Source organism: Panthera tigris, chromosome B1 (assembly GCF_018350195.1).
Source record: "Panthera tigris isolate Pti1 chromosome B1, P.tigris_Pti1_mat1.1, whole genome shotgun sequence".
Lineage (NCBI taxonomy): Eukaryota > Metazoa > Chordata > Mammalia > Carnivora > Felidae > Panthera > Panthera tigris.
Genome location: NC_056663.1, coordinates 6986465 through 7057080, shown reverse-complemented (window position 1 = coordinate 7057080; position 70616 = coordinate 6986465). Strand labels below are relative to the sequence as shown.

Sequence of the window (70616 nt, the reverse complement as noted above, 5' to 3'; positions counted from 1 at the left end):
AATTTAACCACTAGATTTAACATTGTCCTACACTTTCGCTCCCCTCCCTCAGAACAGCAAAGGAATGACTTTTAATCTCAGGTAATTTATTCCTGCACTTGTGTTTGGTACCTATTCTTTCCGGCTGTGTCATGAATTTTGTGCTATAATTTAAAGCGTATACACTTTATTTGAAAGTACTCCTTCTCAATTCCATCCATTCTCTGAGCAATTCAACAAGTTGTGGCATCATTCAGCCTGAAATTTCAATTGGAAAAAAAAAAAAAAAGAACAAGAACAACAAGGGCTCCTGGGTGGCTCAGTCAGTTAACTGTCCAACTTCGGCTCAGGTCATGATCTCGCAGTTTGTGGGTTCAAGCCCTGCATCAGGCTCTGTGCTAACAGCTCAGAGCCTGGAGCCTGCTTCAGATCCTGTCTCCCTCTCTCTCTGCCCTTCCCTGCTTGCATGCTCTCTCTCTCTTTCTCCCTCTCTCTCTCTCTCAAAAAATAAATAAACATTAAAAAAATTTAAAGAAGAAAACAAACAACAACAAAAATAAACTTCCGATTCCATTTACTTCCAACTGCTTCTCTCTCTCATCTTGTAATCCAAGGTGAGGAAGCATCCACTGACTTTTCTCCTTATCCCACATGAATCTGATTTTCTGTCCCCATCAATTTATGGACATCTTTCTTGCTGACAATTCAAACGTTCTAATCAACAAAAAGGATGTCAAGGCATATCATCAGTCTTTATGTTATTTTCCTTTCTTTTTTTTAATTTTTAATTTTATTTAAATCCACGTTAGTTAACATATAGTGTAATAATGATTTCAGGAGTAGAATTTAGTGCTTCATCACTTACATACAACATCCAGTGCTCATCCCAACAAGTGCACTCCTTACGGCCCATCACCCATTTAGCCCAACCCCCACCCACCTCCACAACAGCAACTCTCAGTTCTCTGTATTTGAAAGCCTCTTAGGGTTTCCCTCCCTCTGTTTTTATTTTTCCTTCCCTTCCTCTATGTTCATCTGTTGTGTTTCTTAAATTCCACATATAAGTGAAATAATAGGATACTTATCTTTCTCTAAATGACTTATTTCACTTAGCATAATGCACTCTGGTTCCATCCGCATTGTTGCAAATGGCAAGATTCCATTCTTTTTCATCACCGAGTAGTATTCCATTGTATATATACACGTCTTCTTTATCCATTTGTCAGTTGATGGACATTTGGGCTCTTTCCATAATTTGGCTATTGTTCATATTTATGTTATTTCCAACTTCAGCACACTTGGATCCCTTCTGTGTGTAAGCCGTATCTTCCCTGGAATCGTTTTACTGTTGCTACAGGTTAGGTTCTCAGAGAACAGACAGGACAGAGTTCAATGTGCTGGGTGTTTACTAGGGAGTGATCTCGAGAGGAACATCTCTGGAAAGGCTGAGGAGAGAGAAGTCTAGCCTTACAGCATCAGCCCGACCGCACAGGTTGCTGTAGAACTAGCAGGGCCCTCATACTTGGCCTCAACTAAAACAAAGTGGCCAGACCTAGGTGTTCCCCACCTCCATCATTCACTGCTGGTCAGTCACTCTGGGGGCTGGGGGACTTGAGGCAGGTGGCTCTTGGCAGCTGAGTCAACCCCCGCACCTGCTGACAGCTCAAGTCCTCCAGGATGCCTGCTCATGGCTCCTACCATCCCGTGTCACCCCTGCAGATCACAGAGTAATAAGAATGATGCCCTACAATAACTGGTCCAGACAGGAAAATCTAGATGTCTGAGATCTATGGGTCTGGCAAGGACAGATATCAGGGATAGCAGCTAGAATACAAGGGTTGACAGAACCCTGGGAGATAAATCTCTGTCCTGGTGGTACTTCCGCCAGCCGGGTGTGGACTAAGCCCCTGCGTTCCTGGCATGGAGGCACACCCTATCATCCAGCTGTCCTCGCTCCTGAAAGGTGGTTTTTCAGGGTGCTGTACCAAGGCCCCTCGACATTTGCCCATAAGACTGTTCTTCCATGGTTGACACAGGATGACTCAAGTGCTCCCCCGGCTTGGCTCTCTATCATGGCACATATTTCATTGTTAAATCTAGAGCGCTGACTCCAACTACCCCATGAGAACTGCTATCATTACCATGCCACTCAGGGAAAGCTGCCTTCTGATCTCCCCTCTCCTTAGGCTCATGATTATCATTAACATAATAATATAATCCCCTGATTATGATCATTATCATGATTGTTATTGTCATTCATCATTACTTTCATTATTACTTTTCTTCCTGCGAATTATTTTTGTAGTTGTTAATATACAAGCTTCAACAGAGTTTCTCCACAGGAAAGCGATTCCTGCTATACCACATAGGATTTATTTTTCTGAGGAGCATCCTGAAATATTCCAAGTCAGCCTCCAGAAGCGGGATCAACCCTTGATACTATGGAAGCCTCTGGAAGGGCATCCTTGGCACACTTTGTAAAGGTTAAATTGTACTGTAGGGCTAACGCTTAGCTTGAAAGATAACAACTTTGTTCTGACACTGAAGGTCAAAAGATAACAACCTTGCTTTTACTCTTGTAAATCATACTTCATACTCTTATGAATCAGGCTTTACCAATGAAGGAAACAAAACCTCAAAAAAGAGCATCAGAGACAAGGTCAAAGAGATCCACTGGTTGCAACTTAGCAGCAGAAAGTCTAAAATAATCACCTCATTCGATAACTGTTTCTGACTCATCTGGCAACTGTTTCTAACTCATCTGGGAACTTTTTATCTGTTCTGTTCCCAGATAATGATAAAACGATGTGATTGGCTTTAAAAACTCTGTGCCCAGCTGTTCGAAGCCCCACTCTTATCAAGAGTGTTGGTCCCGATCGGTCGGCCTTGCCTCTCATTGTAATAAACTTTGTTGCAACTGTCACTGTTGCCTGTAGCATTCTGTTTCAGGAGTCGAGTGGATGCAACAACTTCTTCTGATAAAATTTAATATCCCCTCTACAGCCCACCGGCTGCTTGTGCCAGCCTAGAAGCCCTAGAAAGTTGTCCTTGGACCAACAGAACTGCCACAAAATTCTTTTAGTCAAATCGGGGCCCCACAACCACTCTCACCTTCTTGGAAAGAAGGGAGATGGTGTCTCCGCCCATGGGAACATCCACAAAAGCTCCTATATCTTATCTGGAGCCCTGGAACCACCATAGGTAAACATGGAGGTGCAAGAATGGCTTCCTAGGCCAGCCTGAGGCTCTGGATACCTTCTAAGTCCAGGATAGGCTGGTGCAGTACTGGAAGACACTTTGGAGACTGGGAGCTTCCATTCTGCACAACCCACAAGTTTTCTAAGTCTTCATGGACAGTAATCTATCCAAAAAAAAAAAAAAAACATTTGGTGGACCCACATAGATTCTGGCTGGTGACAAGAAAGGTCTTCCAACATGATACCTGAGCTCCCTTTGGAAAATGATCCTTCACATTCCAGAAAACTAAATGTCCCACATTCCTTGACTCACTTGATGTTACTCTGGAAGCAAAGTGGATACTCGAAAAGAATTTCATCTGAAGTTGGAAACTGTCAAGTCAATCTGTCCAGAAATGTAACAATGATAATGAGAGAGGAGGAGAAAGTGCTGAAATGTGTGTCTATCCAATAAGGAAGGGAGGGGGAGGAGAAAGGCTGCGCTGAGTGGTCTCTCTGAAGAAGAGTGACCACACCCTAAGACCTTTAAATGAATCTCAAGTTTGTAGCTAATTGGATGACCTGTTCCTAGTCGGCTGGGTGGGGCAGGCTGTAAAGGGCTGAAAAGAGAGCCACAGCTATCATTCAGAGACTGGCCTCTTTTTTAAAAAAAATTTTTAATGTTTATTTTTGAGACAGAGAGACACAGAGCATGAACAGGGGAGGGTCAAAGAAAGAGAGAGGGAGACACAGAATCCAAAGCAGGCTCCAAGCTCCAAGCTGTCAGCACAGAGCTTGACGAGGGGCTCGAACTCACAGACGGTGAGATCATGACCTGAGATGGAGCCAGAAGCTCAACTGACTGAGCCACCCAGGCGCCCCTGAGACTGGCCTCTTGATAGAACCATCACTGTGCAACGTGAGGCTCCACATGGGAGATCTTGTAAAAGCTGTTTCTGGAGACATGGAGACTACCTCTTCCATGGAAACCCCATGGAAATGCTCAAGTCAGTCTTTCCAGAAAGGGAGCAATGGAAATGAGGGAGGTGGAGAAAGTGGTGAAATGTGCGTGTGCCTCTTGAGGAGGGAGGGGCAGGAGGAAGGCTGGGCTAACTCGTCTGTCTGCAGAAGAGTGACCACACCCTAAGACCCTTCATCCAACTCCAGCTGGTAGCTGATTAGATGACGTGGTCCTAGTCAGGTGGGGGGGGCGAGCTTTACGAGGGCTGAGGAGAGGGCCACAGCCATCATTCTGAGACTGGCCTCCTGAGAGAAGCATCGCTCTGCAACGTGAGGCTCCACATTTCAGGAGACATGGAGACACCCTCTCCCCACTGCCCAGAGGAGTCTCAGTTCCATGTCTTTCCAAACCTCAACTCTTGCGGGTCAAATACGGGTGGTGCTGAAGGCCACAGAGGACCCACTCTGCCTGAGAAGCCGGCACCGTCATCGCACACACCCTGCGACCTGCCGAACGGTTGGGCTCCCGCGTCAATAGGTCTGCCCCCCGCAAAGAAACCCGTGAGGTGGAGGAGACCTTCTGTGGTTGGGGCCGGCCTGCAGAACCTGGGGAACACGTGCTATGCGAATGCGGCGCTGCAGTGTCTGACGTACACACCACCCCTCGCCAGCTACATGCTGTCCCAGGAGCACTCCCGAAGCTGTGGGAGGCAGCCATTCTGCGTGCTGTGTGCTCTGCAGGCTCACGTGACCCGGGCCCTCTGCCGTCCGGGAGATGTGATCCGGCCTCCGCCAAAACTGCTCGCTGCCTTCCACACACACAGGCAGGAGGATGCCCATGAGTTTCTGATGTTCACTCTGGATGCTATGCAGCAAGCGTGTTTGCGTGAGGACAAGCCTTCAGAGCCTCAGGCTCAGGACGCCACCCTCATCCGGCAAATCTTTGGCGGGTACTGGAGGTCTCAAATCCAGTGTCTCCACTGCCAGGGTGTCTCCAGCACTTTGGACCCTTACCTGGACATTAGCCTGGATATCAGGGCGGCTCAGAGTGTGAGCCAAGCTTTGCAACACTTGGTGAAGCCCGAACAGTTGGATGGTGAAAATGCCTATCGTTGTAGTACTTGTCTCGACAAGGTACCTGCTTCCAAGACGTTGACTTTGCACACTTGCTCCAAGGTCCTGATGCTGGTATTGAAACGATTCTGCCATTTCACGGGCAGCAAACTGGCTAAGGAAGTGCAATATCCTGAGCGCCTTGACATGCGACGATACGTGTCTGGGCAGAACGGGGGGTCGCTGACTTATGTGCTCTATGCCGTGCTGGTGCACGCGGGCTGGAATGGTCACAGCGGACATTACTTCTGTTACGTCAAAGCTGGGAACGGCCAGTGGTACAAAATGGATGATGCGAAGGTGACCGCCAGTGATGCGACGTCTGCCCTGAGCCAACAGGCCTATGTCCTCTTTTACATCCAGAAGAGTGAATTGGAAAGAGACCGTGGGAGTGAGCCAGGTGCTGGGGAATCCACATCCCTCCAGGCTGGCCACGCAGGCACGGCTGCGGCCCAAGGGGGGCCCGAAACCGACCCCGACATCGAGGTGCCTCAATTGGAGGATCACGTGGAAGAGACGCCACCGCCAGCAATCACGTTAGACCAGTGGAGATTCCTCCAAGAAAGCCACCGTCCCAAGTCTGAATTCAACCTCAGGAGATTAGAATTTGCCCTTCCCCCCGACGCAGTCCTAATTCACCAGTCCAAATACAGAGATGAGATGGGGAAGGATCACCGTGAACCAAACATCTACCGGTTCAACAGTTCAGCCAGGGACATCCCACCTCAGAGCGCAACGGCCAGTAACCAAGTCCCTTGTCTCCCAGGCAGAGCCAGAGCTACCAAGAGGAAGAACAAGAAGGGACAGAGGTCTCAGGAAGCAGTGCAGGGATCCCACTACAGGCTTTGAGATACATCCCTGCCCACGTGCACACTCGCCCGCCCTCACTCACTACTCACTCACTCACAGTCCCTTGTGGGCCATATTTTGTGTGTTGTAGGTGGGTGTGATCTGGACATGTGGAGGGACCATTCATCTGGCTGTATTCACAGGATATGGCGTTCAGCTTGGCCTGGAGATTCTTGAGCTTTAAGGCGGGCTTTCTATAATGATATTGGAGAGATTTGGAGGATTATGCTGGGTATTTGGAGGATTTCTCCCCTCCATGACACAGAGGAGAATTGGGGGCCAATCAGAGCTGAAAGGGATGTAGGGAGTGGCCAGCCAGGCCTGAAGAGTAGAAAAAAGGCTAAGCACCTGAAGTTCGTGAGAAAATGCCTGACATTCAAGTTCCCATCAATGAATTCCTTACTCACTGTTTATTTTTAAAGCACATTTGTTCCTATGAATTCCTATTAGTTCCTAGTGTGTAATATCTAGTATCTAGTACCTAGTGTCTAATACCTAGTGATGACTTCCTAGGGTCTAGAATTGAGGAGCAACAAGGTGATAGGATAGATGGGATTAAAGTGCCTAAGAGGTCACATGACCTTGGCCAAGTATAACAGTCTGGGAAGGAAGGAAGTGTCCCTCACTGACCGGCCCTCGGGCACACCGGATGCTGAGTCTCCTCCACTGGAGCCCGCCTGCCACACGCCATTCTGGGTGTCTCCTGACACACAGGAGGAGCATATTTGCATTTCAGGTGGGTTGGGACGATTTGGGCCTCACACAAGCTGGCAGAGAAATAGGACAGGGAGGAAATGGAGGTTGTGATGTGCCTCTACTCACCAAGTGAAGGACTCTTTACTGTTGAAGAGTATTCTGAGGGCAGAGACTGAGGAAAGGGATGGCTCTCAATGTTCCTGAGGACATGAGGTTCAGATTCCAAAGGAACTGAACCTCAGAGTCTGATTGCTGTGGGGGCATGCGGGAGCAGTGACAGCATCCTGCTCCATTTGGCCATGGGGTCTGAAAGCCTAAAAAATTCACTCCGAGTTCACCGGAGTTTTGATATTCATTTCCCATGGTTTACAAGGAAATTCAGAGTGGGGATCTGGAAAGAAACCATAAATAAAAGAGTTCAGATATTCACTTTGAAAGATTCCAATCTAGCAGAAGGGATACTAGGTTTTTGGAATTGATTTTGTATTTGAAAATGGCTTCCTTTTATGTCAAATGGGCAGTTCCGTTTTTTGAGAGTCAAGCATACTTGTGTATGTTGGGGCAGTATTTCTCGTGTAAGTCAGGGCAGTATTTCCTGTGGTTTTCATACCAGAGTACAGCTGAGAGACTTCACGAAAGTCTCTCCAATGAGTCATTCAAGACCACCTCCCCTGCCTTTCCTAAGGCTTTCCTGCTGGGGATGGGTCCTCAGGAGACTGTGTAGAACATGCAGGAAGGAGAGGTCATGCAGGGTGAAGACTGTATTTGACCTGGAGGTCATGACGCCCCCTCATGCCTGTTGGGAGAAGGGGTACATGAAAGAGTCAAATATCTATGTGAATATGACTCTCCTTTCTCTTTTGACTCAGGAAATCCAAAAATCCCTATCCACGGAGGGCTGACCTGACCCTCCAAGGAGTGGGGCAGATGGCAGGAGGTCATACCAAGCAGGAATTTTACAGACCCTTGAATGCCCCAAAATGAAGAGGCAACACAGGGTCCCCATGGTGTGCAGGAATCCCAGGCCAGTGGAGGAAGATCCTAGGGTAAGTGGATCCTTGGAGGTGTGGTGAAGCAGTGGGGGGGGGGGGAGAGTCACTATTCTGGAGATGGGGATTGCACATGACAAGCTCTGTGTCCTTCTGTCAGTTGTCCTTTCCTAGCCAAGGATGGTCTGCCTTGGAATCTCCCCAGCAGGCTCATTAGGACCTTCAGATCTGCGGATCAAACTTACTTGTACATAGGTCAGGTCTAGGCTGGTGTTTGTCCAAATCTTTCCATGTGGCTCATTTCTATTCCATCTGAAATCTCCAATCCCTGCTGTGGTCCCTCCCCCCACAGAGGTTCAGACATATTAAATATCCTGGAACTCACAAGTCGTATATGATGTACCCTGTCCAGAACCCATCTCCCACTCCCAGAATATGTCCTTCTCTGTCATAGAGTGTAAGTCTAAAGTTCTCTTTTGTCCAGGAAAAAGGGGACACAGGATTAAAGAAAGAGACGGCTAATCTCCGGGCAAAGATAAGAGCCCCAAATCAGGGTTCTTGCCCCTCATTTATTAAGATCAGAAGGCTTACAAACGTGATGGGCATGCACAAAGAGACCAAGAAACTGTGAACATTAACTTGGGGATGTGAGGGAAAATGGGGGTTTTGAAGCTATACAGTGTTTGGGGTTTGGGTCAGTATTAAACAAAATCCTGGTCCCGGGCAGATAGGCAGACAATTGTTAAGGGCAGACAGGAGGCACTGTGCCTGTTATCTTTTCCAGCTTAGGGGAATGAGACAGACAGGGAGAATAGCCTCAGGGTTAACAAGGCACCTTTTTTTTTTTTTTCTTAACCATCTCCTCTCCAGGCTGCTTGGCCTACAGTGCAGCATCCATAGTCCAATTCACTAGTTTACCTAAATTTGCTCTTTCCTCCTGTGAAAGCAGCTTTTCTGCTATAGAACTAATTGGGGGGCATTTTTGCCCTGCATGCCTGATCTTGCTTACCTCATATAATTTTGTATTGGGAGCCTTTGCACCTGTTCCTAATTTGGGCCTTTTTCCCTCCCTCTCAATTCTGGGGACTCTGCACCCACTTTCTATTTTGGGTGCCTTTGCACCTCCCTATTCTTGGGGTGCCAATCTGGTTTACCCAAACTCGGGTGTTTGGGGGAGCATTCTATGGCTTTGAATTTCTTTATGCATTGTTAACCCCTTGGTGTAAGCCCAGGGGATTCCTAAGCTTATCCCCCACACTTCTCATGTTCTTTACACTTGGATTTTGGTTCCTGCTCATTCACTGAGTCTCCCCACCTTCCCTCACATAGGTAAAGTGTAAGAACTGCAGAGCCTTTGGGTACAAAGCATCAAGCAGCTGGTGCACCATGAGACACTGGGATGGGCCCCGGGCCCCCCAGGCCAGGGACTCCAGGAAGCTGAGGGAGAATCTGGAACCAAGGAGAATGTGGAAGACAGGCAATGCAGCTCCTTCTACTTCCCAAGTTTTGTCATGCAGGCGAGAAGCTCAGCAGAGGAAGGCGCTGCTCCAGAGATTCCCCAGGAGACACCCAAGAAGGCAGCAGCGAACCTGGAGGGAATCCACAGAACCCTGTGACTATGAGAGGGTGAGTGTCCCCTGTTCCTGCTCTTCTTCTTTCCCCAGGACAGGGGTGGGCTTCATTGCCCTCCTGGGAGCAGAGGGGTTTCAACTTCGACCAAGGTGATTTCTCTGGGAGTCCTTTTCACCCAATTCCCCTGGGTGTCCATGCTTTTGCAGGATCCCTTATATGTGTGATAACAGTGTGGCTGGTGGGGGAGGGGGGTGAGAATACTATATCAGGAAACTCTTGCAACACCTAGATGCCTCTCTGGAAGACCACGCATCTTTCTTTGTGACACATACTCCCAAGTTGGCCATGGAACTCAGTAGCCCCCACCGCAAACCTCCACCTGCAGGACGCCTGTACTTTCCCTAGAAGCCTGAATGGACGTGCTTGTCCACTTCAGGAGGCAGGCAGGATGCATAACCTTTCTGGTCTGTTGCTCCGGTGGAATCAAAGCATCAAGAGGCTACTGCCCAGTGTTTCTTCCTGATTGGCACTGAGCTTGAGGCCTTCATCCTCTGTCAGTAGAATCCTTTCCTGTCTCTCCCAGTTGTTTGCAATGGACTGAGGTCTTGGCATTTCTGTCTGTTTCTTTGCTGTGCTTGTCTTGCATGTGTCCTTGGTGGGGAGGAAAGACTAATGGCCAGTTGTCTGTGTGTTGTGTGTTCCCACAGCATCCGCACAGGCCGATGCCCGTGTACAGCACCAAGAGGGTGTCCGTGCTGGAGCCGCACGTCCCGGCTGAGCCTCCTAGCGGGACGCCTGACACGACACAGCTGTCCCCGTCGGCTGCTCCTCTCGGGAGACTTGTGGCGAGCACCTTCCCACCTGCTGGCCGACAGGAAGGAAGTGGGGACCCCTTGCCGAAGCAAGTGGGGACACCTGCCCCACCTGCCCTGCCTGCCCTGGCACACCAACGCTCTGCCCGGAATCCTGGCCTCGGTGTCCAGCTGAGACAACACCGGCCCCGATGTGCCTCCCTTGAAGGTCTCCAGACTGTTTCCAGGGCACAGGGCACTGGCCATGCCCAGGCACCAGCCAAGCATCCTGAGGTGAGCTCTGATCCTCCTCCAACCCGTTTGGCTCCGAGTCCCCAGCCCCACATCCAGACACCAGGCAAGAGATGGGCCCTGCTCCCCAAAGACACGTGCCAGAACCCTCGAAAGAAACCACGATGGACCCCCTTTCATCAACCCCACAAGACCACAGGACGCCCCTGTGTGGGGTTTCACCAGAGTCTGTGTCATCCTGAAAGGAGAAGTGCATGTGGTCTCAAGGGGGCAGCCCACGTGCTCAGGAAGACACCTGCCTTGGTGCAAAGCATGAGCCTCCAGCCTCCCCGCCCCCAACATCACTTGGACACTCTCCAGGTGTGCACCGTGGCCCCGTGTCCACCCTGTCCACAGACACCCAGCCAGCCCATGGGAATGGTCTTCAGCCGCCTGGATGAAGGCAGCTGGAGCTCCAGGTTCATAGCAGCTCCCTGTCTGGCACCTCCCGAGACGCCAGCCCCCACTGGTCAGGTCCCTCCCGTCACACACAGTCTGAAGGAGGCTGTGTGTGCATCCCATTGAGTGTCCTCTTTGATCACATGCAGCTTTCATCATCCTCAGATGAGTGCGATTGGCAGTGAGACACCTCATGGCCTTGGAATCTTGACCTCCAACTCAGTGACCCTGCGGAGATGACTGTTTAATTGAAAATAGGTTTCACGTATGGCATATGGTGCATCAGCAATTCCCCTGTTGGGCTCGATGTACAAAATTGGAGCCCTGGTCATACTTGGATGTCATGCTTGTGTCGTGTGTATACATGCACCCCTTGCCCCAACACAGAACACACTTTTTCTTTAGGTAATATATGTTATTTTTCACATGATACTTATCAACGTGGATGTAAAGTTTATTTTATGTAAATACATATTTAAGAAATTTAGTGAAATTATAATAATAAGTTGTAAGCCTCTATGTAAATATAACCTATGAAATTAAATGCGTTTGGTTTGCAAATGTGCAATTTGGGGATTCTGAATAAAGGATCCAACTGTTTCCTTTGCAAATTCGAAGAAGAGATTAATTCGGTAGACTCTGTGATGGTAGTTTTGTGCCAATTGTACTGGGGAATATATTACCCGCTTTCTTCATTTTCGTTATGAAATGTTATCATGAAGCTATGTTTCCTTTTTTTCATATTTAATAAACATTTTCCAAATAGGACATAAGGTGCATTAGTTTCTTTCTCAGCTTTGAAGATTACTTTTAATTATTTACTTTGTCAAAGCTTAATTGTCAGGAAAGAGGAGCTTGATAGGACCTAGGTCTGCTTCGACTTTCAGAACCTCAGGCAAACCCAGCTGTAGTGTGTAAATACATGCTTATTAGAATCATTTTTGTGTGATTGGGCACCTGGGTAGCTCAGTCGGTTAAGCATCCGACTCCTGATTTCAGGTCATGATCTCAGAGCTCATGAATTCAAGCCGGGTGTCTGGCTCTGCACTGTCAGGGCAGAGCCTGCTTGGGATTCTCTCTCTCTCCTTCCCGCTCTGCCCCTCCCCCACCCTTCCCCCCCTAACCCGGTCTCCTTGAAGATAAAATAAATAAACTATAAAAATATTTCCATGTGATCCTGTGTACCTCCAATATGCACTGGGCAGGCTCAGTCTGTCTTTGGCCCATAATGGGATCCGTTGGTGAGGCTTCATGTATGCATATGCTGGAACCCTATGACAAGAGATGCACATATTGGCTGCCTTTTGGAGGCCTGGCTTGTGATTTACTGCCCTCCTTAGGATTTTGTGACACAGCAATATTTGACAGGCTGGGCAGGTGCTGGTCAAAATATCACCTTAGGAACAGGCTATCTTTCTTCTCTCCCTCAGGGCAAACTCTGAGGAGGACGGAGGGAAATCCCATAGGTCTGCAGAGAGGAATCCTCCCTTAGGAAGAGCACACACCTGCTCCTTCGCCCTAAAGAGCATTCTTTGGGGAATGCTCCCCTCTCTCTCTCTGCAGATCTGTGCAGCCAGAAGGCAGAGCAACTAGCTGTTGGCCATCCAATGTCACTTAAACCAGGAGGGAAGTACAGGAGTCACAGGGTGAGCCCCACCCAAAACTCCATCCATGCAGACTCTGTGTGACTTGAGTCAGAGGCTGTTCCCTTTCCCCGGCCGCTGACTCAGGCCCTGCCCACTGCCCCATTACTGTCTCATTCCTTCTGACAAAACCATAAAAATCGGGCTCTTTTTCTAATATTCATTTTATTCAGGTCATGCGGTTGCTGTTTTACATTGTTAACCTCACTTCCCTTTTGCAACGCATTTAACTGTGGATAATATTATCAGTGTTGTAAGTCTTCTCTGGGGGTTCTATGTATGAAATGCCTAATATCTTCGGTAATACATCATGGAGGTTCAACTACTATGCCAAAGATTTTTTGACTTTATGACGTGCACGGAAACTGTGTTAGATGATATTAATAGGTTATCTGATATCATCCATCACAAACAGATGCATTGAGAGGCATCAAGAATTCTCACTGGACTAGGGGGAGGGCCTCCAAGTGCAATGCCGTCGGCAGTCTGGATGGTTTCCCTCCTTGAAGATTGGCGTGTATTGGACGTCGTGTGCACTTTTCATTTGGCCTTTCCTATCTTCTCCAGGAGGCTGCTCCTGTGGCCTCTGTCCATTGCCCTCAAGGCATGGCCCTCTCCCAGCCTGGTGCCATCCAGCCCTGCCCACAGCTTCCCCCGGCCTCAGCCTGGCCTCACTCAATGGCATGGGACCACTGCCCCACCCTTACTGGCAGCATTCTTACCCCTGCCCCACCCATCACCACACCCTTCCCAATCCTCATCCTCTCAACTCCCAGTTGGTCTCACCTCACAAACAGCCCATCCCTTCATCGTACCAGCCTGGCACCAGTCACTCTCAGGACCACTCCCCAAGTAGAATAGACCAGATTCTTGACGGGGGGGTGGGTGGTTAGTGGGGGCCAGAAGAGAAGCACACCTTTCACTTTTCTTAAAATATCCATTGGCATGCACCAAGCTTGGACCTGTTTTTTCAATGATTATATATTCCATTGGGTTTTCACCTTTTCCTATAAAATTGTTGGGTTTTCAATGGAGTTTTAGACAGTATTATCTCTGGCATTATTAGAATGAGGTCACAGATTGCTCTCCTCCATGTAGTGACCTCAGCCAGTCCATTCCAGGCCTTCCTGGAGCACGAAGCTGACCCATCTCTGAGGACTAGACTTTTGCTCCTGTCTGAATGCTTTGGTACTGATATGTGGGTTCTTCCCGGGGCTTGAGTGAGCCGGCCTTCATACTTGAATGAAACCCCAGCTTCTCTTGGTTTCCAAATCTCAGAATGGCCCAGAATCTTCCAAGTGGGTAGTCAGGATGGAGAGTTGTCTCAAAAGAACCATTCTACCACCTGTTTCCCTGTCATGTCTATGTGTCATCTATCTGTGTTTCTATCATGTATCTCTACTGTCTTCATCGGGTCTTTATTATCTATCTATGGAGTGTATTTCTGTTATTGAAATTGTATCTGTTATTTGCCATACTTTGTGCGTGATGTATACATTCAAATGCCTTTGAGGTGCAGGTGGGTGACATCCATAAATGTTTAGTTTTCTAAGTATATTCTACATATATTTTAAGTTCATGTTTCTCATCATCTTTGTAGCCTGGACTCTTTGACAGATTATCTTCATTGTGAACATAGAATATACCTTATTCTTTTACCCATTTTTGGTTTCTCCTTCAGAATATTTTGCTTCACCTATGGATTGGAGCCATGTCCAGGATCTACTGTGTAGGAAATACATGATTTCAATTTAAACTAATGAAAGATGAAGTGTTTGCCATTTTCAGGTGTACTTTTAAGGATGCCTGTGCTCTCACATGAACAGGTGAAAACACAGTCATACTGCCTTCTTTGGAGCCTCATTAATACCCTTATGAATTGCAGGGTGAAATCTGTGAATTAAGATTTCCTTGAGAAATCCAGTTTAAGTGGCAGGATTTGTCAAGACCAAATAACACTGTTCCTATTGCCAGAATTGCTCCAACATCACCCCATGTGAGGCCACCTACTGGTTTTCCCATATGCAATCTCATTTGCTAATTGTCAACATTTAAAAAAATTTAACATCTTGACTTAACTGGATTTACATTTTGAAATAAAAGTTCCTGGAATGTCTGGAAAACATATAATCACCAGTGGCCTGAGCAGCGCAAGGTTGTCTATTTTAGCTCAGAGTCCAGGGTCCAGCATGGCCAAAATTAAGAGTCACAATGAGGGAATCCTAGACCCACCAAAACTTCTGTAAATGTTCATGGTCGCCTTTATGCCCCCACGAAATGCTCAGGCTGCCGTGCAAGGCATGGAGACTCAGACCTGCCACCCTGAGCAAGTGCCCAATGCCAGGTCCTCCTGGAAGTCTAGGCAATGCCTGTACTGGCCATTGGCGCCCCCTGCTGGTCATAAAGCAGCATGCAAGACTCCCTCTTATGACCTCCCCCATGGATTACAAAGCCAGGGGTGTGGACTTCCTCAGGTGTGGGTGGAACACGTGACACAAGGCCACCCAGGAAGAGCTGGTCATAGTCATCTGGGGAGCTGAATGTATGCTTATGGAGGCCATCATGAGATCCAGATCAAATATTGTGTGTGTGTGTGTGTGTGTGTGTGTGTGTGGTTGCGTGTGTGATATACAGATTTTAATCCAGGAAGAGAAAGTTGGATCCCAAAATTTCTACAGGATGACCTAGCATGGTTATTTTCTGTGGCTTCCCTTCATGGCTCAGATGCACATACACTGTTTGCATTCTACCCATGATTCTGCCCAATTTAGAATCAAATCCACAGGAAAAATAGATTTCACGTGTTAATGTCTTTTGAGATCTAACATCCAGTTAGCCCTGTTGAGCTCTTTCAGTGAGAAAGTGCCATGTAATCACTTGTATGTGGAATAAAAAACAAAACAGAAGAACATAGGACAAGGGAAGAATAAATAAAATAAGATAAAATCACAGAGGGAGACAAGCCATAGGAGACTCTTCAAAAAAATTTGTTTTCTGTGTATTTGAAAGAGGGGGGGGGGGAGAGAGAGAGAGAGAGATACAGAGCATGACCAGGGGAGTGGCAGAGAAAGGGGTAGACACAGAATCCAGAGCAGGCTCCAGGCTCTGAGCTGTCATCACAGCACCGGACACGGGGCTTGAACTCTCAAACCCTGAGATCATGAGCTGACTGACATCAGAGTCCTAACTGGCTGAGACACCTACGTGCCCCAGGAGAACCCTTAAGTGTAGAGAAGAAAGTGAGGGTTGCTAGAGGGGAGGAGTGGGTGGGGTCCATTTGCAACAGGCGTTATGGAGGGCCCCTGTGGGGGTTGGCAGTGGGTGTTACATGTAAGGGACGAAGCCCTAAATTCCACCCCTGAAACCAAGACTACACTCAATGTTAACTAAATTTGATTTAAATTTGGAAAATGGAGGGGGGACTGGGTGCCTCAGTCTGTCGAATGTCCAACCTCAGCTCAGGTCAGGATCTCATGGTTCGTGGGGTTGAGCTCCACGTTGGGCTCTGTGCTGACAGCTCAGAGCCTGGAGCCTGCTTCAGATTTTGTGTCTCCCTCTCTCTCTGCCCCTCCCCCACTCATGCTCCATCTCTTGAAAGGGTGGGCCTACGCCAGCAGACTCCATCTTCTTCTGTGTCCTTCAACTTGACCACACCTCCTCCCCTTGAGTACCCCCCCCTCACCTGCCTAACAGGACTCGGACCCTTCCCCAGCCAATCGGCTGAGGCCATAGCCATTACCTCACCAACTGCCCCTAGGCCCCAATAAAACCTTTGTCCTTTTGAAACTCGCTCTCTCTTCCCGGTATCTCACTGCTGCGTCAGTCAGTGCAGGTAGGGGATTGAGCTCGAGCTAGCTGGAATAAAGGCTCTTTTGCTTTTGCATCAGACTCGGCTCCCTGGTGGTCTTTGGGGATCACGAATTCTGGGCATAACATCTCTCTCTGTCTCAAAAATAAATAAATAAACATTAAAATAATGGTTAATTTTGTCTGTCTCAAACTTTTCATGGGTAATTGTTAAGATAGCTTTCAAAGTCTTTGGTAACCTGAAACTTTAAAGTTTTGTTTGGTTGATAAATTAGGATTAAATTCATTGGACATGTGGGTCTTTTCCAAACAGAATGGAATGCTAAAACATTAATTACTGAACGTAGGTTTGTGCTTTTGACTTACTGACGAGAAACTAGGACTATTTGGGTCTGTTAATAAACATGCTGTGTGCTTAAATGATTCATAAGTTTGCCATCTAAAGAATTCTAGTAACAGTTCACAATTGGTTACTACTATGCTTTCACTGGAGACTCAGGTGTCTAAGAGTCAAAATTCTGCTAAATGTAGCTAAGACTGATGGAAATAAGGGAAACAGCTCTGTATGTAAAAAAGTAGGAGATGTGTAAGAAAGATATAAGGAATGGAAGTACATTTTTGTTGAAGGTAAAAGAAAGTAATTTTGTCCTAAATCAGACTGGTTGTTTGAAGAAAAATAGCTTGGGACAAAATCTGAAGGCAAAAGAAAGTTGTAGAAGGTTCATGACTGAAAATCTTTGGAAAGGAGTTTTATGTGTGGTCAGGATGGACGAAGGTTGCAATGAATGGGTTTTAAAAGTACACTGGTATAAGATCTGCTTTTCTCTCTGTTCAAAATACAAAGTTTTCTTGGACTGTTGATCTGCTCTTGATACAAATAATTGAAACAAAGTTTTTTTTTTCTTTTTTGTCTGCCAGGAACACCAAAGCTTTATGTTTCCTTTTTATCAGGTCTTTTATTGCTTAGTTAAAATTCCTCAATGGTAAAGGAACTAAGTTTTGCTAACAACTGTATAACCCTACATATTTGCTTTTGAGATTTTTTTTCCATCTTGGTTAAATAAATAATTTAAAGTTTTAAGATGTATAATGATCTATGATCCTTTTTAGGATGTGTTTTATAACTTTCTAAGGTTTAACAAATTTCCCAGGATTCACAATGTAAATGAAGTCTTTGACCAATTAGGCCTTTTTTGGTATGCTAAGTTACTCTGGAAACACTGTCAAACACATACTGGTATTGCTTGGGCAAATGCTGTAACTGCTCAGATTTAAATGCAATTCCTAAAGTTTTAATATGCTTTGGTAATAAGGTCTTCACTTGATATTCTGATTATTGAAGTGTTATGTGTCACAGAAATAACCGAACTTCCTTATCGATTGCAACATAATGAACTCTCATCAGATTGTTAACCATCTCCATTTCTGAGATTTTGTCATTTATAATTATTCTGATGCTCTTACAAAATCACCTTCAAGATTTATAAAAAGGCCTTTTAGGACAAAGACAGGTATTTAACATCTTTAAAATACTAAAACTAAAATGGGTGAGAATTTCCAGAAGTAAACAGTTGCGTTGAAACTGAAGAAGAATTAGTAACATGGGACTAAACGAACTGAAGAAGATGGTCTTAGTTTTGCAGCTCTTGTTTTGAAGTATTGCTAGTTCTCTAATGTTTGCTCTTCTGGATTAAGGAAACTTTCTCTTAAGGTACCCATGGTATACAAAAATAGGATAAAGTATTCATTTGTCAACAAACTAAAGCATCTAACTTTTCTCTCTACCTGAACCCTCTGAAATCCACAAACTCAATGAGTGTTCTTTCTTCCATGACAATCATACTTATTTGCCTAAGTTCAATAAGAATCTGTTCCTCTTGTAACAGGACACCATTAGAAATACTAGTTATTTTACCAAGGCTTTGACTGGAATGCCATGTTTGAAAGCTACATGCATAGACTCAGATATGACTATACAGCTCTAAAGAACTGATACTGACCTTATGAAACATGGAGCCATATAGCCCCTCAGAAATGTTGGCCTGATAGCTTGCTTACAGAGTTCCCAGCAGCCTTACCGGCTGAGTAAAGAATGTCAATTCCTGGCAAGTGCAGGAACCTCAGCATATCTTGGGGACCTTGAAAAGAGGAATTCGCCCAAATCAAGAGGCATTGTGGGCATGTCTTATGGCAACTACTTGGCTTGGCTTCTGTCCTGGAGAACTTCTAATAGTTCAGTCTAGAGATTCCTTATAAAAAGTTCCAACAAAGCAAATTTTAAAATATCTATATGACCAATCGCTGTTCTTGCTGAACTTATGTAAATAATTAGGCCAAATTTATTAAACTGAACTTGTTTAACAAGCGAATTAGCCTTAATTTGGTTATCTCTGGAGATGAGGGTTCTTAGGTAGAAAAAGACTGCCTCAATAATTGCATCTTTATGGATGTTAAATTCTAGTTCCGATTGTCTTTAAATGTTGTTTGCCTAAACTAGACAACTTGAGGTAAACTTCAGAAAAATTGTCACAAATAGCATAGGTATAGACAATCTTCTTGCTGGTTATTCTGTGGGGATAGTAACAGGACTCCATGGGTATATTAAACAACTGGAAAGGGGATGGATTCCCCCAACAATTGTATATAAAAAAACTTTTCTCACTGTAGACCTATCAATAGATAAAGACTATAGTGCTTTATTAAATCATTCACTTGAGGCTAGGTTAATTCATAAATCTCTAAATATGCAAACCATATCCTCCCTAAACCTGAACTGACAGTTCCTAGAAACCCACTCCATAAAAACCCAAAGACTTCGTTTATTTAAAAGAATGACATTCTAATACAGAATGGAACTAACTCCAAAATGGAAGGGTCCCTACCAGGTCGTATTAAATACTCCCATTGCGGTAAAGATAGAGAGGTGCTCTTCATGGGTTCCTATATCTAAAATAAAACCTGTACCCTCTTCACAAAAAATCAACTAGCAGACAAATGTGCCTTCTCATTCTTGTGAGTGTCATACTTCTCTTATGATGGTGGTATCTTTCTTTTTCATTCTCCTTCCTCCAATTTATACTAACAATTCCTTTCTATAATGGACACAGCATTATGCCAAACTATAAAATCAGACAGCTTGCTGGAGATGTGCAGTTTCACCCATGTCAAGCACATCTGAATTATCCTGGTGCGTTTCCCCTTTACAAGGTACTGATTGGCAACCTCTAGGTACTTATATGTCAAAAATAATATAAAGATAACATGTTTGGGGATAAGTCTATCACTCATCAAAATGTTTCTTCTTGGCCCATGATCAATAAGACTTGGCATTTACCAGGACATAACTGGACTCAAACTGTTAAGAACTGATTTTACAAATCCACAAGTTAATACCTGCCAATGAGTGCCTAAGTTACAAAACCCTACTTATCACTGTACTGAGGATGGGATGTATCAAATTGGGGATGCATATTTATGGTTCACACCCACCATTGGTCGGCTCAGTCAAAAAGGCAATTTTATGCTGGAAACAAAGAAATCATACATATGATACCCGGATATACATATGATACAATATCCAGGGTAGCTATAGAAATGTGCTCCCAAACAGGCGTACTTCAGGCTACCGACTGGCTTGCTACTGATTGAATAAAGCAACCTGGAATCAGATGGCTAGCCCCAAACGGAACCCACTGGATATGTGAAACTAACCTATGGCCCTGGCTTTCTCCGGGATAGGTAGGTCACTGCCCCTTAGGATTTGCCTGGATTCATGGATGCATTATTAAAACAATCACTGCCCCAGCTAACTTCCCAACTGTAAAACAAACATAGACACGATATGATCGTTTGGCATCCATTTTTGCTCCATCCATGGGGTTAAAAAGTGTAATTTGGCATGTGAAAGCCCTTAACAAATACATCATAAGGGCACTCAGTGACTCACAAAATAGCATCTCCTTACTCAACACTGAAGTCGCACAGATGCACAAAACAGTTCTACAAAATAGAATGGCATTAGATGTTTTGGCTGCTGCACAAGGTGGCATTTGTGCTCTCATAAAAACAATGCTGTGCATACATTCCAGATTACTGTGAAAGTATTTCTGGATTTCTAACCGACATGAATACTCAAATTGGTGCTTTAAACAATCCCTCTCTTTCTTTTAGCGATTGGTTAAACTCTTGAGTGGAGGCTTTTGTCAACTACCAAAGACTTTTATTAGGGCTTCTTTCTAGTTATGCTAATTATGCTTTGCTGTTTTCTCCCATGTCTCTCTACCTGGTGCAAAACTATATCACTACTATAACTTCAAGCCAACGGATGATCCTTTGTATTCAAGGAGGATCATGTATGTTGTCCACGTTGGATTCAGCTGCCTCCACTTTTTGTAATGCCCCTATATGTTCCCCAGCTGATCAGTATTGACCCGTAGGTAAGGACAACTCTACAGCCCTAGTCAGCAAGAAGAAGCTACAGAAGATGAGACCTTCCACCTTCAGCAACCTTAAAGATTTAAGGGTCAAAATTGTTCAGGGCGGAAATGATGACGGACCATCAGGCAAGCTGAGGGGGGGAGCAAAAGTTAGCAACCCCCCCTACCCTAGGTGGGATGTGTGTGACATTCCTCAGGCACTCCTGGCTGCCCAAGGACAAAGGGAAGGAAAGAAAACAAGTGGCTGAGAGAGATCACAGTCATACACGACCTGAGTGTCTACCAGTTTACAAATGTCTTGGTTAATTACAACATCACCCCTCCATAGCGATATGGGGAACAAAGGCAAGAAGGAAATGGCAGGTAAAGTTAAATGTCCTCATAACCTGCAGCCCACTGACAAATACTTGAGACAAATAAAGAGTAGAACATTTCTCCAGGAACACCCTACTGGCCTGATGTTAATGCCTTACTAGAGAGAAGACAACCTTAGCTGGATACTAGCAAGGCCTCTGTTATCCTAGGAGTTCTTGTCCATCATAGTCTCACTGAAGGCCTCCTTTTGACTTTACCTTCCCAACTTCATAGTACCTAAGGAGCCACTCTTCATGACCCCAGGGCGGCTCTTTCTGCCCATGGGGCCTGTCTCTGTGCTTTAATAAAATCACATTTTGCACCAAAGGTTTCTTCATGAATTCTTTAATTGCCATCAGCTCTGAACCCCACAAACACCCTCCCATCACCCCCAAAACCTCATCACTATCACCTCTTCCATCAGACCCCTGGAGGTCCAGGTAACTTTATTTGCATATCAAGGCTCTGGGCTGTTGGAATGCGAGCCTCTGTCAACCAACCAGCAGAGGGTGACAAAGGCCAGCATGGGAGCCTTACACTGCTTTTGGGAGGACCTAGAAAATGCTGAAGTTTCTGGAGTAGGGGGGGCAGTCACCAGCCTGTGCCTTCCAGTGCTGCACCAGCCTTTTTCTGGAGCAAATAATGAGGGAGCATGAGGCAGGCTGAGGGGCAAAGCACAAGCTAGCACCCCCCACCCCCACCCCAGGCAGGATCTGTGTAATATTCCTGGGACATTCCCAGCTACCCAAGAACAAAAGGAAAGGGTTTGAGTGTTTGCAATGGTAATGTGGGAAACTAAGGCAAATGAAAAATTAAATTTCCTTACTGCCTACAGCCCATTGACAAGTCCTTGAAACTGGCAGAGTTACCTCCCTCTAGGAGCTCAGCTGCCTTGATGATGGCACTTTGCTGGGGCAAAAGAGAAGCTTAGCTTAACATTATCCCAATCTCAAAGATCCTGTAAGTCTACTTCCTTTATCTCAACTGCTCCAAGATATATGCTGGCAATCAGACTCCAAGCTTATTGCCCCCCCCCCCCAGACATCTGGAGGGTCTCATGAGTGAGGTTTTAATAAATGGTAGTAAGTGACATTTCCCTAGAACCAGCTAACACCTCAAGGCCCTGGAAACTTTGCTTCCAAAATACCTTACAGACTTACTCTATCCCTGACCCCCTCCCAACCTGAGGATGTATAATGGGTTACCCATCACGACCCCATGCGGCTCTTCCTGCTCGTGAGTCTTGTCCCCATGTTTAATAAAATCACCTTTTTGCACCAAAGATGTCTTCAAGAGTTCTTTTTTGGCTGTCAGCTCCAGACCCCATGAACCCCCCATCACTCAAAAACTTAAATCAATGAGGGGGCTTCAAACATTTTCAGGGGCTCAGGTTGGCTGAGATTGCCCAGTGGTGGTTCCCTGACTCTGAGTTGAGGTAGAAAATTCTAAGGATACTCAGGCAAGCATCAACTCTTTCTCCAACCTCCCCAGGAAGGCAAAAGCTGTTCCTTGGCCCCCAAGTAGACTTAGAAAACATTTTGATGACTCTGGCCATCCAAGAACAAAATCCCTATGTCTTCCAGCTCATCACAAGACTTATCTGGGGCTTTGGGAAATTGGTGGGGGGAGGGGGGGCTCGTAAATTTTATTAGAGCCTCCGCCAGGTCATGGGAACCCTGGTTGCATCTCAAGTTTTAGCACTGTCATTTCGCAGGGTCTGAACTGAAGTAGACAATTCTGAGAATACTTCAGCAGTGGGAAACTCTTAATCGTTTTCAGGAAGACAAGAGTGATCCCTGGGCTCCCAAATATTCTTAGAAAACTTTGTGGTGGTTCTAGTGGACCAAAGATGCCTGGAAATTGCCCCAGCTTGCTATGTGGAGAGGGTTTCCAGGAAAAGGTTCAGAGGGAACACCAGACCCAGTCCAATGTGAGAATATGGAGCAGGAGCCTGGAGTAGATGAAAAGAGAAGATAGAGGTAGGTGGGGAGGAAACCTGAGATCCATGCACAGGGCCAGTCAGTCCTGACTCTCAGGGTACACAAGGACAGCCCTGCCCCTGTCCTTACACCTCAGAGTTCTGGCACATCAGTAGTCAGTGCTTACTTTATGATGATCGTCACACTGTTCAGAAAGTGCTACGGAATTCCTTTCCTGCCCAACTTTATATTCTTCCCAGGGCTCATTATCTTTTTGTTTTTCATGTATCTGATTTTAGATGTACTCCTTTCTAATTCAATCCTAAACTTTCTGCCCATTGCCTGAACCTCGTCTTTAAAAGTTTATTCTGATCAGGTATGTCTATCAATCTCATCATCTTGTATAACTGTCTCCTAGAGATGTCTAAGGTGTCCCAATCAACGTTGTTGCCAGCTGTGCGTGTTGCTCACTGCCATGTTGAGGGGGCCCTTCATTCTCTTCCTGGGATTCCCACAGGAGTGCTCTCCTGAGTCTCCTGTTCCCACGTTGTGTTGGTTCCCTATTGTCGCTGTCACGAATTACCATCAACTTAATGTCTGAAAACAACAGAAATGTATTTCTTTTTTTACAGGTTTGGAGGCCTAAAGTCCAAAATGAGCCATTTTGATGGTTTCAGAGTGGCATCTCACTGGGGACACCCCTGTCTATTAAGGGATCTGTTTCTTACACACTCCTTTGTCTCATCTGATGAAAACACTTCCCTGCAGTGTTCACAGTTGGCCTTAGCCCTTTATAAGTCCAATGACTTTGCTGAGTGAAATGATAAATGGAGAAAATAGAGAAGTGATTTGTCAGAGTTGTGTCATTGAAGATCTGGTAGGATCCTTGAGAACAGAGACTGTACCTCATTTGTCCATATGTTCTCAATGCCCGGTACATAATAAACATCACCAGCACCAGCCCCCTCTTCATCCTTATCCTCCCCTCCCCCCACCCCCATTTGGATTTACTGCCCTTAGTAATTAGGCACTATTGTTACCTCTGTGTCCACTCCCTACCCTTCAGCAAATCCTAAGGTTCCTGTTCTTCAAAACAAACAAATAAATATCCTACTTCAAGTGTAGTAATATTGCTTATTTCTCTTTGAATATACTTGGCCAGGAGTTTTAGGTACTGGCTCTTCTCTTTTATGCTTTTGGTCATTTCCTTGGCCAAAAGCTGGCGCAGGCTGCAGTAAGGCATGTCTGGGCAGGATGGTTAAGATCTCTAGTCCCTGTTTCTACCCTGAATGTAGAAGGGTACACTCTGTTTGGAGTCAGCTGGAATCTCCGTGTGCAGGTTCTGTTCAAAGAGACCAGGGCTGAAAGGGAACAAGGAGAGCCAAGGGTGGAATAAAGCTCTAGGGACAGAGTGGAGCCCAAACGATCAGCAGTATGGAGCTAGTTTTCTTAGACTCAGTTATCCTTACAAGCAGGTCCCTATCACTCCCCTTTGCCTGCATCCAAGAGCTTTATCATGGCTCTGTCATGCCACTATCTTAGAATCCCTAACTCTTGGAGAACACAAGCAGAGGAGGCTTGGAGACAAAAAATGATTAGGAAAATGCCCCATTTTCTGTTACTCAGACCCTGTTCAGTTTCAGTGATGAGGCACAGATGGTTCTAGACACCGGGAAAGCCTTTGACCACTCTTCATTTCTAAGTCGGTCTTTACACAACCTAGGATGTGGTGCACACAATCAGAAGAGGTTATTCAGAGGTGAGACGACCACGGTTCTCTCAGATATCCACTTTCTCACGGGGCCCCTTCTCGGTGTGCTCTGTGTGTAGGTAGTGGGGCTTTTGTCCTGTGTGCAGGATTCTCTCAAGCACTCAGATTCTCAAACTTATCAGGTCTTACATAAGTTGTTTGATCCGTGGGGAGACTTGGTTGGAAAAAGAAGAGAATGGCATAAGAAAATGACAGTAGTCCTCATGGGTGAAGGTGTCCATACAGTGGAAAATGGCTTCATTTCAGTCAGCAGCTCACTAGGACCAGTAGGACAGATCAGTTTGGATAATGAGGACATTTCAATACTTCCATGAGGATACCTAGGGACATAGGTGTCCCTTGAGAGCAGAATGGCCTTCAGAGGAGGACAGAGGGTCCTTGTTATTTTGGATGCTCAGTTACCCAGAATGATGAAAATGGGAATTATTGAATGGGGAAAAAAAAAATGCCAAATGGGAACATAAGCTACCAATACATTGGCAATAGAATGGAACAAAAGTCCTTCAGTTCAGTCATAGTGATTTAGGCTAGATTGACGAAGCAATTGGTCTGAATAGTGACGACAGGGTATTTTGCCTGTGAACTTGTTCCAGACTCCACTAACTCAGGTCATACTCAATCATCCTACCCTGAGCTCCCCTCAGGCCTCCCATGAGGCACGGAAACTGCCATGTTGTATGTTACTTTGCTGGACATATATTCATCTTCCCATTAAAGTCTGACCATCTATTCCCCTAGTTGAGCAAGGAGGTGAAGATTTTGTTTAGTTCCTCTCAATATCTCCTTTTCAAAAAGTGCATCACAGTGAAATACCACTGGACCTGAAGGCAAGGCTTCTGGATTTGAGTTTTGAAACTCCATCTTGGTTTCTAACTAGAGGTGTGGGACACAGAACAAGGGTCATCTTTGAATCTTGGATGCTCCTCTGGTCAATGATGTGTAGTTGCCAAACTTCACTACATAGCAGACTTGATTGGAAAAATGATTTTAAAAATTCAAATTCTTAGCTTAAGGGTTCCCAATATGGGGGCACCTGGGTGGCTCAGTCAGTTAAGCGTCCGACTTCAGCTCAGGTCATGATGTCACAGTTTGTGAGTTCGAGCCCTGCTTTGGGCTCTGTGCTGACAGCTCAGAGCCTAGAGCCTGCTTTGGATTCTGTGTCTCCCTCTCTGTCCCTCACCCTCTCTCTCTCTCTCTCTCTCAAAAGTAAGTAAACATTAAAGAAAAAATTAAGAGTTCCCAATATGAAAGCATTAAAGTGAGGACAGACCTCTGAATATTCAAAAATATTCTAGGTAACTAGAATCAGTGTGGTTCTGGAAACATCGACTTATATTATCTCCAAGGGCACTTCTAGCTGTAATATTTTCATGCTCTCACAATTCGAGTGTGACACTTACACTTAGTTTTATGGTTGAATGACACAGCTGGGGTATGCGTGTGCACATGTCTGCATGCATGCACACATATGCAGCAGGAAACATGGAACTACTCCTCATCCCGTGCAAAACCCAATCCCCAAATTCTAGGTAACTGAGAACAATGCCAGTGAAAAGACGGGGTGAAGAAGTGTCACAACACGTTTGCACATATTAGTGAGTAATCTATGTAGATTTATGTAATGAGTAAATTGGGTGATTTGTGAGGGAACCTAAGTGCTCCTGAGGAAGCTGTTTTTAGCCCGAGTGTCTGGGTAGATGGTAACAATATTTACCAAGATCTAGAATAGTGAATGAAGATCAGTTTTGGAAAGAAAGTGATAAATTGCAACGAAAACAAGTTCCTTTGGGGTGCCTACCAGAAATCCAGTTGGGGAAGACCAATCCCTTAAAAAACTTCAGCAAGATGTTAGAGTTTGAAATATAGTGTAGGATTTTTGTCAGACAAGGCCCATTCGGGACAACAGAAATCATACTGGATATTTAAAACAGGAAATTTAATGTAGGAAATTGGTTACACAGGTGGTGGGTGGCTGAAAAGGCACGGAGATTAACAACTACAGGCCCAGAAGAGCAGAAGGGAAAGGGGTTATAAGGGGCAGGAGCTGGAAACCTGCGGTAAGCAGCCTACAGCTGGAGACCGGATGTGTGAGTACGGGACACCTACATCTGAGCTGGTGCTCAGACCTCTTAAGTGGGGAGCAGCACGTGGGTGTGGCTTAAGACTTGAGGAAGGAGGGCTCCGTGATTGGGGCTCAGACAAACAGGGTGGAGGCAACCTGCAGCCAGTGTTCACACTTCTGGGAAGGAGACGTAGCCAAACAGGGGCGTGGAGAGCCAGGGTACACGGCAAAGCCAGTCGTGGCTCAACTGGTCCTCTTAACTACCAAGGGGACAGACGCTGGGTGCTGCTGGTCCTTTCGAGAGATCTTGTCGGGCTGCTGAGAAAGCCAAAAGAAGCGGGCACCTGGAGCCAACCATCTGCTGCTGTTGGGGTGCCGGTGGCTGAAGCAGGAAATGGGAGCAGGTGTCTTCACCTTTCGCCTTCATTTCCCGTCTACTGCCAATGCACTGACAGGAAGCCAGCTGGCCACAGGGTCTGGCAGATGCAGCGTGCAGGGTGTCCACACACTGCCCTAGAGTGCAACACAGAAGAGGGGCTTGGAGCCCGGAAATGCTGGTAAGCAGACGGTGCCGTGGCAGTAGGTGAGACCTTGAACCACGGGAGCATGTGGGGTTATTTAGAGAGAACGTATAACAAGGTGGATGAAACCAGGGGTGCGTGCAAGCCCAGCAAAGAGGGAACAAAGGAGAGCCAGGGAGGAAGAGAAAGAAAATAGCCGAACGCTTAGGTCCTCATGGGCAGAGGAGACAGAAATGAAGGAGACAGACCTCATTGTGAAATGTTTGTGAAAGAACCCAGATTGAATAAATACTGGCCGTGGGTCACTGGGGTTGGCCCTGGAATCTTTACTAAGAGGACAGTGGTCAGGACGTGTCTGAGAGGTCACTGGCTCCTTATTATGAGAAATCCCAGCGGCATGAGGATGGCAGAGGACATTTCTGTAAGTTGAGAAGCAAAGAGGGAGACCATATACACACTACGGTTCATTTTGCAAGGAAAGGGAGAAAAAAGGAAGGAAAGGGGGAAGAGATCTAAGTACATTTAGGTTCTGAAAGGCAGTTAGTTTTATCTGAGACCGTGGGAAAGAATTTTGGGGAAAAGCCCAGGACCTGAGCAAGTTCCTCTGATTACAACAGACAGCTTTATCTGCCCGCTCGTCTCTTACGTAGCTTTCAGATCAAAAAATTCAGCCGATTAACCATAAAGGTATGTAGCAGCACCAGAACACTTTTTTAAAAACACATTTTTATTTCTTATTTTACAGCTTTTTACAAATTGTCTTGTCCCAGGACATCGTGTTTTATTTTGCTCTCTTATTTGCATCTCTGCAGGAAGCAGGCCTTCATCGAATAGGTAAGAAAACTCTCCAGAGCAGAGCTGAGGGGATTTGTTTCTTCTGTTCTGGAAGGGTGTGCTGTAAATCTGTGATGAAAACAGCCTGTGAACTGTATCTTTCTCTGCCCGAAAGCGGGGACTCCAAATTTTGGCAAATCAGGGCAGAAGCAAACCTCAGTTTACCATTACCATCAGCCCCAAAAGCAAAGATCTCAGGGTCACAGAAGGAATTTTGCAAAGTGTCTAATTTTTCTGCAGCTGATTTCAGCTGCTTCCTCCATCAGCTGCTCACTGAGCTGCTAAAAGGTGTTCCAGCCGGGGCGCCTGGGTAGCTCAGTGGGTTGAGCGTCCAACTTCAGCTCAGGTCATGATCTCACAGTTGGTGGGTTCGAGCCCCGTGTCAGGCTCTGTGCTGACAGCTCAGAGCCTAGAACCTGCTTCAGATTCTGTCTCCCTCTCTCTCTGACCCTCCTCTGTTCATGCATGCACATGTGCTCTCTCTCTCTCTCTCTCTCAAGAATAAACATTTTAAAAAAGTTAAAAAAAAAAAGATTTAAAAGCTGTTTCAGCCATAGGCTTCTGTCCTCATCTGGCACACCATTTTGTACACATGCTAAGAACACAGGACCAAAAAGCCAAAGTCTAGATATGGCTATAACTAAGCTAGTACCTGTGGGATCTTCCTGGGCCTTTACCTCCTCATCTGTAATAAGAGCATTGAATTAGATTATCTCTAGGCACCTGGGACTTGAATAGGCCACGACGGGATCAATTCTCGCGGCAAGTGGCCAGAAGGAAGATGCTACCCAACTTTGGCCAACCTGAACTTTGACACGGGCCAGTTTCTTTGGGTCACTTCATGTCCCAGATTGGACAGAGTGTGGAGGACATTCTAGCAACTCTTACCTGTGAAGGAGATGGAGGGGTACTTGTCAGCAGTGCCGCGAAGGCAGCCATAATTGGTGTCCAGCAGGTGGTCTATTTACTAGGTGGTTGACTCTTCTTATAGCACGGATCCCAGAGTCTGAACAGCAAAAACCAGGGTCACACATGTGTCTGAAGCCAGGACTGTCACTTCAGAACCCATCTGAACCATGGTCCCACCTTTCCATTCTGTTTTACCTGTTCATTCACTCCCTCACTGACTTCATCAGTCAATAAAATAGTGAATGGGCCCTATGCCAGCAAGTGGGGGTGCAAAGGTGAACAAGACTCAGTGCCTTCCCTCAGGAAGCTCAGGGCCTAGGGCAGGCATTTCCCTGCAGTGTCAGAAGCTGGACTGATGGCTTCATCCAAAGAATGCAAACTTTAGAGGGCAGGAGAGAAAACCCAGAGCTTTGCCACACGGAGCTCACAGCCAGAGTATCTTCGCCTCTCTTTTTTTGCAGCTGCGGCTTGGCTTGTACTTGTTCTTCCTTTTTCTTCAACAGAGTGGTGTCAGTTCAGTTCTACAGCCCCCAATCTTAACCTCAAAGGAAAGGCACTCGGCTTCATGGTGACCGTCCGGTTTCAGACAACGTGGCTCTCTGTGCACCCCTCCGCTAGCTAAGTGAAGAAAGCAAGACTTCAGTTATCCAGGAATCCGTGACCAGAAAGCAACATGACATCACCTGGGCCTCACCCACAATTCCCCATTAGCGAATCTCCTGCAGACACAAAGTATAAATCTAGAGGTCAGAAAAAAAAAGATGCCTCCTGAACGGCTTCATCGGAGTTTAGACTCGCTGCACAGTATACACAGGGTCCTTACTTGATATTCACTTCCCTCTGACACAATCATTTCTAGGATATCTAGAAGCAGAGTATTTCTTCCTGGGAGGGAGACAGTACACTTTCTAATCCCAATAAACAGTCCTTTCCAATAAATGATCTTTTTTCATGTCTCCAAAATCAATAGGCTCCGATATACAGTGAAAGGTAAAGACTGTGCTGTTTACACTGTAGGCAGACTGATGAGAGACCAAATGCACTGTCGTGCGGTTGCAGACAATTTTAGGTGCAAAGTTAAAGAAACATGGTGCTGGTCCACACTGTAAAAAACATCAATGGAATAATGGATTTAACTCTGGCAGGCAAATTTAGAGTGGCCTCGGCCATGGCTTTTCCTTCGGAGCAAAGAGTAAGCTGAGGAGAGTAAAGATATTTTGAGAGGAATGAATGAAAAAATTTCTTGTGGTGTGGGTTCTCAGGAGAAGTGATAGAAGGAACTGGCAGTTGCTCTCAAAAGGAACTTATTCTTGGAAAGTACAGCACTGGGAGAGGGGGAACAGACTACACATTAGCTGCCATACAACTGAGATACTGCCATGCTGAAGAGACACTGACGCCATGCCCAGTTAGGACGCAGACCAGTGGAAAGGAATTGCATGGCCTTAGATTTCTGTTCACAGTTAGAGGAAATTTTTTCAATAGTCCCATGCTGAACTGGGAATAGTCTGAGTTACAGAACAAGTGAAATTCATCACGCTTCTGGGCAATCAACTAACATGGAATACGTATCAGGGCAGATCATAAGAACAGGAATGATGATAAGAACAGTGACGTCAAAACAATAGCAACAGTGAACTTTCTCAGAGAACAGAGGGCGTGCCTGGCTTTGTTTAAGCGGTTTATACAGAGGGATTGTTAAACTTTCCTGAAGCAGTTAGTTTTCCCCTTCAGACAATGAGTAATGGATCCTCTGGTTTTTAGCCGGACACATGGATACTTAGCATAAGGAGTCAGCTCCTGGCCCTGTGTCCCTGTATGGCCACATGGACGAGTTTGGACCAATGGCTGGTTCTGTGCAATGTGTTTGACCATGCTCTTGACTTGCTTTTCAGCCCTTTCCATTAGAGCATCTTTAGAACCAGATAAAACAGTCCCATGTTTAGGATGCAAGGTTGACCTTCCTCTCTGGTCTCAACATGACTTAATGGAGAAGAACCTTCCTTCTACCCACACTGGTCAACTTACCTATTTTTGGACTTTTACATGAGAAACAAATAAACTATCCTTTTTAATTTACTATCTGTTTAAGTTTCTTTGTTAAAACAAGTTAGCCTCTACTCTAATATAACAAATGTCTTAATATTTTATATTTTTAAATATATTTTAAATGTTTATTTATTTATTGGGGGGGGAGGACAGAGAGCAAGCAGGGAGGGGTAGAGAGAGAGGGAGGGAGAGAAGCCCAAGCAGGCTCTGCACTGTCAGCGCAGAGCCTGACACAGGACTTAAACCTAAGAACCATGAGATCATTACCTGAGCCAAGACCAAGAGTTGGACGCTCAACCAACTGAGCCACCCAGGTGCCTCAAAAAATGCCTTAATCTTTAAAACCATCCTATTATTATTACCATTTATAGAAAGAAAATTGAAGCACAAGAGTTCATACAGTTTATAAGGATTGGAACTGAGATCCAACCTCCAATGTCTTGGCATGATAGTCTGTTGTTACCTCTTGTATTGACCATTGAACTCACTTCCAGCTCTAAGATTCTGTGTAGTTGTGATGGTAGTGGTGGTGGTCCCAACTGGAGCCCATCCTGTGCTTGTTGTTAGGATTCAAATGTGTCTGAGCTGAATCTGAAGACAGGGAGCCCTTAATTAATGAGTCAGAGGCCTGATGATTGGGGATGGAGAAGACAGCTTAACATGTGTTTCTCTACTTGGATCCATTGTCTGACCTCTGAAGAAAGAGAGTGGGGCAGAAGCTAAGTAAGTGATTTGATTAAGTAAGACTTTGAAACATGAGGGCATGTTTTTATGCCTGTTTTCAAAAGTGCAATGTAAATACCACATCCCAGGAAGCCCCTCCTGATTCTCCAGTTAGAAAACCAAGCTTCTCTTTGTCATCTGTATCTCTTATGGCACTTATGAGAACTGTTTTTTACTATAGCTATTTGTGTATCTTCCTGTCTCATCCATTCACCTATTTACACATTTGAAATTTATCAAATTGCCTATTTATTATTCTGGACAACCTGCTTTTGACCAACAAAGAAATAATAAAATAATAAACTTCAAGCAAATTAAGGGTGAAGACCATGCTCTATTACATTTTTGATCTCCATTTTACTTACTTTTGATATAATGCCCAAACAATTTCTCATTAAGTGGTAGGAACACATTTCATATCTATTGGTTTGGTAGGCTTACTGAGGCCTGATTGTGTAATAGTTAAGTGTAGAAATCCAGGAACCATGAAGAACAGTGTTTCACAATACATAGGGAGTCCCCATTAGAAATGACTTCATAACAGGAGGAATGAAAGACAGTTGAGGAAGGATAGAATAAAAATTTTTTAGGGATAGTCTTGGCTGTACCTAAGCAAAAAGAAACTATTTCAAAGGTGTCAAAGATTGAAAAGCAAACTAATCAAGATGCTACTTGCTTAAATGATATAATTTCTCACATCAGTATGTGAGAACTAGAAAGAAATTCTAAATAATCTAAGATTAGGAGATTTGGACCAACTAGTAAGACATAAAAAAATAGACTAAGAACCTTTTGAGTTTAGTTTCATTTAGGTTACAAAAGCTATACTTCTCTAAATTAACAAATGTATTTGGACTTTGCCTCTGAAATTTCCTCTCATTTTAGAGCAATCACTTTGACATATGCTAAAGCTGTGCTGAATATTACAGAAGAAGGAAAGATCTAAACATAAAGAGAAGTCTGAAACCCCTTGGTGGAGCTTTTAGGGAAATTAACCAGATACTTCTCTGTTTGGAGTTAGTCCGGCTCTGTGTGGTCCCATTGTTTTTTTGTCTAAACTCAAGAAAAGATTTCCAGGGATGCCTGAATGGTTCAGTCAGTTAAGCGTCTGCCTCTAGATTTCGGCTCAGGTCGTAATCCCAGGGTCATATGATCGAGCCCCGCCTCAGGCTCCATGCTGAGCATGTAGCCTGCTTACACTGTTGGTGGGAAAGCAAACTGGTGCAGTCGCTCTGGAAAACAGTGTGGAGGTTCCTCAAAAAATTAAAAATAGAACTACCCTACGACCCAGCAATAGCATTACTAGGAATTTATCCAAAGGATACAGGAGTGCTGATGCACAGGGGCACATGTACCCCAATGTTTACAGCAGCACTTTCAACAGTAGCCAAATCATGGAAAGAGTCCAAATGTCCATCAACTGATGAATGGATAAAGAAGATGTGGTTTATATATACAAGGGAATACTACTTGGCAATGAGAAAGAATGAAATCCTGTCATTTGCAGCAACGTGGATGGAACTGGAGGGTATTACGCGAAGTGAAATAAGTCAGTCTGAGAAACACAGATAACATATGTTTCCACTCATATGTGGAACTTGAGAAACTTAACAGAAGACCATGGGGGAAGGGAAGGGGAGAAAGTAGTTTCAAACAGAGAGGGAGGCAAACCATAAGAGACTCTTAAATACAGAGAACAAACTGAGGATTGATGGGGGGGATAGAGGAGGGGGGAAGGGGAAAATGCATGATAGGCATTGAGGAAGGCACTTGTTGGGATGAGCACTGGGTGTTGTATGTAAGTAATAAATCACAGGAATCTACCCCCGAAGCCAAGAGCACGCTGTATACATTGTATGCTAGCTAACTTGACAATAAATTATATTTAAAAGAAAAAAAAAAGATTCTCTCTCCCTCTGCCCTGCTCCCCTACTCTCTCTCTCTCTCAAATAAAATAAAATAAAAATAAGAAATAAAATGAAAGATTTCCAATAACTGGTTTGTCCCGGGACCTTTTAAGAACACAGGAATGAGTCATACATATTTCTAAACCCTCAGCTTTCTTCTTAAAAGACAGATTGCCACCCTTACATCTATTAGGATTTCCTTTTACCTGAGAAAATGCCAGCAAGGAGAATGAGAGCAGCAAAAATTAAGAAAAAGATTCTCATGGCTCCAGACATCAGTGGAGAGAGGACAAAGGAGGGACAGTTGCTAAAATCCAGCTCTTTTACCAAGAGAAGTTGATTAAAACAGGTTCTACAGCTCTGAAAGGGCTGGAAGTCAACTTTGGTTTGTAATGTTCATTAGGAAGAAACTATTTTTCATGCTTTACTGAATAGCGTGTGGGCCTCTGGGTCAGGTATTACCTAAATGAGGTTTACAGGAGAGTAAAACAAACAACCTGTCCTCCAGCCAGGATCCCTCCAGCCTATGTCTCTGCCGAGACGTCTCTTTTTTCCCTCAAGCCCCATCTCGGGTACCTTCCCTTCCAGAAGATCCATAGTCCCCATTCCTTTTCTTCTTCTCTAAGATATTACACACAACTTACTCTCTTATAAGAGGACCCAGCTGTTATTAATGGGTGCCTGGTATAATTGCTTTTCCAAAATTATAGTATATGAAAATTTTTTTATCTGTCCAATTCGACTATAAACTCCACAAATGAAAACCACTCTCCCTCCATCCTGTCCTTTCCATTCACTCCTCATGACAGAGCTTTGCAGCAGTAGATATTCAAAATACATGTTCTTTGACTTATTAATAGCTGTCTAGTTAGAAGAACTCATGAATAGTCAACTAATTAATGTAGAAATTATTAAATGTTCAAAGTTTTTCATCTTAAGATGATGATGATGATGATTTTAAGTAGGCTTCATACCCAACATGGAGCCCAACATGGGGCAGAAATCAAGACCTAAACTGAGATCAGGAGTCAGATACTTAACCAACTAAGCCACCCAGGCAACCCTGTAAGATATTATTAAGGATAAGGGCATTATGATTAAATATGACCATATCTCATATGTTATGGGAATAGCTTTCATTCAACAAATACAGGTTGGAGAACTACCAGGTGTATTTATATGTTACTAAAAAATTTGAACTTTAACCTAAAATCAAAGGAAAGTTATTGAAGGATTTTAGGTAGGGGAGTTACTTGAAAGATTAAAACTCGAATGAGTAATTCCATTTTGAATAAAGCAGAGTGAGCTTCTAACAGGTGGACCCTCCCACCGATGACAAGTAAAACTCTGGGGGAACAAAACAAAACGAAATAAAACAAACCCACAAAAAAACTACCCGAAGAATATGAAAGTTGAAATAAATACAGGCATATTTTGGATAAAAGTCAAAAGTTGGAAAAATGGAACAGCCCAGAGTATGTTCTCTCTGACTGCAGTGTGGCATGGAGAGGCTAAAACAAAACAAACAAGATATCCACCCTCTTTCTAAACTTAGAACACAAAGATAGAGCTAAGGGAGAAGCACCACAGCTTCTGGAAATGAAAACCCAGAAAAGGGAGCTCAGGTTCTATATGTGAACTCTGCCCATAACTCTTGCTAACCCCTGAACCACGCATTCACCTTGTTAAGATAAAATGAAACAGACACACAAACACCCCTGAGATTTGAGCCGCTGCCCATTACATATGAGGTGATATTTGCAAATTGAGTTTAATAGAGTTGCTTTCCTGTCAAATCAAAGCATCAGCATTCTTCAGAAGATGTACCAGTCTTCAGATCCTTTTCAACACAACACTCACAGCGTCCTGGACATCAATCTTGTTGAAATAATCAGACAAGGACCTTAATATATCCATTTTAACACACTCCAAGTAGTAAAGAAAATACACATGCAATCAATTTGAACTCAGGAAGTCTCATTAGAGAACAGAAAATATATATAAAAAAAATTGATACTAAAAAATACAATATCTGAACAAAATTAACTGAATAGATTTGATAGCACCGAAAATATGACAGGATCAAGAGTCACTGAATCAATAAAAACTATGCAATCTGTAGATCAGAGAGAAAAAAAGATTGAGAGAAATAGGCCTTCAAGGGTCTGATGGATAACATCAAAAGCTAAAGCAGACAGGTCGTTGGAGTCCCAGAATGAGGAGAGAACCATAATGGGGTAAAAAGTAGTTCAAGGAAATAATGGCTGAAAATTCCCAAATGCGGTGAAAGACACAAAATGACAAAACCAGGAAGCTCAGCGAATTGCAAGAAACATAAAAACCATGCTTAGGCACAACACAGTCAAACTTCTGAAATCCAAAAAAAGGGAGAGAATCGTGAAAGCATCCAGAGAAAAATAACACTTTGAGTTCAGGGAAACCGCAATTGAATTACCATCAGCTTCTCCTCAGAAAGGAAAGAGGTAAGTAAGGTGGGGGGGGGGGGGGCCACACCCTGCTGTGCTGAAGGAAAACAAGCAGAAGCTGCCTGCCCCAAAATCCACCTGCAGGAAGAACTCCTTTAAAAGGGGAAAATAGAATAAACATATTTTCAGGGCGAAGAAAACTGAAAGTTTTCTCTACCAGAGATTCCCTAAAGGAAGTTCTTCAGGCTGAAGGGAAATGCAAGAAGGAAACTTGATTTTCAAGGAGAATAAAAAACATCAGAAATGATAAATATCAGAGGTGCCTGGGTGGTTCAGTCGGTTAAGCAGCTGACTCTTGATTCAGCTCAGGTCATGATTTCATGGTTTGTGAGTTCGAGCCCCGCGCTGGGCTCTGTGCTGACAGCTTGGAGCCTAGAGCCTGCTTTGGATTCTGTCTTCCTCTCTCTCTGCCCCTCCCCTGCTCACACTCTGTCTCTCTCTCTCTCAAAAATAAATAAACATTAAAAAAATTTTTTTAATAAAAATAAATTGGAAGTTTATAACAATAACCCATTTAGGAAATTTCCTAATATTTGAAAATAAAAAAAACATAATTCTAAATTGTGTATGCATCAAAGAACAAATTAGAAAACATTTCACATTGCACATAAAGAAATACCAATATATCTGAGTGCCTGGGTGGCTCAGTTGGTTAAGCGTCTGGCTCTTGATTTCAGCTCAAATCATGATCTCATAGTTCGTGAGTTCCCCACCCACATCTGGCTCTGCACTGGCAGTGTGGAGCCTGCTTGGGATTCTCTCTCTTTCCCTCTCTCTCTGCCCCTCCTCCACTCACACACTCTCTCTCTCAAAATAAATAAACTAAAAAAAAAAAAAAACAAACAAAAAAAACAAACTGTCAAGTTTTGTGGGACCCAGCAAAAGAATCACAGAAATTTGTGTCCAAATGCTTATTTTAAACAATGAGAAATGTCTACACTTATGACTTAAAATTTCATTTAAAAAATTTTAAAAATGGAGGACAAGGGGAGCCCAAGTACATAGAATGAATGAAAGAGCAAATCCTATAGACATTAAAATGTTTGGAACAGATCCAAGGGAACAGGATACCCTTCGAGGGACTAGTCAGCTCTTGAAGTTGTAGCTTCCTAAACTGGAAGATTAGTTCACTGATTTGGGATCTTTCCTCTTTTTAAATGGAGACATTTACAACTATAAATTTTCCTCTAAGCATTCCTTTAGCTGCATCCCCTAAGTCTTGTTTTGCTTTGTTTTCAATTTTCATTCACCTAATATTTTCTAATTTCTCTTTTGATTTCTTCTTTGACCCATTGCTGATCTAGGAGCATGTTGTTCATTTCCACATCTTTGTGACTTTCCCAAGTTTTCTCTTGTTATTCCTTTTTGGTCAGAGAGCATACTTGGTATGATTTCGATCCTTTGAAATCATTGAGGCTGGATTTTTGGCTTACCATATGGCCTATTCTGCAGATATTTTGGAAGAACGTCTACAGAACGTCTCATGGGACCTTGAGAAGAATGTGTATTTTGCTGTTGTTGGCTGGAGTGTGCCATAGATGTCCAACTGGTTCACAGTGTCTTCAGATCTATTTCCTTATTAAATATTAAAGTCCTCCAATATTTTTGTTGAATTATTGGTTTCTCCCTGCGATGTGTCAGTTCTCACTTCGTGTATTTTGTGACTCCTGTGAGGTTTATATACACTGATAATTGTCATGTTGACTCATGAGGCTTTGACTCATCTACCATTGTACAAAGTTCTCTTGCCTTTGGCTATATCTTTTTCCACCCGTTTTGATCTCTTTAGTTCCTTGAATCTAAACTGTGTCTCTGGCACACAGCATAGAGTTGCATCTTCTTTACATACTCCATTCTGCTAGGTTCTAACTGGAGTGTTTAGCCCATTTGCATTTAATGCCATAATTGATGAGGTAAGATTTACATCTGCCATTTGCTATTTGTTTTCTAAACGTTATGCCTCTTTCCCCCCTCTGTTCCTGCATTACTGACTACTTTTGTGTTAAACAGATATTTCCTGAGGTACCATTTGAATTCCCTGTCATTTATCTTGCAATCCATGTTTGAGTGATATTATAAATGACTTGGGGGTTGCAATTAATTTTAAACAATCTAGTTTGTTTACAACCACCCACCGCCTGGGTGGTTCAGTTGGTTAAGTGTCTGACTTCAGCTCAGGTCATGATCTCTGGGTTCATGGGTTGGAGTCCCACGTCAGACTCTCTGCTCAGAGCCTGGAGCCTGCTTGGATTCTGTGTCTCCCTCTCTTCCCCTACCCTGCTCACTCTCTCTCTCTCTTTCAAACATAAATAAACTTTAAACAATCTAGTTTGGATCAATACTAATTTGATTCCAATGGTGAACAAAAACGTTATTCTGTGAAGCTTGGTTTTCTCCCCCTTTCTTTTGTTCTGATTAGAAAGAAATTGGAGTTTTGAAGGATGAGAGCCTCTCACTGGCCTTGAAGGAGAAACTGCTGTTCTATGGGAAGAGCCATTGGGCAGGAAAAAGAAAGCAGCCTCGGCTCGCTCAGGACAGCCCGATGCTGACAGCCTGCAAGACAACAGCCACCCACCCCAGGCCTAGGACCCCAAGTGAAGAATTTTCCCAGCGGCCCCAGGGGTGTGCAAGTAGATCTCTTGCCTTGGATTAGATCCAAATCTGGGCCAACACCATGCTGTCAGTCTTGTGAAACCCTGAGCAGGGAGTCTAGCTACCCTGTGCCCAGACTTTGGACCCATGGAAGCCTGAGAGATAACGTGTGCTGTTTAAGCTGCTAACTTTTGTGGTGCTTTGTTGTACAGTGAAAGAAACGGATACCGCAATGTTCCAAGATAAATCTCCTTTTGGAAAGCATATTTCTGTGTTCTTTCAAGGCTCCCGTGTGGCCCACGGCACTCTACTGTGTCCTGAATGTTTGATATTGTTTCTGGTCCATCTTATGAACTTATCTTAAACCTAACCTCCCAGGTCTCTATCTTAAACCACTTACTACGTTTCCCTTGCTCTAGCAGGCCACATTATTTGGGAATTTTCCCTTTAGGATGGTTTCAGCCCAGTGACCTTGAGTAGCATTCACGGGGTCTGTGGAAGCCACGCCCCTTTGCCCTCCCTAATCTCGTGAGTGCAGTCCACTCCAGTGCTGACTTTTCTGTCCTGCCATGGTGCACAACTCCAGTCGGAGCTCTTTGCCTGTAGACACTTTGAAGTGTGGGCACCTGGGAGAGGCAGCCACTGCTGGAGAGGTGGGGGAGAGAACCCCTTCCTCCCATCCACCATTCTCCCACCAAGGAGAGACCAAAAGATGTACTGGAGTGCAAAATGACCAATCGTACGACGGTAGCTCAAACATTAAGCAAAATACTGTTCGTCTCACATGTAAAAACTGAGTGATCAAATTTGAGTAGCTGCTCATAAGGATGAATAATTTTGACCTTTATTGTATGAAGCTACAAATTTTATTTCATGAGGCAAAAAGTTATATAGTCAACCATCCATGCTTAGTCTAGGCTGAGCATTGTAAGTCAATCTCTGGCATTTTCATTTATAGGCAAGAAAAGAAGTGAGAAATTGGTGCCACAGACATTAATTGAGTAGGTATGGGTTGCTTAAAAAATACACCATAAGTTCTAGAAGAATGACAATGTATGGATATACCAAGAAATGACGTGGATAATTTCTTGTATTCTATACAATTATAAGTCCACTGACACAAATGCGATGTCCTTTCTGTTTCTCTATTTTGTTAAAATTGGTACACATAGATAGATACACAGAACATGACGGGGGTATACACGTCCGTTTCTGGCTCCCAGGCTATGACCTTGAGGAAGTGACAGCTTCTCTGGGTCTCAATTTCTTCAAATATAAATAGAGATAATAAAATCTACTTCATAAGGTTATATTGAGTTCTCTGAGGAAAGTATGGGGGAAGTACTCACAAATGACAAGGTACTCCACAAATTTGTAGTGGTAGTATCTGATTAGGCTCTTAGGCACCTTCGAATCTTGATTTTAAAATCAATAAAAAATAAGCAAAGAAACAAAACAAGGGGAGAAAGAAACCGGAATGATTCTGAGACTCACTCATGGTGTTTCTTGGGTAAAGCCACCCAATTTCTCTTGCCCTCCTTTGAAAGTCCAGGCCTGCTTCCAAGACTGGAGGAGGGCCGATTGGGTTCAGCTGACCTTCCGTCGGCAACAGAAAAAGTTCAGCTTGCAATGTCCAACAGGCTTCTCATCCTCAGTACACATCTTTCTGCACTTGCCCCGGCCGAGCCTGCATGGCTCACAAGCAGCAAAGTCACCTACACCAGAAAGATCTGCTGACACACCTGTCCAGGGACTCCCTGGACGTGGGGAGAACATCAAAGGCCACCCAAATAAGGGAGGGTTTATATGGTCATAAAGAGTGTTTTTAAGAGCCAGCCCTGATTTTTCAAAGAGCTCTGCTTTTCTCAGGATGGAGATGGGGAGACTTAATTTTGAAGCAAGAGGTCGGCACATTCTTTGTTCTTCATGTGTTTATAACCTGGCCTGTGTCACAAGTAAGCACAGTGGGGCCAAGTGTCATGTATATTACAGAAGCATAAAAATACATACCTGATACTTCTGTAAAGGTTACAGGATAAAGATTAGAGGGCTATCTTGTGGTTTGAAAAGATCCTTGAAGGTAGAGGTGAAGTTCGGTGCGGTTTTTTTGGGGGGTCTGGAAATGGTGTGTGTCCTCTGCAAACTGCCTGATCTCAACTTTCTCATTTGTCAAATGAACATTCTAGAAACACTTGTCTACACTGTAAATTCTTTTAGTGGTCAAATGGAGTAATTCATGTGAGAACATTTTGCCAAACACTATTTAGTCAATTAGCTGTTTTTTGCTGTTGTTACTCTAAGCAAAAGCTTTTTTACATGGTCACAAAAAATTTTTTCAGGATAACTTTCATGGACCAGGGAGGTAGTGCCTTTGCCAGCCAAGAGTCCTTTATTTGCTGGTCTGGTTCTCCAGCGGCAACCTTTATGTTGCAACCCCTTATTTTCTTTCCTATTAACTACCTTCTTGTCAGTAACCCAGAGCTACATGGAATCTTACAGGTTGGTCTCACTACAACAACCACTCACTGGGCTCCTTGACAACTTATTTCCCCATCCTCAGTGGCTATTTAGGATTTTATGTTCCCTGTCTCATCAAAGAAGACGTTTCCTCCCTCTCCTTCCCTCTCACATCATGGCTCAGTGACATGCCCAGAGTTGGTCCATTCCTGGACTGCATTACATCACCTTGATGCTGGATCTCCTCAGGTTGCCCACCTAACTTCTGAACACCAACCCAAGAGCTGTTTGTGCTCATGCTAATTGCTGCTTGCTTTGTGCTGAAGCTTGCCCGGGGGGCATGGGGATGGCTGTGACTATCCAGTTGGTTCTACGAAGTCCACCGTTAGAGTCAGATCTGTTCCTCAGGCTTCGCTCTAGTAAAGCCCAAGTCCGCATCACATATCTCTTCTGTCAGATGTAGTGCACTCATCACAACTTGTGATAAGAATTCCTACTGGCTCTGAAACAAAGCCCCCGATGACTTTTATTCCAACCCGCTTTGACTGGGGGCAAGGGCAGACACAAGCTAACATTCTACTGAAGGCTTCCTGAGAACACTGAAAAACCAGTGCCCTGCTTCCTCGCCACACAACAATTCAACTCCTTGTTCGTGTCTAGCTGCTGATTTTATCATTTTCTCCTTCTGAGTTCCAATCTTCTTCCTTACCTGGGAACTTCTGGGTGAGCAGCCATTCACCTTGTCTTCCCAGCTTATGTGAGTTCCACCCATCTTCACTCAGATGATGCCCCAGCCCGTCTTACCTCCTGAGCCTTGCATTACCGAGGCAGGGAGGAATCAGCATTTTCAGCCCTGGAACCGGGTAGGATATGGACTTATGTTGTGTTTCTAATCTGACCTACGCTTCGGAATGCCAGGGAGTGTCTCTAGATGCCCATTTGCTGCCAAATTAGAACACCCATTCTCCTGCTAACCCGCTCTGGCTGTGTTTATATGCAGGGCTTACAAGCAATGGGCGGAGTGATTATTTGACAGCATCTGCTCTTTTCAGGCAGGGTGTGGTCTGACCGTTCAGTGCCTTGCCGTCTGTTGAGGATTTTGTATGCCACCTCTGCTCAAGGCTATTGCTGGGCGCTTTCCTACCTGGTTGGGAATCACAGAATTCAGACTTTGTGACTCTGGCATCCTGAGTTGGAAGCCTAGCTTACCACTTGTCATTCTGTCACCCGGGGACAATTATTTAACGTCTCATCTTGTCCCATCTTCATCGTCTTGTATAAGACAGCAGTTACAATAGCACCCACATCCTAGGGACGTTTTGAAGGTTAAATGACATAATCCACATAAAGTTAATAGACTGCCTGGTGCACGGGAAGTGCTCAGTGATGAGTAGAACCTTAATTGTTTCTCACTCCAAAATGCTGTCTAAACACTTTTAAATTCTGTTTGCAACTCTCCGGAGATATTTCTTTCGGTTCTGTTTATAATACGCATTCTTCCTGCAGAAGATAAGTATACAAAGAGATCAGGGGGTGCTTCAATGGGCACAGCTCTTCTGTATTGGCGGTGAGATTTCACCACTCCTTTATTTGATCCTTCTGAGACCAGTAGCATAGGCTGGGACACCTCTTACTGGGTTTAGGGGCAGAGCCTGTAAGACGTGGGCGAGCATGTTCTCAGAGCAGTGCTTCTTGGCCAGTACAAGCCTGATCCTGTAACCTTGCTTTCATTAGCACCACAAGCTAATGACAATAGGTCATTACCAGGTCCAAATCTCTGTAGCCAAAATTCCAATTCAGTAACTAAGAGATTTCCCTGCGAGATAGCAAACCCAGATATGATGCTGGCTACGAGAGGCAGAAATCTGGGGTTTCAGGCAACTCTATTCTTCTGATTATTTCTATCACACCTTGCCTCCAGAAGTCAGAGGGAGCTGACAGGTCAGAGGTCTTAAAAGTAGAAATTATACACAGGGGATTCAACTTACCTCCTGGAAGTGGCTTGGAATACTCGAGTCCTGCCTGGCACCCTAAATTCAAAATAGCACATTTTGGATTTTAAAGTCAGTGCAGGAAATAACGCTGTACAAAACAACATTCCTGGCTCCACACATCTGCTGTCAAAGGTCAGCAGATCACAGAGGCTGTATCTTTATTCTATTTCTGAAGGCTAGCACTCTGGGTAACCAGTAAGAAGTTTAATAAAAAGGTTGGGGGTAGGTGGGAGAGGGAATTGTAGTTTGCTGAGAAAATGCCACTGTAGATTCAAGAAATTCCCATGAGGACTTCAGTGGGGAGCTGACTGTTAATCTCAATTTTACGGTGGCCCACAGAAGAACCATCAGGCTTTAAGAGCTGCCCCCATCACAATCCCATCCATTTGCAATTACCTGATGGAAACTGGGCGAAAATGAAGAAAAAGGCAAAGACAATATAAGACATCTTCCTGGTCAGGGTCATTTCTGGGGAAGACTCTTCAGAGCAGAGGTCTGGGACCTCTGCGAGAGGACAGGAGGCTCACTTATATTTGAAAGTAATGGGGAATACACTTGGTCAATGAAGTGAATCAATAAAGAAAGCACATTGACATGCTCCATTTCCTAGGATCAAGGACTGACATGATGGGAGGACCTGTATTCTGGGAATTCTGGCTGGGGCAGTGGAAGGAACACGAGGCCAGGAGCTGGAAAACCAGGAGCCACGCACTGATCCTACTGATGCAGGACGTAGGAGCCTGCTAGCCCCTTCTCTCTCCCAGCTCCATTGTCTCTTCCATTGACTAAGGAGCAGCCATAGTGATTGACAGACGCAACATGCCCAGAGCTGGTCCATTCCTGAGCTGCGTTCCATCACCTTGAGGCTGGATCTTCTCAGGTTGCCCACCTAACTTCTGAGCACCAACCCAAGAACTGTTTGTGTTCATGCTAATTGCTGCTTGCTTTGTGCTGAAGCTTGCTGGGGGGATGGGGATGGCTGTGCCTATCCACTTGGTTCTTTGAAGCCCACAGCTCCTCTGCCAGTCTCTTAGGGTTGTTGTCAAGCTGTAGGGATGAGGATATGGATGTGCTTGGAACATAGGGAAGTGCTTGGAAAGAAGCCTGGTGCCCTGTAAGAAAAGCCCAAGCAATGTGCACTGTTACTGCCCTGGTTTTCATTTGTACTACCTTCATACAAGAAAGGGGGGTGGTTAATCTCAATTTTATGGTGGTCTGGGAGAAAAGGGGGGGGGGTGGTAGTCATTTTACCAACTTAGCTCTGAATCCCCGAGCCTGTGACAATGTCAACTAGCAGCCCAAAGGCAGAATTTCCACATCCTTTTCATTCATCAAGAACACAGGTATCAAAATTACTACTTATATCCCTGCACCCCCAAATAAGCCCCATCCTGTTGTCCATGCTTCTGCAAGGCTCTGTTCTTCATCTTGGGAATGCAAAATAGGATAACTGAACAAGGCAGGCTGAGGTCAGACAGAGCGGGTTAGCAGATGTATGACCTCGGGCAGGTGGCTTACTTTGTTGAACTTGTCTCTTCATCTTACAATGGGGACGGAATAAAGGTACATACTTCATAGGATATTTAAAAGGACTCACTGAAATGAGTATTAAGTGGCTATCAGTGTGTCTGGCTATTATTACCAGCCTTACATTCACATGTCTGTCTATCCTGCTTTGCGTCCAACTTTTATGTAAATTCTTTTTCAACTACACCAACTCACAGTGAACTTTTTCTGGCCTGGAAAGTGCAGCCATGCTGATATCTGCACATTTGTTTCTGTGGCCTTCAAACAAGGCAGCTTCATGAACATAAGGCAATACATAGGTACTAGGGGACGAGAGCTGAGCCTAACAGCCTCAGCCTTCAGCTTTCAGGCATTTTTAATAACCTGGAGCCAGGCCAAGTATGAGGAGGGCAGCTGCACACCCCTGTTCTTACCTTGGGGTTTAATGCTCAGCACTCACTGTATTGCAATTCTTAACAATTTTATCTTTGAATATGTGCTCTGTAAATCAAATCTGGTTGGAATAGGAGCAAGTCTGGGACCTTAGAGCCTCAGTCCCCATATGATCTGCCTTCCTTCCCCTCCTCACCTTCTTGGGGGTTCCTGGCCCCCAGCCCTGGGGGCCCCACCCAGCCTCCTCCTTTCCTATCCCTCCCAGAAACACTGCCACCACCGACCCCCAGCTCGTACTGAGTGGAGATGTATCTAGAGATGTGATGGCAGTGCCTTAGGGCCCAGCATGCCATCAAACCCTCCCATGCCATGACCGTGCCGTGGTGTAGGTGGGCAACCTGGCAGGAGCAGACCTCTCTCCAGCCCACAATTCAATACGGATTGCTTGCAGCAGATATTGACATATCCTTGAGAGCTGCCCAGCCACCATAGATGGCAGTGGCAGGCTCATGGGGGAAACACCTGGCTTGACTCTCTCTGGAGCAAGACACGCCGGTCCAGCAGTGGCTGATGGTGGACCACACACGTATGTGCAGTGGCAATGTGGGGATCCCCAGGCAGTGTGAGCATCTGCAAGTGTCCTTCAAGTATCTTTGTGCCTGGGAGATTGTGACATTAAATAGCAAAGAAGCATTACTATGACAGATCGAGAGAACTAGATACCTTTAATGGCGCCTTTTTCCTACTTCTTGAACATGGGCCCTTGCACGTTATGTAGCTGATCTTGACCTGGAGTGAACTTCTAGTCTTAGGAAAACAAGATGACTCTAGAAACTTTCAAATTAAAGGGCTAGTCCTTGTCATGGGGATTGGATGGCCTCCTTGCTCCATCATGAGGCCAGAGATGCCCCTATAGAGTGGTCCCTACCATGCTCACTTCTGTAGCTCAAAGCCTCCTGTTCCAAACTCAAATCCTTCCATATCCAATTGCTTTGGATATGGTACAAATCATCATTTGTTTAGCCATTTAGAGCCTACCTGCTTTGTACACCCCCACAAAAGTGCCCCCAACATCTGCTAACATAGATAAGACAAATCCCAGAGCTGTAAGACTCCAAATTGCTGACAGCCTTCTAGGGCTTTGATCCCAAGACTTCTCACCTTGCTGGTGAGAGGTATCATCTAGACTTATGAGCCCCTGTCTGGCACCCCTCTCCCCTGGGAGTTCCATGGCCCTTTGGGGTGGGCGCCTCATGCTACCTTCTCTGGGAGGCCCATCCCCTCATGCAACCCTGTCCACGTACCACCTGATTAACACCTCTCATGGTTCTACCTCTTCCCTGAGCAGCCCTCAAACCCTGGGACTCACCACACCCCATCCTTGGAATTCGCCCACTCAAAGTTATCTGCCCTCCTCACAGTGAGGTGTGAGTAGGACACATCTTAGCTCTTACAATGTTGCACGTCCCTTGGGAGAGTTAGTTGGCTATTTGTGAGTGCTCAGACAAAATCACATATGCCATGCTCTGAATGTCTGTGTCCCCCCAACATTCATGTTGAAACCTAATCCTCACGGTGATGATGTTTGGAGATGAGCCTTTGGGATGTGATTAGGTCATGAGAACGGAGCCCTCATGAATGGGATTAACACCTTTATAAAAGGGGCCCCTGAGAGCTCCCTGTCCCAATCCCCCAAAGGAGGACACAGTGAGAAGTTAGCCATCTGCAACCCAGAAGAGGGTCCTCACCAGCACCCGGCCATGCTGGTGCCCGGTCTTGTATTGCAGCTTCCAGAACTGTGATAAATGTTGTTCATAAGCTACTGAGTCTGGGGTGTTTTGTTATAGCAGCTCAAACAGACTGAGACACCATACGCTGAGAGGAAGACAAAGAATCCCAAGCAGGATCCATGCTGCCAGCCCAGAGCCTGACGCAGGGCTCGATCTCACAAACCATGAGATCATGACCTGAGGAGAAATCAAGAGTCTGACACTTAACCAACTGAGCCACTCAGGCTCTCCTAAAATTTTTTAAGTGAGGATTGGAAGGGAATAGAAAAAATTTGTATATTCAGCTTATCATTCTTTTTTTTTAATGTTTTATTTATTTTTCAGAGCAAGAGAGAGACAGAGTGTGAGCGGGGAGGGGCAGAGAGAGAGGGAGACACAGAATCCAAAGCAGACTCCAGGCTCTGAGCTGTCAGCACAGAGCCCGACACGGGGCTTGAATCCACAAAGTATGAAATCATGACCTGAGCCGAAGTCTGACGCTTAAACAAAGCCACCCAGGTGACTCTCAACCTATCATTCTTCACTGGATTTTTCATATACGAATATATAATCAACACACACACACGTACGCATACATACACACACCTCACAAAAATCTCATGGTGACTGAGGCTAAGGATACATGGAACATTCCCGCATAGTTATTTTAAGCAAATTGTTTAATTTAGAATAATTTAGAAAATCTGCACAGTGAAGAGTTCTCACATACCCCTCCCCCAGCTGCCCCTGATGTTAACATTCATGCTAATAATTATTAACAGTATGACCACGATGCGTTTGTCAAAACCAAGAAATTATCATTGGTATGTCATATTCCTACTGACTAACCTACAGATTTCGAGTTTGTCTGAGGTTTTCTCACAACCGGACTGGGGTTTGGGGTCTGGGAGAAGAATAACACAGGGTTGAGGCTCCTCACCTTGTCCCTCGTGTCAGGGAATGTGCTGGGGACATGCCTGGTCACCCCTGATGTTAACCCTGGCCACTCATTTAAGGTGCCAGCTTTGTCCGCGCTAAAGGGACGCTCTTGCCTCCCCACATTCTTTGGAATTAATCGCCTTCATTCAAGTTGGAGGACTCAAGCCTCACCTCCTGGAGGGAGGTGTCTACTGGGACCATCTGCAATTCTTCTGTTAAAAACGTGTCCCTTTTATCACAGTTATTTGTGCGTTCAATCATTTATTGACATTACTATGGCAGGAGGAAGTAAATTGATGGTCTTATCCAGATCACATTCACAAACCGTGTTTTCAGTTACACAGCGAGCATTTGGTTGCTTTTCAGGAGTTTGTGATTATTTTAATAATATTTTAAGATATTTCAATTTTCAGTAGCAATAATAATAGGGAGAATGATGATGAGGGAGGCTCATCTCCCTAATGTCACATTAAAGAGAGGTATTTCCCAACAGGGAAGAATTAGAGTGGGTAATTCAGGCCTTTCTCTCCATCCACTTAGCTGATTTACTTCAGATTAGGAAAAAGAGATAATCAAATTAGTGGCAGTCTGTGGTCAGAGTATATGGATATTTGATGTATCTGTAGTCTTAATCAAATATCAAATATCCCATATGCTCATAACTATCCAGGGAGCTGTTTGCAGATTAAATAAAATGATGTATATAGTATTTAAAGTATCAGCACTTTTTAAAAAATAAACAATAAAACATATGTTTCAGTAAAGGCACTTGCCGAATGTACACAGCTCACAAATATTGGAGCTGGAATTCAGACCCCACTGACTCCATCATGATATTATGTAGTTACTCTGATTTTACATACGAGTGAACCAAAGCTATTAAGGAGCATAGTCAGGATTAGAAATCCAAACTGCCAGATTCCAGATCTTTCTTCCTACTGGTGCATATATCTGCCCCTGATCATCAAGGAACCCTCTACTCTGTCTTCCCTTCTTCCCCATTGTCCTTCTTAGGAACTTTCCAGTATCAGAAAAGCAGTGAGCTGCGGACAGAGTGACACCCACTGAGATGTGGGCTCGGCTTGGCAAAGCATGGAAACGTCCTCATTTCTGGCATGCCTCGCTGATCAAGATGTTCTCTGGTCCAGAGAAATGTATAAATGTGGGTGTTTGCTGCTCTTTTATCATGGACACTGTGCTGATCTCTCAAGACCCTTCGAGCCATGAGGACATTCCTCTTTCTCTTTGCTGTTCTCTTCCTTCTGGCCCCAGGTAAAATGAACGTCTTTGTAGGGAAGCTTCTAGAGGTGGTGGCCCAGAGAAAGAGTCTGCTTCAGTGAGCACCTTGGTGTGGTCAGCCCAGTGGCCCTGCAGGGGAGCATTTACTATGGGAGGTGACCAATGTCTCTTCTATAAATCCATTGCATCTTCCCTGATTTTCTAAGATGGGGTATCACGGGGTTGAGGAAATAAAGATATGCCAGGAAAGATGCCCTTTGGTCCCCAGCTCCGTGCTCACTAACAAAAACAAAAAATTGGGGAAAAAATGTAAAAGCTAGGGTTGGCATCTGTGGCTCTTGTAAAAAATAGTCGTGATAGAGATGAGACAGGTAAGAAAGAGAGCCAGAAAAAGGCAAAAAGGGACGAGGAAAGGGACAGAGCTCGGAGACCGCGTTCACACCGGCCATGGCGCAGGTCAAACGTACGTGTCAAACTGCTGCTCCTTCGTCACAACACCATGAAGCTGGGCACCTGTGACGAACACTTCACACCACAAAATGCATGCGGTTCTCCAGTGCCAGGACCTTTAAGAAAACTCTGCCCTACTTCGAATTGAGTGATTTCAGACCAACACTTCAGGCTTGGAAGGTTTGCTTTATAGATATTTTTCAGATGCAGAAACTGAGCCTCAGATGGGCTAGGCGGCTTCTCAAAGTCATACAGATAAGCGGGAATGAAGCCAGGACCTGAGAGTTCACAGCAGGACTCCTGCCACATCCTCTGGCTCCTGGGAACCTCTAGTGGCTCCAGTCAGATCTTCCTCAAAATAAAATCCAAGACTAGACTCACCCCAGTTTCCAGAGAGCTAGAGAAAGGGCTTTTCAGAGCCTGCAACGAGTCCAAATTGTGCCGGATGCTATAGATGTCTCCTTAGGAGGCTCAGAATTCTCACACCAGCTGTATGCGTTGCCGGTCTGTTTTGCAGTGAGCCTGTGTGGTTTGATTGTGTGCCAAGTGCACCGGGATCCGGGACCTACGGTGAGCTGTTCATTCCACTGACCTCGATGTACACATTGGAAACTGACCAAGGCCCCCTTTTCAGATCAGTCAGGTTTATTATATAATTTAGTTAACACAATATAAAATAAGGCAATATAAAATTATATAAGCAGATGGAACTGACCTATTAATCTGCATTTGCACACACGCACACACACACAGAGTTACATTAACCTCTAGATGGGTGTGTGTGATGATCCATCCGAATCCTTGTAGACACAGATGCTCTCTCTTTGCAGAGGCTCTCTCTTTCTGGACCATCACTGTTAACTGGATATAATACAAGGACCCTTGCGAAGAGTGAGGTCCAGTGCCTCCAGCCTGGGATGACCTTACAATATTAGGAGGGGGGATAGAGTACTGTCCCCTGCAGTGGGGGGCAAAGTTCACTGAGCTTTGAAACACCGGAGTATTGATACTTATGAACTTATATGCAGATACTAGAAATGATTAGTACACATGCTAATACCAATCCGCCTGGTTTTAGTTTTACATATATGTGAATTAGTCACCTTTGTTTGTTGACATTAATTTCAACTTGTGTACATCTGATGCCTGTCCTTAAATATACCTGGATTAGGTAATCTAAAATGTTGATTCCAGTAAGATGTCTGTCTCTCCTTAACTTGAAGCAGGCTGCTCTTAGGACGGCTACTGATAAAGTACTAGGGCCAAAGCCACTATATTCTGCACAGAATAGACAAGAGGAGTCCTGGGGAACCACTCCCAACACATGCCCCTACTGGCCCTTGAACACGTTTTATGAAATGTGGCAAAGAAATCTGATGAGCCTTTCTAAGCAATCTTTTCCCTTCCACCCACAAGAGTAAACTTTTCCCTTTCTATATATTTATCCCTGTTTATTACTCCAATCGTGGGCCATGTCCCCAGCCTCAGACCTGCTCAATTCTCAGGGTGTAACACTTTGACACTGAGTTGGGGAGTTACCTGCCCTGGAGGGGTTTACAAGGACAAGGTGATCATTACGTACTGCTAACAGATTCTGATAAAAGAACAATAGCTTCTGCTTCCCAAAGCCCCCACAGCCTAACCCCAAATGTCAAGACAAACGTATTCTTCCTGGTCTTTAACCCCCTAAAACAAAAAAACAGAAAAATTAGAGAGAAAATATCTCCCTACGATCTCATCTACTGGCAGCATGAGACCATGTCAGCTTGTAAAGAAATCTTTCCTAACTAGTTACAAGACTGTACCTGGTAACTGGATGTATCTGAGAGGAGAATTAATCCCAGTGGCTCCTTCCCTTACAAAGCCAGGAACGCGTTTTTTGACGAGAAATGCTCCAAGCTTCAAGGGAGGTGCGTGAATTCTTGTCAGAAAAATGAAGAACTTGTTGCTCTCTGCCAGAAGTCTCTGAAATGCTGCCTGACCCTCCAGCCATGTTGGAAGAATACAAATGATTAAATCTGAAGTCTCTGGCATTCCAGAGTGACATAAATGACCTCATTTTGTCTTCTTTTTACTCTGGTCTCTTCAGTGAGAAGACACCTCAATAAAAATAAATGACTATCTTTTATCAATTTGTCAAGTGCTTCACTTAGAAAGGAAATGTGAGTAGTTAACCCTGATGGTCCCTGCCTACTTGCCTTCTTTTTCTATAATTTTTTGATAAGGGAACTTTGCCCAAATGATCTGATATTTCTTTTTAAAGGGGACTGCTAAAGACTATACATCAACAAACCTCTCACTTGCCCTCAGGCAGTCAGCCCCAACCACCTGTTGAGACAGATGATAGATAAATGGGTAAGTGGAGAAATGAACATATTAAGGATAAGTAGATAGATAAATTTACTTATTAAGGATTCTCATGTGTCATACACATATATAAGTTAATCATCTTGACTCCATGGCTTTAATTGGAGACAATTACTGGATCCAGGTCCCCGAATGACTTTCTATTATTTGGCAAATCACTTTCTGACTCTAAGCTTTCATATTACCCAGTTCAAGTAAGGATTCCTGGTCATGTTCCCCAGGCCTAAGATCCAGCCTTGGTTCCCTGTTGGGTCAGAAATCTTGCCTTATTTCCCTCTTGATTCCCCAAGGTCAACGCACTTAATCCTGTTGAAGCAACAACCTTTTTTTATGACATTTTTCTGTTTTGAGATAATTACAGAGTCATGCACAGTTGTAAAATATAATACAGATACATCTCTACCGTTTAATGCAGTTTTCCTAATAGCACAACCAGAGGGCAATACAATACGAACACCAGATACTGACACGGATACAAAGCAAGTCCATCACCACAGAGATCCCTGCCCCCACCCACCCCCGCCATGTTGCCCTTTCAGGGCCACACCCTCTTCCCTCCTGCGTCCGCCTCCACCTTAATTCCGGGTACTACTTATCTGCTCTCCACTTCTACAACTTGTCCTTCAGGAATGTCATATAAATGGAATCCTACAGGGGTACTTGGGTGGCTCAATCAGTTCAGCGACCGACTTAGTTTCGGCTCAGGTCATGATCTCACGGTTTGTGAGTTCAAGCCCCACTTCAGGCTCTGCACTGACAGTGAGGAGCCTGTTTGGGATTCTCTCTCTCCTTTTCTGTCTTCCCCTCCCCTGCTTGCATGTGCTTTCTGTGTCCCTCAAGATAAATGAATTTAAAAATAAAATAAATGGAATCCTACAGTAGGTAACTTCTGGGGGACTTCTCACTCACTGTAGTGGTCTGGAGACTCTCCATGTTTGGTGCGTGTCTCAGTAGGTCTTCCCTTTTTGTCCCTGCATCTAGTCCACCGGGTGGATGTACCAGGATTCATTGAACCATTCACCTGCTGGAGGACAGCCGGGTTCTTTCCAGTTTGGTACTATGACACGTAACGGTGTTGTAAACTTTTACGTTTATAGATGTTTGAGCAAACACAACTTGTCATTACTCTGAGACAAGTGTCCCAACATGCACTTGCCAAGTCATATGGTTGCAGGTTTAGTTTTTACAAAAGAATGCCAAACTGTTTCCCAGAGTAGCTGTACCGTTTTTACGCTCCCACCAGGAATGTAAGCGTGACCTAGCTTATCCACACCCTAGCTAGCATCTGCTGCAAAAAGTTGCCACGATTTTTTTGTTTTTGTCATCAACAGCTTATATGTCATTTTAGTTTGATTTTCTCTAAAATATCATGATGTTTAACACCTTATCCTGTGGTTTTGTTTTTTTGTTTTGTTTCGTTTTTTGTTTTTGCCACCTTTGTACCTTCAGCGAGATGGATGGCTCACACTTATTTTCTAATTGGATTTTTTCTTGTTTTCACTGTTGAGCTCTGAGAGTCCTTGATATATTCTTGAAATGGGTCATGTGTTGGATATGCAATTTCCAAATATTTTCCCCCAATACTCATTGCATTTTTAACCTCTTAATAGATCTTTTGAGCAGCAATTTTTTTAACTTTGTGAAGTCCAGCTTCTTTCTATGGATCATGGTTTCTTTGGGAGTCAAGTCTCAGATCTTTTTGTGTAGTCTTAGATGATTTTCTCCTATGTGCTTTTCTAAAAGCTTAATGGTTTCACAGTTACACTTAAATCCATGAACCATTCTGAGTTAATTTTTCTAAAAGCTGTGAAGATGGTCAATGTTGTTCTCATTTCTGTTTTGGCTGTGGGTGTTCAGTTGCTCCAGCATTTGTTCAAAAGGCTGTCTTTCCTCCATTGGATTTACTGTTGCAACCTTGTCAAACATTAGAGACTTAGGTCCAAACAAACTCCTACCTGGAATGTTTATAGCACCTTTGTTTATAATCACCCCAAACCGGGAGCAACCAAGATGTCCCTCAGTAGGTGAGCTGAGAACAAACTGTGGTTCATCCAACTAATGGAATATTATTCAGGAATAAAAAACAGGTAAGCTGTCAAGTCACCAAAAGACACAGAATAACCTTAAGTGCATATTGCTGTGTGAAAGAAGCCAGTCTAAAAATGTTATAGACGGCATGATTCCATGTATATGGCGTTCTGGAAAGGGGAAAACTAGGGATCGTGAAAAGAAGTGATCTTTTGCCCCGGTTGCCAGGGGGTCGGCCAGGGGTGAAACACAGGGAATGTGCTAGGGCAGAATATCAAACTTCTGCATGATGCTCTGCCTTTGTTAAACCCTGAGAACCAAGCAGCCCAAAGGGTGAACTAAGGTTCACTGTGCAAATTAACAGAGTTAATTGGAAGTCAGGGCTACCCCAGGGTGAAATGCAGATCTAATTGTATCATAAATGTATAAAACAACTTTCCTGCAGGCCAGGGGGAAGGGGATGCCGGCCTGGGTAACGTGGGCAGTTACAAAAGAAGTCTATAATCTAGTACAATGCACAAGAGCATGGCACTCTAGCCGATGATGTATTTGTTAGGTAACACAAGCTTAGCAATTCAGATCTTGCTATGCACTTATAGCCGGAACTGAACAATTAAGTACCGGGCTTGCAGATGTGGGAGCCAGGTTTGGAGAGGGAGTTTATAGATAAGCAGGGAAAAGATAGAATGACCCACCTGGGGATGGATGACAGGTGGAGACCTGGCTTGCATACAGATGGTTACATATACAAATATTTATTGGTGTGTGTGTGTGTGTGTGTGTGTGTGTGTGTGTGTGTGTGTGTGTTATTAAACAAATATGTACATCCTTGCTCTGTCAGCTTAGAGGTCCTGGAAGCAAGAACATTCCAGCAACTATGAGCACACCTGGCACTCAAATACTGGTTTTTAATTCCATTCACCAATGGAAGGAGTCAGGGATCCTTGGAGAAGTGGGTGATTCTAAGACGGGAGCAGAGAACGTACAAGATAAACCCAGAGCAACTTTGTAGTGCCAGAACATGTGGACGAACTTCAAACAAACAATGACACAGGTGTGCCAAAAGAACACAAAAATTGAATTCATTTAGGGAAAAAGAAATTAAGTAGTGTTGGTATAAAATAGATATCCATGAGTATATAATAAATATTCATGATCAGGACTCCACCATACTGAAAGAAACACCAGTCTGTTCCTGGCTGGTGTCCCTGCAATGTGACCTTCACAAATACGTCCTAGGGTGTCCCATTCACTTGAACGAGGAAGCTGGGTGGGCTGGTGTAGGGGGCATGTCCTTCCTCCAGATAAAGCTTTAGTAAAATCATTTTCCTGGGAGAGTCAGCTCTTGTTGTAGAAAACTCCCTGGACACATTTCACATAATTACTTTCCCTTTTCCTTGCCAGGGCCACCGGGGATTACTTCTTGGCTTTTCACCGTGATTACCTCATGGGCGTCCTGGAGTTAAAACCCAGGAAGCAGTGGGGTCCCTTCCCCTGTGGCCCTCAGTCATTTGATTCAGGCTTGCCCTCACTCATCCTCTGGAAATTTGTCAACATGACCACAGTGTTCCTACCCTTTTAAGGCTCCAGAGGCTTCTGCCCCAGGTTAGCCCATCTGCGCTGTGACTCTCTCCAAATTTGGGAGCAGTGGTTTGCCCTGTGACCTAAGTTCTCTGATGGGTCCAAGAAAAATCATCGATTTTCAGTTTGTTCAGAGTTTTTCTTACCTTAAGGGTGGGAGTGGAGACTTTCAGGTTTTTCACATGTAGCAGCTGAAACCAAAGTCCCAGGGTTCAGCCCAGTGAGCCCAGTAGGTATCTCCTCTCCTCTGTCTGTTCCGCTCTCCCTTGCTCAGGTCGCTTCTGCTTTATGCTCGTCCTCTCTGTCCCAACGTTCACTCAATAGGTGGTTGGTTTTTTGTTTTTTGGTTTTTTATTATTATTATTATTTATTTTTGGGACAGAGAGAGACAGAGCATGAACGGGGGAGGGGCAGAGAGAGAGGGAGACACAGAATCGGAAACAGGCTCCAGGCTCCGAGCCATCAGCCCAGAGCCTGACGCGGGGCTCGAACTCACGGACCACGAGAGCGTGACCTGGCTGAAGTTGGACGCTTAACCGACTGCGCCACCCAGGCGCCCCAATAGGTGGTTGGTTTTTAAGCACATGTTGGGCACTGGGCGAGCCCATAATTTGTGAATGGAACATGAACATCGTCTCCCACTTGGGGAACTTAGAATTCAATCAGGAAGACCAAGTCACTGAAAACATCATGTAATTACAACTTGGGAAAGATGTCGTGAAGGAATAAAAAACTTCCAGGGCGCTTGGGCACATGAGAAGAACAGGGAGAGATCCCCCATCGTTGTGACATGGAGATTCCAGGAGGTCATTCGTGGGAGGAGGGGGGAGTATTCCAGGGAGAAGAGTGTTGGGCCCTGAACAGAGGCCAGTGCTGCTCGAAGCTCATGGTAAAGGGCTTGCTTGGATTCAACCAAAAAGTGATAGCAGGGATTTTATTGTAGGGATTTTGAGAAGAGATGTGACAAGAGCCAATTAATGTTTAATTTTAATGTTTAAAATTCTCTTCTCATCTGGAAGAGAATCAGATGGTGGGGTCCATCAGCTAGGAGAGCAGAGGGAGGAGGTGGCTTGGGAAGTCTGTTCCACCAGGGTTCCAGGGTATTCTCTCAAGTCAGTTCAGTCACTATCCCCGCGAAACCACTGCCAAAGTCCCGCCTCCTGGTCTTCAGGCATGATAATCGCACTGATTTATTCTGTTATTTAGTGAGAAATGAATTTGACACAGACAAGATATGCGGCTATGGGACCGCCCGCTGCCGGAGGCGCTGTAAAACAGGGGAATTCTTCATCGGAACTTGCCCCAACATCTACCCCTGCTGTCTGAAAACGCGGAATGCCAACTGGCCCATTCCTCTGACGTACTGAAACCCGGTGGGGCCGGGTCCTTGCAGCAGCTGGAACTCTGAGCCTTCACTTCCTGAGTCCCCTCACGGCTGGAACGTTCCCAGTGGCTGCAGCTAATCCAATTGCGCTAAAACCTTGGATTGCGAGTAACTTGTTCCTGAGAGTGTTCCACAAGATGAGCAAATATTTCTAATAAATTTTAACTTGATAAACAAGTGAGGTCTTGCAATAGGAGTAGTATGTGACGCCCAATGTCACATGATCACAGCTGAGCCAATGGTCCTTGAAATTCGCTTTGATATACAAGTGCTTTGGATGACAAGCCTGTTTGTGGAACAAATTATGCTCGCAAACCAAGGTTTTACTGTCACAAGAATTTGCTAAGTGCCTTCACTCAGTGGAGAGCGTGTGGGGGAGCCTCAAAATGGCCTTGCATAGTTGGGATAAGGGAGAAAGCAAAGTGGGTTAAGTGAGTGTTTCAACATAACAGCCAAACCAAAAAATACAGCTAATCAGCCACAAGCCTAAGTGAACTTCTTTTATTTATTTTTTTTAGTTTTTTTTTTAATGTTTATTTATTTTTGAGAGAGAGAGAGAGAGACTGCATGAGCAGGGGAGGGATAGAGAGAGAGGGAGTCACGGAATCTGAAGCAGGCTCCAGGCTCCGAGCTGTCAGCACAGAGCCTGATGCCGGGCTCAAACTCACAAACCCTGAGCCAAAGTCGGACACTTAACCGACTAGCCACCCAGGCGCCCCCTAAGTGAACTTCTTTTATATTTTTGGCCTGAACTGCATCAGGTGAGCTTGCTAGCATGAGTTTTCTCTTCTGATCAGTTTTGCTCAGCAGTTAGTAATGTCTTTTATTAATTAAAACAGGAAATAAATCAATATTAAGTGCAATTCATTTAGCAAACACTCTAATTCAAGGCATAGACCTCCAGGGAGCAAGACTAAAGAAATGTTATGTGACGACAAGGGACTGGCCCACATGGATGTCTGTGGAGGGTCACATCCTGCAGACATGGCACAGAGCTGATCTGCCCCCCCCCCCCACAGACCCACTGTCCTGAAATCTGGTAAGGAAAGGGGAGCCCTAAAACATTTGACTTCCCTTTTTCTTCCAAATGTTAGCCCAGCTAATAAATGAATGATAACAAAGAATGATAACATCAAGAGAATATCACTATTTTGCAAACCCCTAGGGAAATAATGGCCTAGCCTGTGAATGTCAAGAGCTCCACTCAAATAAACAAGAATGGGGCACCTGGGATGCCTGGGTGGCTCAGTTGGTTAAGTGTCTGACATCAGCTCAGGTCATGATCTCACAGTCCATAAGTTTGAGCCGCGTGTTGGGCTCTGTGCTGACAGCTCAGAGCCTGGAGCCTGCTTCGGATTCTGTGTCTCCCTCTCTCTCTGCCCCTCCCCTGATCATGCTCTGTCTCTCTGTCTCAAAAATAAATAAAAATATTTTAAAAAAATTAAAAAAAAAAAAAAAGAATAGGGGCGCCTGGGTGGCTCAGTTGGTTAAGCGTCCAACTCTTGGTTTAAGCTCAGGTCATGATCTCACAGTTTGTGAGTTCAAGCCCTGCATCGGGCTCTGTGCTAACAGTGCAGAGCTTGCTTGGGCTTCTCTCTCTCTCCCTCTTTCTGCCCCTCCCCTACTTGCTCTGTCTCTCTCAAAATAAATAAACTTTAAAAAGTTATTACAAGACGAGAAAACTCAGACTCAATCACAGATTTTTTTAAAAGCAGAATTGAATTGGACCCAATGGCATCAATAATTTCTGAGGAAAAGACAAGAATTAAAAGAGGAGGGAAAAATGAAGAGTCAGATGAATTAAAATCAAAATGGGGAGGACACAGAGATGAAGGAGAAGCAGAGGAAGCCAAGGAACGCGGGGAGAAAAGAACAGAAATGAAATCTGGAATGACTTTGGAATGACCCACACAACTTCAGGAAATGACAGTTGTGAAAAATCAGGCCATCCCTGAAATGCCTGACGTTTTCCTGCCTGATTTTTTACACTGAAATAAATACATTCAGAAGCCAGGGTAGAAGCCGGACGACAGCCATATTTATGTCACCATTTCAATGCGCACCAGCGCTTTAATAGACTCTTGAGGAAGTTGGTTTTTTGTGTTAATGACGTTTGTTCTCTCTCTTTCCTCCTTCTGCTCCTCTTCTCTTTGTTCCGTCCTCTCTTAGTCACCAAACCCACCCAGGGCATTCAGGCATACTTTTCACTTCCTGAGGAAAATGCCTCCCATGTTTGTTCCGCTGCCCATGGGAAAATAACACACTGACTGTTCTCGGTGCCGAGAACACCGTTCCGGATTTCAGCTCTTCCCACCTACAGGCCCCCGCCCTGCAACTCAGGGCTATAAAGGGAGCCCTGCTGCCAGCCCCAGGACCTCCTCAGACAGCTGTCCCCTTGGTGACATGAAGCCATCCCTCTCTGTATTCCCCAGCTTCCTCCTTGTGGCTCTGCTGTTTCCAGGTAAATGGGAAATGTGACCTCGTCCTGGGGACTGAGTCTCTCTGCAACGGTCATCTCCAGGCAGGGCGACCAGGCAGGGCGTCCGGGTGGGGCGTGAGACACTAAGCCCACAGGTGCATTTCCTGGTGGGGTTCTCAGGCAGCAGTCTCTTGATGGGTTTGTCAGTGACCCCTTGAATGTGCTGATGGCCCTGGCTCCCCAGCAGACAGGGTCCTGACCCTGACCACACTTCCTCAGCCTTTTAATATTCACCTGCTCCTTACAGAGAAGGCAGCCTGCATCATAAATGATCCTGTTAGGGAGTCTCACTCAACAACTATATTGGGGCACACTCACTGGGGACACTCATTGGCTTCCAGGTGGCCTCCACTGCCGGCCCTCTTCAGTCCTCACTCACCTCTCCCTCTCCTCTCTCTCTCCCTTTCTCTCTCCCTCTCCTTCTCTCTCTCTCCCTTTCTCTCTCCCTCTCCTTCTCTCTCCCTCTCCTTCTCTCTTTCAGTCTATCTCTCATACTCTCTCTCTCCCTCTCTCCCTCCCCCCCTACACACACACACACACACACACACACACACACACACACACACACATTTGCCCTGCTTCCAACCCATTCCATGCCATTCTCTATTTGCTCACTCTCTTTCTTTACAGCTTTACTGAGGTACACTTATTATACCAAAACCCACACATAGTTACTGTGAACAGTTTGATGAGTTTGGACATTTGCAAACACTCTAGGTACCAACACTATAGCCAAGGTAAGAGCCACCCGCAACCCCTCCCAAAGTTTTCTTCTGTCCCTTTATGGTGGTGTTATTTTGTGATGAGAACACTTAAAAGATCTATCCTCTGAACAAACTTTGAAGTGCACAATACCATACTGCTACCTGTAGGCACAGTGCTTCACAGCAGATCTCTGGACTGCGGCCATGTTACAGGACTGAAACTTTGTACCCATTGAGCAGCAGGGACTCCCAGTCTCCCCCCGACCCTCCATTTTACCCACCCCTACAGTAAAGGACCTCATCCTCATGGGTCCTCTCAAAAGAGAGAGAGTTCTAAAAATGCTGCATATTTACTCGGAAACAGGACTATCCGGAGCCAGAAATGAGGATCTTCAAGGCACTGAGGGTCCCAGAGAACCCAGGGAAGAGTCTCCTGGACAAAGAACAAACGGGTCTCATTTGCTACACCACCAAGAGAAACGCCACATCTTACCGCGTACTCCCCCTTATGAGGGTAGGTGACTCCAGGAATGTTCAGTGAATGAAGAGATGGGAAGGGGTCTGTGCCTGTGAGGTAGGGGAGAGCTTCACCCAAACCTGAGACCCGGAGGATATGACATTGAGTAAGACACCCTCGTGCCCGCTCCCTTGGCCTCGAGTTCCTTCAATCTAGGCATTTACTGAATACCTGCGAAGAGGGCGGGGTGACCTGTGAGCTCACAGGGAATGCCCCAGGGTGGGGTGTGTGGAGGATGGGGCACTGGTCTGAGGAACACAGGCATGACAAAGCCAAAGAGCCCTCAGCCGCCTTTCTGGTCGGTCCTCAACCCCCACGTGGAGCCTGAAAGCAATCTGGAAGGACCTAGAGAAGACCGTCATTTCTAAGATGCTTCCTTAGTCCCAAACTCTTTCCTGACCCTGAGTCAGGGAACAAGAGGCTGGACACTCAGTGGGCAAGAGCAGGGAACACACGAGGGTGTTGGCAGACGGAAGCCAGGAATTCAGATCCTGCGACATTATTCCCTGCATCGTCCTCTCCTCTCTTCAATCCCTTTGGAGGGGGGCTCTGGGCTCCCAGGGGACCCACTCCCAGGTTCTCCTCCCAAGGGAAGGTGAAAAGACAAAATGGTGCTTGCACAACAATATAAACAACACGAGGTGTGTGTCACTTATCCTAACTGTAGATCTATGACACGGGGTCATTCCCATTTGATTCATGAGGGCGTTGGGGAGATTGGTCCACATTTGTCCAAAATAACGTGTCTAAGATTGTGCGGCTGGCAAATGGCAGTCAAGAGTGGAAACTTCAAGAATATAAGCAAGACTTCCAGGGCTGTTGTCCAGGAAGAGGTCTCAGTCCACTCCTTTTAAGACATACCTGTTTCTTTCTCCCCGAAACCCTGCCCTCGCTTCCTGCCTACGCTTCTCCGTGTGCATCACTCTTGAATTTTTTCTTGCCTTCCCCACCTGTGATTTCCGTCCTAGCGCGCAGCCTCCCTATGTTCAGACTGGCCCTGATGGGCATCTGCTCCATCCCAGTGCCCCACACAGAGTGCAACCTTGTGACCGGGCATCACTGACCACTGCCATCTCATTCCCCAATTCAGAGAAGAAGCAATGAAGACAGAGAATTTCCTCCATAATAAGTATTTTTGCAACACAATTTTCCGAAGCATTTTTATTTTCCTACTGTTTTTTCTACTTCCTATTGCATTTGAGTCTACTGGAGAAATACTCTTTATGAAGAAAATTCTCTCCCTAATGGCTTCTCCTCTGAATTGGGGAAGGACTCTCATTACTTCCTGTATTAACATTATACCTCAATCTGTGTCTAGAAATGCAGTATCTCAAAAGTACGCCTGAAAAATAAACAACTAAGAGAATACACCCTAAAATGCTCACCCAGCTGTACACGTCTGTGTTGGTCTGGCACTACGCTGGGTTAACCCACATTTTCCACCATTACACCGCTGTGGTCCCCAAGCCATGCGGTGACTCCTAGAAAATGCTCTGCTCTTTCGTGTCCTTGCACAACCCTGTGGAGCACAGCTAGCTTTAGTTCAAGACCCCATTTCGACGCTACATTTAACACCCATTTAAATTTGATAATCTCTGTGACCTTATTTGGCTGTTCTCTACATTCCCAAATCACTCTGTGCAGACTCGACTGTGGATGGATTATACTGAATTTAAATACATGGTTACGTGTTTGTTTCCCAGCTGATTCAGAGAATGTCCCCCTCCCCTGACCCTGTTATGGCACACTAAAATGTCCTACATCATTCAGCCTTGAAGGAATGAGCAAGTGAGTTAATTTACCGAGTGAATAAACATCTGTAGGGCCCCCCATCTGTTCTATTTTTGTCTTTCTCTCTTTCTAAGATTACCCCCTTTCTCTCTCAAAAGTTATTAAATTTCTGTATATAACGGCATGTTTAACAAAGTACAAAAATAGGATTTTCAGCTGGGATTCAAGGTACTAGTGAGTCGGGAGGCAGACCACTCTGCACAGAGGAGGTAACCAAAATGCAGCGACACAAGCCTTAAATCCCAGGGTGACTGGCACATGGAGAGGCCACTCCTTCTCCAGAGGGCAAAGGGCTGGGGGTCTTGCTCCCAAATGGAGCCATGGGTTTCTTTTTGTTTTTTAATTTTTTTTTTAACGTTTACTTATTTTTTGAGAGAGAGACAGAGAGAGAGCTGGGGAAGGACAGAGAGAGAGAGAGAGGGGGAGACACAGAATCTGAAGCAGGCTCCAGGCTCCAAACTGTCAGCACAGAGCCTGACACGGGACTCAAATTCACGAGTGTGAGCGGGGGAAGGGGCAGAGAGAGAGGGAGAGAGAGAGAATCCCAAGCAGGCTCCACGCTGTCAGTGCAGAGCCCGATGCAGGGCTCAAACTCACGAACCGTGAGATCATGACCTGAGCTGAAAACCAGAGCCGGGTGCTTATCTGACTGAGGCACCCAGGCGCCCCACTTTTTCTTCCTAACACTTGCCCCTTGCCTTTTCTATCAATCGTCTTCATAATATATAATTTAAGACAAAAATTCATCTTTACTAACCGCAGGGCTTGAAACGTAGAGTGAGGGAGCAAGTTCACATTCCTCAAGTAAACCGGCACATCTCAGAGGCACAAGACAGTCTTCCAGGCGCTTCCCCAGAATGAGGCGGAACTAGAAGTCATTTTCACTTTCAAAATCTGCCCTTGGCTACCTCTCATCTCCCTTACAGAGATGGCTCCCACCCTCCTCGCAGGACCATCCCACTGAAGTCTGCACTTGGGAGGGCTGTGTCACTCGTCAGTCAGCCTCGCAGAGCCCTTCCGTGTCCCCTTGCATAACATCCTATATTGTTGAAAGTGGAACATTTATATCGTGATACATCTCTTACCATGTCTCTTTCCAACTGCCTCTGACCCGGCAGCTTGTGTCTCAGGGAGAGTAGAGGTGGCTTTCAAGCCAGAATCGAGGATCTGATTTGTACACTCTCAGGCTGACTACAGGGAACTGTGAGTGCTCACATACAAAAGAAACCTGTTTCCCACCTACGGGCAACCTCCGCCGTGTCCCTTTGGACTCAGATGATCCCTGTTCGAGTCTGGAGATGGTCTTAAGAGGCTAATGTCGGATCTCTCTTTATACAGAACCGGAACCGGATTTCAAAGTGGTCAACTGCAAGAAAAGTGAAGGCTACTGTCAAGAATACTGTAATTATATGGAAACACAAGTGGGTTACTGCTTTAAAAAGAAATACGCCTGCTGTTTACATCAGAACTGAACTTGCTGACACAGAAGCCAGAGTTTGGTCCCCTCGCCAGCTCTCTGGGTCCTGTCCCTAACGCAGACATAGGAGTTTTTGGAGAAAGGACTGAGCATGGGCTAGCTGAGGTTTTGTCATCTGAGCTGGAGAGTTTTGACATGTTATTCCAACTAAAAGAGAGATGAAAACCCACTATGCCTGCCCTTAGAGAAAGTGACTTAGCCTGACATGGACAAAATCCTCAAAAATCAACAGTTTTTGCTGGTAGATGTGGATGTAATAAACTTTCACAAGAAAGCATTCAAGTCATTCCTTCTCTTGTTTAAAAAAAAAAAAATTTTTTTTGAGGGGGCGCCCAGGTGGCTCAGTCAGTTAAGCCATGACTTCATCTCAGGTCATGATCTCACAGTTCGTGGGTTCGAGCCCCGCATCGGGCTCTGTGATGACAGCTCGGAGCCTAGAGCCCTGGAGCCTGGAGCCTGCTTCAGGTTCTGTGTCTCCCTGTCTGTCCCTCCCCTGCTCTCGCTCTGTCTCTCTCTCAAAAATAAACATTAAAAAGAAATTAAAAATAAAATAAAAATAAAAATAAAAATATTTTTTGAGGAGCGCCTGCGTGGCTCAGTCAGTTAAGCATCTGACTCTTAATTTTGGCTCAGGTCATGATATCATGGTTCATGATTCCAGCCCCGCATCGGGCTCAGCCCTGACAATGCAGAGACTGCTTGGGATTCTCTCTCCCTCTCTCTACCCGTTACCCCCTCTCAAAAAATAAATAAATAAACATTTAAAAAAGAGAGAGAAGGGGCGCCTGGGTGGCTCAGTTGGTTAAGCGTCCGACTCTCGATTTTGGCTCAGGTCATGATCTCATGGTTCCATGAGTTCAAATAACACATCAGGCTCTGCGCTGACAGCTTGGAGCCTGGAGCCTGCTTCAGATTCTGGGTCTCCCTCCCTCTCTGCCCCTCCCTTGCTCATGATCACTCTCTCTCTCTCTTTTTCAAAATTAAACATTAAAAATTTTTTTTAAAAAAGAGAAAAATATTTTTGAGTACCTATTTTGTTCCTGGGCACTGAGAAATGTAACAAATTGGAAACATGAATATGTGAGAAACACAGCAAAATAAACTTAAAAAATAAAATGCCACACATTTTATCATGTAAATATATCCAAGGCAATATGTGGAGCAGATAAATATAAGAGATTTAAGAAAGGATTCCTGGGGAAATTCGAGCAGGGTTTTGGAGGATGAATAGGAGTTTGTTAAGCAAAAGAGAGAGGCAGAGATTCCCAGGCAAGGGGTACAGTTTGCAGAGAGGCATGAAGATGTGAAAGAATGGTTTGCTAAGCAAATGGTGAGAAGTTCAGCATCACTATGAAAGAGACGGATTGATTACAAGTCTCAAATGAGGAGCGTGCAGGAAAATGGTGAGAAGTTGTCAAAGAAAATAAATATGGTGCTCCAGATCTCAGCTGCTAAACAAGAGGGGGTTATCAGGTACCTCCAGAGGAGTGACGCCATCATAGTTTCAATTTTAGAATGTTCCTTCTAATGAAAGACTTGGGGGTGGATTAGAAATGCATGAGACCAGAAGCAGGAATACCAGTTAAGGGCTGATGGCAACTGTGGACATCCAGAACAGCCATTCAGCGACCAAGGTGGAGATAATGGCTAGGAAGGGGAAAGAACTGGGTCCCCGATGACGTGGGGTTCTCAGGTTTGGTGACAGAGAAGAAGGAAGGGCATGGGACAGAAAAGAACGGTTAACTGAGGCAGCTCACACAGGACAAGAGAGAGCAGGAGGGACATGGACAAGACCAGGTTGGCTCTGGACACGTTGTACTGGATCAGGCATTCAGGACACCCCGCAGGGGCGTGAAGGGACCCATGCGGATTCCGGGAGAGGCAGGGAGACAAGAAATCCGAGTGGAAGGCTAGCAATCCTTCGTGAGGGGCAGCTTTCGGGGCAGCAGAAGGACCTGGCTGAGTGATGCTAACAGTTCAGGGAGGCACAGAATGGGGGAACCACTGCAGCACTCGGCAGGGGCTCTGGGAGGGGACGTGAGACAGCGTGGGTCTAGAAGATGAGCACGGGAAAGGGGGTGGGTCGTCCTGCAAAGGAAGGTGGGCCCGGACAACAAGCAGGGACCCCGGAACAAAGGCAAGGATGCCTCTGCCCCCACGTTGTCTCCGTTCCGTCTGGTTGAGGGACATGGGCCGGAGATGGGACTCCACTAGGAACATAGCCTCGGGTATTTAATGCCAGCGTCTCCTAAGCAGTGAGAGCAAACATTTACTCAAGGAGCCTTTCATTTTTGCCTTTGGCGTAAGAGTCAGAATAGTGATTAAGTATGAAATCGAGAAGGGGGGAAGGTGTATGTGTGAGGAGTTTGTAAAGGAAACAGAATGTTGGGGTGGCTGAGAGGGAGATAGGGAGCGTTGGCGCCCTCCCTGCAAATACACGTCTAGCGTGTCACCTTTCTCCTTAAATCTCTCTACTGGGGCCGCTGTTTCCATTCACTCATTCACTCATTCATTCATTCACTCATCCATTCACTCATTCACTCACTCATCCATTCACTTATCCATTCACTCATCCATCCATCCATTCATTCATTTACTCATTCATTCACTCATCCATCCATTAGTTCGTTCACTCATCCATTTGTTCACTCATCCATTCATTAATTCGTTCACTCATCCATTAATTCATTCACTCACTCACTCATTCACTCGTCCATTCAACACATATCTAGTAAGCATCCACAGCAGCCCAGGCATTGTTTTGGGTACCAGAAGTCCAGCGATGAACAAAATCTCTGCCCACACTCTACCAAGAGGGACAGACAATAAGCATGACAGGTGAGTAAAATGTATGATGTATTAAAGTGATAAATGACATGGAATAAGAAAAATCCAGGAAGGGATGACACCTTGTCAGGCAGGGGCTTGGGGCTGGGTGCGGGAGGTGGGGGAGCCTCCCTGGGTACAGGCAGAGAGTGGCAGGGGTGGGGGGGCAGGCCCTCTGCATTTGGCGGGTGGAAGGCATCCCAGGGGGAAGAGAGGACAGTGCCAGTGCCCCAGGGAGGCAAGATGCTGTATGTGTTTGTGGAGCAGCAGGACGAGGCCAGTGTGACTGCAGCAAAGAGAACTAGGGAGCTACAGTCGGCTGTGAGGCCAGAGTGGTAGCAGCGTTAGGTAACGAACCCAGGGGTCCCAGCAAGATTTGGGCTTTCTCTTTGAGGAAGATAGGAGGCCATCTGCAGTTTGCTTCGTCGTGTTTCTGTACTTATAAGAGCATTTTATTAACACCACTGGGAATAAAGGGTCAGCGTCAGACCTGGGCTTTCCTGGGAAAATGAACTTACAACTCTCTTCAATCTCATGAGACGAAAATGTGCAAACAGTATTTTCTGTCCCCTTTGGTTGAGTGAAAGTCACCCTGCATGAAGACCTACTGTGTCCTGGGAGTCTACTGCCTGTGCCTACTGCTGGTGGCTCAGAAGTATGTTTATTATGACCTTTCCAAATTTTCATTTGTCACGTGGGTATTGGTGGATGGCAGGAGTCCCCACACCTGGTCCTTTACCCTTGGTCCTCACTGGGATTCTGCTCTGGGGGCTTCTAATCATTCCCCGAATAATGGGAACTTAAAAAAAAAAATCTCTACTCACTAGATTCATAGTGAGGCAATAGCAGAATTTGCCATGAAATATGCCTAAGTGGTGATTATTTTTGGGCTCAAGGTGATTATTAGTAAACTGTTTATAACCCATGTTACAAAATTTTGAATCCATCATTCCTTCTATACCTTTCTTTACCTTTTATGAGTCAAGAGTCCTCTCTGCTCATCACAACGAAAAACCCATTTTATTCCTTTTCTATCTCCTTTTTTTGGGTGGGGGGGGAGTTGTCTATATGAGATGATGGATGTTAACTAAACTTGTGGTAATTATTTTATGGTATATGCAAGTCAGATCATTATGCTGTACACCTTAAATTTACACAGTGCTCTGTATCACTTATGTCTCAAAACTAGAAAGAGGGAGAAAAAAAGGTCATCATTTCTGATGTCAATGATATCTCAATAAAACAAGAAAACAAAGAAAGGAGATGCTATGTCCTCAAAAAAAAATCCTTTGGAGCACTTGGGAGGCTCAGTCAGTTGAGTGTCCAACTTCAGCTCAGGTCATGATCTCGGTTCATGAGTTCAAGCCCCCCGTGGGGCTCTGTGCTGACAGCTCAGAGCCCGGAGCCTGCTTCGGATTCCGTGTCTCCTTCTGTCTCTGACCCTCCCCTGCTTGCACTCTGTCTCTCTCTCTCAAAAATAAACAAACATTAAAAAATTAAAAAGAAAATCCTTTGCGAGATTGTTGTGTCTGGGTTCCAGCTGGGTTACGATAAAGATTCCACAGCTCATGTAGACCACCGAATTCCCAGTGGTGCATAGAGTGGTGCATAGACCTCCTCCCAGAGTGCTGCCTTTCCAGACTTCTTTCTGGATAAACGTATTCCATACTTAACTCACACACAGACACACTCACACGAGGCTGATACTCAGGGACAGGGCATGTATGGTGAAAACTAGTAGTTACATACAAACCCGGAAGCATTGCCATTGACTCAGTGACTCAGTTATTCTGCTTCTCAGAAACAACTGACTCTTCAATGGGTGCAAAGTTATAGTTATGCAAAATGAGTAAGTCCTAGAGATCTGCTGTACAACATTGTGCCTGTGGTTAAAATACTGTATTGTGCACTTAAACATTTCTTAATAGGAGTATGTCTCATGGTGAGTGTTCTTATCTCAGTTGAGAAAAGGTAAATGTTCTCAAGAAATAACAAAAATGTTTTGGGAAATTTTTTAAATAAATCTAAATTTCAAACTAGAGCACTTATCAAACTATGGTATATCTACTTAAGGGATGTTATATATCCCTTAGGTATAATAAACACAAAAGCAAATAAAAAACATAAAATGCATAAGATAAAGATTTCAAGGCAATTTTCTATCTTGGAAAATACAAGATACAAATTTTCATATATCTGATGTAAAATTAATTGGCCAAAGTATGTCTGAAAGAAAACAAAAGATTTTAGGTTCCAATGTTAAGATTATTGGAGATTTTTAATTATTTTATCTTTGAAAATACCCTGTCAAGTTACTGTATAACTCTTAAATTTTAAATATGCATTCAAAAAGACAAATAAATGTGCCTAAGGATAAATATGTATGTATATAAACGAAGGCATACTTTGATTGTAGGCAAAGACGTTGCATCAAGAAAGTCCTAAATCTAACATAAGAAAGAACTTCTGGGTATTAAGTCTATAAAACATTCAAGCATGTTACCCAAAGAGATCTTGGGATTCAGAAGAATAAGGTCACAACTGATATTTTTCTACCATGTGCGGTAATTTTAACAGTCTCCCTTGGAGACAACGGAATGAGCCCCGTGGCCCCTCAAGGCCAGTTCCAGTCAGCAGCTCTGTCAGTTACACTTGCTTTGTTCTTTTCACAGAAGTCTGCTTAATGCAGGATGCTGAGGATGGGAGGCTTTATGGACACCAGCTGTACCCCTGGTGGGAAGAGACCCTTTAGCCAGAAATTGCTTTAGGTCCTTACAGGGCCAGTCATACCACGCCTGGCTGCCTCCATGTCTGCCCTCCACACCCACCTTCCACACACAGTGTCCTGCCTCGCACTGCACCTCCGGACCTTCCAAGAGCTTTGATCCCTGTGACCCATCCATCCCCCCGGGGTGACCCTTCATGGAGGAATCTATTTTCTCCTCCATACCCCTGGTCTGCTGGGGCGGGGGCCAGGTGGACAGGCTCAGTCAATCAAATCCCCATTTTGCTTCCTTGACTTTAATAACAGCCACACCTAGTTTTTTCTACCTGTCCACACGGGTGGTGGTCACTACACCTTGCAGGCTTGGACTGACTCAGTTTATCTCTTGGGTTACAGGAAAGTACCTTACTAGACCCAGGGAGTCCCCTTGTTGTAAAAACAAAAATTAAAATTAGTATGTCCAAATGAAGGGAAACTGAGATCATTAACACTGTGTCTGCCTCTTTCTTGATAGACCAAAACAATTCCCGGGGGTCAGATGACTAACATTAGCATTACCTATGAGGACAGCAGGGATAGGGCTGTATCCTGGCTGCGGGGAAATGACATCAAGCCCAGGTGGGAGGCAGAGGGGTCTGAAAAAATGTCTCTGTTAGGTCTAAATGCAACTCTCGTGCTCTACCGACTGAGCCAGCCAGGCAGTGGATGCTGCAGTTAGGCATGAGGTTTTCAGGAGAGCAGGGAAGTGTCAGTCTGTTTTCCCCCTTCTGTCTGCTTCCTATGGACCCCCTCTGTGATTTGCCTCCACTCTGCTCTTCTTTTCTCTGGGGGCTCTGAGAACATCCTTCGAGAATCACTGCTGCCTCCTACCTATCTATCCAAGGCACCTGTAACGGGCACGTTATGATTCCTATTTCATTTAAGACAAAATAAGCATAGAAAGTTAAGTGATCCAACCCAAATGGCGATCAGACAACATATCCAGGTTGCTAACTGAGTTCGCTTCAAGCCAGAAAAGTCCAAGTGTGGGCTTTTTTTTTTTTTTTTTTTTTTTTTTTTTTTTTTTTTTTTGTCTTACACGACACTTACATTTCTAAGAGAACACACCTTTGTTTCTCAGAATGTCTTCTTGGCCACAACCTCAGAAAGATGGACACTGGCC

The 70616-nt window shown here is 44.9% G+C and overlaps 5 protein-coding genes across 5 annotated transcripts; 3 read left to right on the top strand and 2 right to left on the bottom strand.

The window, feature by feature from the left end:
- The first annotated feature begins 4469 nt into the window (after positions 1-4469).
- On the top strand, positions 4470-6077 carry LOC102962455 (ubiquitin carboxyl-terminal hydrolase 17-like protein 6). Its single transcript, XM_015540695.2, has one exon. The coding sequence runs from the start codon at positions 4470-4472 to the stop codon at positions 6075-6077; it is 1608 nt and encodes a 535-aa protein (XP_015396181.2).
- Positions 6078-29567: 23490 nt separating this feature from the next.
- DEFB107B (defensin beta 107B) lies at positions 29568-34026 on the bottom strand. The gene is made up of 3 exons (XM_015540696.2): positions 33957-34026; positions 29895-29956; positions 29568-29708 (listed from the first exon to the last, which is right to left on the bottom strand). The coding sequence occupies exons 1-3, from the start codon at positions 34024-34026 to the stop codon at positions 29568-29570; spliced, it is 273 nt and encodes a 90-aa protein (XP_015396182.1).
- A 6389-nt stretch (positions 34027-40415) lies between these two features.
- On the bottom strand, positions 40416-43745 carry LOC107180269 (beta-defensin 105-like). Its single transcript, XM_015540697.1, has 3 exons — positions 43676-43745; positions 43274-43315; positions 40416-40543 (listed from the first exon to the last, which is right to left on the bottom strand). Exons 1-3 carry the CDS (start codon positions 43743-43745, stop codon positions 40416-40418), a joined length of 240 nt encoding a protein of 79 aa, XP_015396183.1.
- A 5364-nt stretch (positions 43746-49109) lies between these two features.
- Positions 49110-51591, top strand: LOC102963027 (beta-defensin 106A-like). The gene is made up of 2 exons (XM_007089246.1): positions 49110-49158; positions 51440-51591. Exons 1-2 carry the CDS (start codon positions 49110-49112, stop codon positions 51589-51591), a joined length of 201 nt encoding a protein of 66 aa, XP_007089308.1.
- A 7672-nt stretch (positions 51592-59263) lies between these two features.
- On the top strand, positions 59264-64127 carry LOC102953533 (sperm-associated antigen 11-like). Its single transcript, XM_007089216.3, has 3 exons — positions 59264-59396; positions 60483-60632; positions 63765-64127. Exons 1-3 carry the CDS (start codon positions 59339-59341, stop codon positions 63896-63898), a joined length of 342 nt encoding a protein of 113 aa, XP_007089278.1. The 5' UTR covers positions 59264-59338; the 3' UTR covers positions 63899-64127.
- The last annotated feature ends 6489 nt before the right edge of the window (positions 64128-70616 follow it).

Excerpts from the sequence above, each read along its gene's own strand:
- LOC107180269 (XM_015540697.1), bottom strand. The coding sequence starts at position 43,745 with ATGACCCTGACCAGGAAGATGTCTTATATTGTCTTTGCCTTTTTCTTC. Across the intron at positions 43,316-43,675 it reads TTTCGCCCAGTTTCCATCAG|GGTGCCAGGCAGGACTCGAG; the intron begins GTAATTGCAAAT and ends TTTTGAATTTAG. Across the intron at positions 40,544-43,273 it reads TTCCAAGCCACTTCCAGGAG|GTGACTTTGCTGCTTGTGAG; the intron begins GTAAGTTGAATC and ends TTTCTGGTGTAG.
- LOC102953533 (XM_007089216.3), top strand. The coding sequence starts at position 59,339 with ATGAAGCCATCCCTCTCTGTATTCCCCAGCTTCCTCCTTGTGGCTCTG. Across the intron at positions 59,397-60,482 it reads TGTGGCTCTGCTGTTTCCAG|GACTATCCGGAGCCAGAAAT; the intron begins GTAAATGGGAAA and ends ACTCGGAAACAG. Across the intron at positions 60,633-63,764 it reads GCGTACTCCCCCTTATGAGG|AACCGGAACCGGATTTCAAA; the intron begins GTAGGTGACTCC and ends CTCTTTATACAG.
- LOC102963027 (XM_007089246.1), top strand. The coding sequence starts at position 49,110 with ATGAGGACATTCCTCTTTCTCTTTGCTGTTCTCTTCCTTCTGGCCCCA. Across the intron at positions 49,159-51,439 it reads TCTCTTCCTTCTGGCCCCAG|CCAGGAACGCGTTTTTTGAC; the intron begins GTAAAATGAACG and ends TCCCTTACAAAG.
- DEFB107B (XM_015540696.2), bottom strand. The coding sequence starts at position 34,026 with ATGTCTGGAGCCATGAGAATCTTTTTCTTAATTTTTGCTGCTCTCATT. Across the intron at positions 29,957-33,956 it reads CCTTGCTGGCATTTTCTCAG|GAAGAAATACTCTGCTTCTA; the intron begins GTAAAAGGAAAT and ends TCTCCCTCCCAG. Across the intron at positions 29,709-29,894 it reads CAGAGGGAAGTGAATATCAA|TCTTGCTTTCTTCACTTAGC; the intron begins GTAAGGACCCTG and ends GGATAACTGAAG.
- LOC102962455 (XM_015540695.2), top strand. The coding sequence starts at position 4,470 with ATGGAGACACCCTCTCCCCACTGCCCAGAGGAGTCTCAGTTCCATGTC.